The sequence below is a fragment of the Canis lupus genome, chromosome 29, assembly GCF_048164855.1.
Source record: "Canis lupus baileyi chromosome 29, mCanLup2.hap1, whole genome shotgun sequence".
NCBI lineage: Eukaryota > Metazoa > Chordata > Mammalia > Carnivora > Canidae > Canis > Canis lupus.
Window position 1 is genome coordinate 36,417,471 of NC_132866.1, and position 72,089 is coordinate 36,489,559.

At 38.7% G+C, this 72,089-nt stretch overlaps 2 long non-coding RNA genes across 4 annotated transcripts; one reads left to right on the forward strand and one right to left on the reverse strand.

Annotated features, from left to right (window-relative positions):
- Positions 1-368: 368 nt before the first annotated feature.
- Positions 369-14,559, reverse strand: LOC140620605 (uncharacterized). The gene is made up of 3 exons (XR_012020348.1): positions 14,429-14,559; positions 6,358-6,435; positions 369-636 (listed from the first exon to the last, which is right to left on the reverse strand). It is a non-coding gene; the product is annotated as an uncharacterized lncRNA (long non-coding RNA).
- Positions 13,949-57,092, forward strand: LOC140620604 (uncharacterized). Of its 3 annotated transcripts, XR_012020345.1 has the most exons (4): positions 13,950-14,087; positions 14,932-15,106; positions 25,552-25,669; positions 56,381-57,092. It is a non-coding gene; the product is annotated as an uncharacterized lncRNA (long non-coding RNA). The 3 variants fall into 3 exon arrangements; XR_012020347.1 differs by lacking the exons at positions 25,552-25,669; positions 56,381-57,092 and adding an exon at positions 15,432-15,744; XR_012020346.1 differs by lacking the exons at positions 14,932-15,106; positions 25,552-25,669; positions 56,381-57,092 and adding an exon at positions 15,432-15,744 and having other exon boundaries at positions 13,949-14,087.
- Positions 57,093-72,089: the final 14,997 nt, after the last annotated feature.

Below are 72,089 nucleotides of genomic sequence, written 5' to 3' on the forward strand. Positions count from 1 at the left end.
GACACTATATTGATCCCAAGGTCAGGCCTCAAGACCCCTTGAATGCTTTACCTTGCCATCACCGAGTGAACAAGTCCGGACTAGCCTGCTAAATAATGAAAGATCACATGGCTCTTTCACCCCAGTATTCCCCGATGACAATGAGTGGATGCCAGAAAATGAGTGAGGCCATCATAGACAACCCAGCCATCAATGAGCCAACAGCTAATTTCAGATGGGTGAATCAAGCCAGTGAAGATCAGGTGAGCCAGGCCCAGATCAGCAGAATTATTATTTTTTTACTACTAGATTTGGGGTTATTTGAAAAGAGCCACATGATACATTTAACTTCTCTATACATTAGCTGTCTAGTATGTAAAGTGGGAGGCATAATAAAGCTGTGAGGATTAAATGAGTTAAGTACATACATAAATACTTAGAATAATACCTTCCTTACATAGTGAGCTCTGCTCTGGTTATCCTGTATAACAAAAAAGATGGTCTAAAATGACAATGATTAAATATTATTATTTCTCAAGGTTCTGAGGGTTGACTGGGCTCAATTAGGTGGTTCCTTCTTGGGCTCCCACATACAAGTGCAGGCAGACAATGATTAGGGCTTCAGTCATCTTGAAGACTTCTTCACTCATATGGTTCCTGGGATAGAAGATTCAAAAGTTGAGGACTGGACCAACAAGAGCTCAGATATCTTTATCTATCTATCTATCTATCTATCTATCTATCTATCTATCCATCTATCTATCTATCATCTATCTATCTATCTATCTATCTATCTATCTATCTCCCTCTCTCAGATCTCTCCAAATGGTGCCCTTGTATCAGCTAGACACCTAACTTAGCAGCTGAAGACTTCCAGAGTGAACACCCAAAAGAAAGAAGCTACACAGCCTTTTCCATGATAACTATCCAAGTTCGAGGGGAAGGGACATAGATTCCATGTTTGATGACAGGGGAATTAGAGGATTTGCAGATATGTCCTATGATCCCCTTACATATACCCATAATCACATCATTCTCACAGCCACCCTAATAAGGTGGGTAACAACACTCTACCCATTTCCTTTATTATTTGAGGATTTATTTTTTATACAGTTTTGGTTCTCAGCAAAATTGAGAGGCAAGTGTAGAGTATTGCTTATAAGCCCCCTGCCTGACACATGCACAGCCTCCCTCATTATCAATAGTCCCCACCAGAGTACTATCTTGTTACAGTTGATGAACCTACATTGACAGTGGACATTGGGATATCCATTTTCAACATAAGGGAAACTTGCCTTGGAGACCCTAAGGTTTTTTTTTAAGATTTTATTTATTTATTCATGAAAGACACAGGGAGAGAGGCAGAGACTCAGGCAGAGGGAGAAGCAGGCTCCATGCAGGGATCCCAAAGTGGAACTTGATCCCGGGACTCCAGGATCACGCCCTGGGCCAAAGGCAGGCACTAAACTGCTGAGCCACCCAGGGATTCCCCCCCTAAGTTTTTGATGTAGAATGATAACCACCCAGCACCTGAAATAACAAGCAGAGATGGGGAGGCAGATATTAAGGGGAGGAAATTAAGCTGTGGCTTAACCTAGCCTAACCTGACTACCCCAAAAATTGGTACTGAAAGTGGGGTGCTCCCTAGTAAAACTTAAACACGTAGAAACTCAACTGAAATAAAATCTCCCTCAGCCTGGGTTCTGAGTGACTAAGATGAACAGAAAATGTGGCATGAGAAGAAATAAGTGCTTTTGGTTTAAACTGCTCAGATTTGGGATTTTATTTTTTGTTTTTTTGGGTTTCTGGTTTGTTTGTTAACTCAACATAATCTAGCCTACCTTGGTTAATATACTATGTTCTTAAGAAAGAAAAATAAATAATAAGAAAGAAAACTATGTCCGTTCTTGGAATAAATTAGTATATGTGAGGGAGCTGTATCAGCTATCTACTGACGTGTAATAAACCACTCTAGATCTTAGAGGAATGGGCTATATATAGGAGCCTTCTGGAGTACTGGAAATGTGTTGGGGAAGTACTTACATCAGTGTAAAGATATAAATAGAGAGAAGCAGAAAATACATATATAAAAATAAATCAAGATGAAATCTAGATATAGGGACACCTGGGTAGCTCAGTGGTTGAGCATCTGCCTTCAACTCAGGTCATGATCCTGGGGTCCTGGGATCGAGTTCTGCATCAGGATCCTTGTGGGGAGGCTGCTTCTCCCTCTGCCTATGTCTCTGCCTCTCTCTCTGTGTCTTTCATGAATAAATAAATAAAATCTTAATTAAAAAAATAAACCTGAGATTTACTTTGTGTATAAATAGAAAATAAAATGGAAAAAAACAATAAAAATAGAAAAAGAAAAAAGAAACCAGAAAAATAATAGAATATAATAGAATAATATAATTAAAAAGAAAATAAATGAAAATGAAATAAAATAGAATAACAACCACCATAAAATAAAAGAGAGACAGTAACAATCTAAATCTAAGTTGACAGGCCATCTCAACATGGAAGGAGCCCAGGAAGAGGAAGAGAAAGGAAGTAAAGGTATTCTTGCTCTAACTATTAACATTCCCAGAAAAATATGATTAAATATGTGTATTAAAAGTGTAAGAATAAAATATCTTTTTCAAGGCTCTAGTATAGGTGAAGAGTTCATAAATTGAACACAAAAAGAACTAACCATAAAGGAGGAGTTAGAAATTGTGCCACATTAAAGTGAAGTATCCTGTTCATCAGAAGACACAAAACTGGAAAGATATATTTTCAACACATATATCCACATATAATTCATATCTAGGATATATAAGGAACTACTATAACACAGTAAGCAAAGAGGCAGATAATAGAAAAATTAGCAAAGGTCACACAAGAGGATATCTAAATGGCCAATGAACATGAAAAAACACCCAAGTTCATAGTCATCAAGGCAATGCATCTTAAAACTATAATGTCATATTATTATACCCTCACCATAGTGACTAAAATGGAAAAAAGATGAAAATGAAGTGTTGGCAAGGATGTGGGACAACTGAAACTTTCCTATTCCAGCTGAAGAGCATAAGGAGTATAAGATGGTACACCCATTCTGGAAAACTGGTGGTAAAACAGCTCTACTAAACCTACTAAAAGTCTACTAAAGCTGAATGTACACAGACTCTATACTTGCAATTCCACTGCTGGGTGTACATACCCAAGTGAAATGAGTCATGTACTCACTATGAAACAGGTCAAGCAGGCTCATAGTATCGTTATTTATAACGGCAAAAAAAACAAACCAAAAGGACCATAAATAGCCAACAGTAAACTGGGTAGTTAAACTGCAGAGATTTATACTCTGAAATACTACATGCTCTAGGCTGCACAGCAAAAAGGATGAACAAGTTGTGGCTGCATGAAATCACATGGATAAATGTCATAAACATATGTTAAGCAAAAGAAGCCAAATACAAGAGTATAATTGGATTTACATAAAGTTCACAAATCAGCAACACTAATCTAGGATGTTAGAAGTAAGAACAGAGGTTCCCCTTGGCAGAGGGATAGTAACTAGGAAGGATCTCAGGAAAGAGACTTCAAGTAGTTAAGCTTTCACGTTTGTTCTATGTTCCAGTTACACACAGGCATTCAATTTGTGAAAATTTATTTGCACACTTTTTGTTAAGATTTATTTATTTATTAGAGTGTGTGTGTGATCTGGAGGAAGGACAGAGAGAGAGAGAAGGAGAATCTCTAGCAGATGCCCCTTGGGCATGGAGCCGGACACAGCTTCCTCCAAGGACCCTGAGATAAAGGCTTGAGCTGAAATCAAGAGTCATTTGCTAAACCAACTGAACCACCCAGGTACCCCTGCAAACTTTTCTGTATGTGTATGTTTAGTTGGATACAAGGTTTATTTTTCAAAAAAATAAAAATGAAATAAGCGGCACATAAAAAAATAAAGACAAATCAGTAAAAGAATAGTAGTTACGATTTCCAAACCACTAAAGAAAAGAATTGCTCAAAGAGGAAACAATAAATCAAACAAGAGTACAGAAAAGTGAGACAGAAAAATAAGAAACCATAGTAATTTGATAACAAAGAATTAGAAATATATAATGAAATTAGGTCCAAATATAATAGAAATTATAAGAAATGTGATTGAATAAAGATCTTCTATTGAAAGGCAAAGTTCTCAAAGAATCTGATGAAATAAATACTGTCTACCTTTATGCTGTCCACAAGAGACCTAGGACATTGGTACAGAAAGTGTGAAAATAAAGGAAAGAAAAATAGTATTGTAAATCAACACCACCCAAAGGAAAGCAAGTATAGCAATATTAATTTCTGACAAAATTAACTGTGAGGCAAAACAAAACAAACACCTTCAAAAAGAGAAAGAAGATTTATTATTGATTATAAGGTGGGATCCACCAAAAAGTTAACAGCTATGAGCCTCTATATACTTACCAACATAGTTTCAAAATGCATAAACCAAAACTGAGAGAAATACAAGCAAAACTTGATAAATCCACAATCATTATGGGGGATTTTCACACAAAAATCAAAGTGAAAAACAAAAACAAAAACAGGCTCTAATGCCTTTAATTAACAGTCACCAAACTTGATTAGAGAGAGAAAACTCTTCAGAAAATACAGATTATTTTCAAATATATATGGCAACTTGACAAAAAAAAATTTACCACTTAGTGGTCTAGAAAGAAAATCTCAATACATTCTAAATCCAGAGGCCATCTTTCCTGACAGTAATGCGATTGACAGAAATCAACAAGAAAGGGCTTTCGGAAAAAGCCCACCCAGTACGAATACATGTATTGGATATTTAAGAATCCCTCATATTGTACAGCTTTACTATTTACTGAAATCCATTTTATGGATTCCTCATTTGCTTCTACTCATTATCTTCTCCCCAGTTCACAGTTCTGAGACTGTAACCAAGACCTACCACTTGTGCAAGTCACAGGACGAGGGTGTATTCCAGCTGAAATTAAAACAGATCTTACTTCCGCTGGTTCACTAAATCTCACTTCTTCCCACAGAGGCCTCCAGACGTGTCAGAATTGCCAAATCCCTGTGAATTTAGGGTATCTATGCCTCAAAACCATCCTCTTTGATGAAGAAGTCTACATTTAGGTACCAACTCCTATTTATTTGCTTCTGTTACTAAAAATAAAAGTAAATCTCACAAAATTACTGAGTAAACCCCAAGTTTAGCTATTAAACCTTTACCCTTTTATCAAAGATTCTTCAAAACCGTGACCACTTTGTACCTTTAGTGAAGATTTTGTCCGTAGAGAGCCACAAGCTACATCTAAGCACAGATACTCTTTCCAACACTTGGCATACCTCTTAATTTTTCCACATTTCCAGGTTCTGTTCTAGTGTCAAAGGCCATTTTTCTGTTCCCCCCCCCCCTCCTCTTCCCATTTCCCACCTTGAAAGCCTTCATATTAAAGTTATTTCCCAAGCTCTGGAGAGGAAATAGGATGGTATCTGTCCTTTTAGACACTTTGAGGAGTTCCCTTCCACACATCCACTTGCCTTCAGAAGGCAGTCTAAAAGGACAGTTTAAAAGCTTTGCAAATAGCTAGTGACCATGACCTCTTCCATTTAGTCTCAACGTGTAAGGCCTGCATTAGTCTCTATTTTTATACAAAAGCAACCTACTGTCTTTAGGTTTTCTTTTCTCATTTTTGTTTCATTCACTTTTATTTTCCATCCCTTGTCATTTTTTTTTTTTCATTTTCTACATTCATCTGGGCAAGAAATCAGGAAGTAACTAAGGGGAAGAGAGGCAAGGAGAAAAAGATTAGAAACAAGAAAAGGTGATTATTGTAAGAAGTATTTAGAGAAAACAGGTAATGTGGGGCAAGAAGAGTGGAGAATGGGGTTTTGTATGGATTTTACCGCACGAAATGGAAAGAGAAGATACAAAAGAAGACTCAAAAATCAAAGTGAGAGTAAAGCGAGCAGAAGAGTGGAATGGGGTTATGATCTATTTGGTGGCTTGGTCATAAGTTTCTAAATTGTTACTACTGGACAAACTGCTGGCCTTACCAAATGGTGCCCATAGAAAATGTTTATTCTCTGGCACATAACAACCTGTAACTTCTCATTGCATTTGTTACTGAAAGTTGGAGCTTCTGATTCTGCTTACTTTAATAGAAACAGCTTTGACACAGATGAATGGTAGATTTGATTGGGAAAGCAACCAAAACAACCACTCGTTTCATCTCACATGCAAATCTTAGCACTTCACTGACAAAACCATACTGTTTTATAATAATAATAGCATCTAATGTAGCATACATCGGAAACGATATTTCTCTTTGAAGTGTATCAACGCAGTTTTTTGATGCTGGAACATACCTGCCTACACACCTTCTTCTTTCCTTTTCTTCTTATATTCTTGAAATGGCTAGTGTATGCATACCTTGGTGTTCCACCCTAAAAAATGTATCAAAAATAAAGGTAAATGGAGCAGCCTTATTTTGTGTACCCTTACTTCAATTGTAGTTTTAGAGGAAACAAATAAATAACAACGTGATCCAATTTATAATTGTAGTGAACCTATATTGTTTTTATATGCTAGGCGTCTTTTATTTTCTGGTAACAACACCCCCTTCTGCCTTGGAAGAATTGTCTCTCTGCTCTACCTCATTCAAGCAGAATACATTTCTCCTCTGTTTACCACCCTTCACTGCAGGGTGGGGCATTGACCCAGACATCACCAGTTTGGTCCTCCCTATTTGATGTATCATAAAGGAAATCATATATGTCATTTTATGTTATTCGAATGTTCATGTTTAATTTGCTTTTCTACAATAAGCCTCATAATTTTTTTAAATGTTTTAACACTCAGTAGTTTTTTAAACAACCAACCACGTGAGAATTCACAATAGCAGAAAAGTTAATTTTTTTTTCTCTAATTCTTATAGATGCTGAACAGCTTGAAGACACCTGCTTCAACCAAGAGAAGGTAACTCTGGCTTAATAATAGCACATTACTACATGGGTTTGCCTGGGGGGTAGAAGGTATTTATGAATTAGTGGCCCAAAGTGACAGAAGTATTACCAATCTGAATTAGAAGAACAGAAACAACAGGTGAGCTACGGATTCATGTTTTGTTACACTGAACTATATCTATACTATATACTCTGTATGTATGGTTATATTGGACTAACAGGATGGTTAGAATTCAATGATACGGTTTTCAAAACAATCTTTCACAATTAAAACATTTGGACACTCTATTTCAACAAATTCTTTTCATATACAATTCAATCTTGAATAGGTGGAGAGATTTCTTACATCATTTACTTATTCACCCAGAAAATTGCCTAACAGTCATATGACTGGACATATCCACAAGTGGTCACTGGATCCCAGAATTTACAAATGTAACTGTGCACCAAGTCATCTGTGGAATTAAAAAAAAATTCCAGATCTTGCCCCGCCTTTATTTTTAACAAGTTCCATGAGTGGTTCTGATATACATGAGAATCACTGGTTTAGTCCATCTCTTTCCAATTTATTCATCTTGAATTTTGAAAAATTAAAATTACAGAAGTGTGAATGCCTGTAGTAAGAATCATCTTCTTACTCATCATGTATTTCAGTTTAAGAACACAAAGCCTCTCCCTGATTATTATAAGCTGTTGAGACAATTTTACAGGTGTGACGCCAGTTACTAGAGCACTTGTGTACAGGCAGCAGGGCTCCATTTTGTATGATGGTAAAACAATGAATCTGATGCACCAAGTGTTTCAGCCACTCCTTCAGTGTATATTGCTGGGTAAATCTCACTTTTTAAAAATTGTATTAGTTCTAGGGTGCCTGAATGGCACCATCAGTTGAGCATCCAACTCTTGGTTTCTGCTCAGGTTGTGATCTCAGGGTCCTGAGATTGAGCTCCGTGTTGGGCTCTACACTCAGCACAGTCTGCTTAAGACTCTCTCTCCCTCTGCCCCTTTCTCTCCCTCTCTCTCCCAAATAAATCTTTTTTAAGAAATGTATTAGTTCTTTCAGATCAGTGAATACCTCTTAAGGAGTTTAGCCTCCATGGTCAGGGCAAAAAATCTAACATTGTTTCCCAAAACATATTGAAATTAATATTTTGAGAGTAGTGAATTATTAGAAATATGGCCTCCAGCAGGATGAAAAAAAGTGGAAATTCTCCCCCACTAAGGAGAAGAGAAACTAACTAGGAGAATGCATAGGCAGGAAAACAATCCACTTACATCTGGGGCAAAACTCATCAATCCCTTGAACCCTCCTTCCACCCACATCTACACTGAAATCAGTCCCCAATCATACTGCATTGTTTCTCACTCCAATGCCTTGGAACAGGCTGCTCCACACTCCTTGATGAGGTACTGGTTTTTAAGACCCAGCTGAAATGAGACCCCTTCTGTGGCGATTTCTTTGGCTCTCCGCCTCCCTCCCTTGCCCCCCCCAAATTTCAGTTCAGCTTCCATGACAGCAGTGTCACTATTTAGTTTCATGACCACGTCCCCTGTTTTGCTATCAGTTACACCAGGGCATTTTTGTATTTTCAATTCCTAGCTTGGCATCTGACATCCACAAGTGATGAAGAAATGCTCATTCAGTAAATATTAAATGACTTATCTAATTAAATTCCCATTCTATTGTACCTAATCTACCTCTTAAAGTGGTAACCGAAGAGGGGAAGATGTCCCCTTGGGGTCCTTGGCATCACAATAAATCAGCTGATTTTAAAGAAGCAATAGACCTAAATCATCGTCTGGCAGCTGCATTCAGCAACTTGCCAACAGAATTCTGTGACTGGGTTGCTGTGGTTTGGACCCAGGAAGAAACAGAGGAGAAACCTCGGTGGAAAATCCAGAACTGTGGAACCAGGCGAGCCAACTGTTTCAAAACAGAGGATAGCCAGTTGTACTCCAGCAGTAGGTATTAATACTGCCCCCAAACCAAGAGGAAGGCAGGCATCAACGGGCAAAGACAGAGCCATGGATCCAAGAGATAGTCACAGAGACTAGGGAATGAGGAACAGTATATCTAGTACTGAGAGATTATAGTAGCCAAGACTCTTGAGGTCCAAGCGATAAAATCCCAAAGCAAAAAAAAAAAAAGAAGAAACAAGAAAAAGAAACAAAGAAACAAATAAAAAAAAACCTGACACACACACAAAAAAGGATATGGAAGCATACATGTCCCTCCTCTAGGATCCCAAAGCCCCCTATGGGCTTCTTTATAGTTTATCATATTGTCTGTTTTTCCTTCTGAGCCCCTCAAGCAAAGCCACTTCAACTCATTTGTCTTTTTGTCTCCAACACCCATCAGGCACCCAGTGTATTGTCTGACACTTAATTTACACTCCACATATTTCAGCCATTGAACTGGCCTCTAAGAATGGAGAAGTGTCTCACTTCTCCCTCCCAAGTCCTAGAGCTAAAGACAAGATTTTAACCCAATGTGTTTTGCCACCTGAGTTTCAGGCTGCTTCGAGAAGTTCCTTAATCCTGTCATTATGAGACATTTCCCCCTTAAATTATATGTGAATACTGCAGTTTTATATGGTGTAGAAATAAAGGGATATGGGTAGAAGAGGGGAAAAAATGCAGAAAGACTACTTTTTCTTAGTAATGATACATTCAAACAGTGTTTTATCTAGTGCCTAAGAAAGTAAAAGCTTATTCAATTACACTGTGGCTTTGAAATGAAATCTGCTGCTCTACTGACTGCTCATTGCTCCAGACAAGCTTCAGTGTGCTGGCTGATATTTGGTGCAGTGACTCCGATACAGTGTAAGATTTCTGAGTGGCAGAATGGTATCAGCTTTGTGCAGAAGTTAGCTGCAATTTTACTGAAAAAAAAAAAAAGTTATCTGTGGAGATTGAACAGTTACTGCATATGCATAAAAATGCCCCAGCAAAAAGCTGTAAGGTATCTACTTTATCAAATTGACTTACACAATAGAGGGGAAAAAAAATCCAGCTTTTATTCCAGCCTTATAGATCATTAAATGGGCACTATAAAATATCATTGCTTTCCTTTCTTGCTTTTTATCACTACCAGGACAGACATAAGTTTATCCTTAACAGTAAATGGACATTCTGTCCTATGGCATTTCTTCACAAGGAGAATGTCAAATTCTTACAGTTATCTCCTGATTTATGGCACATGTATTTAACCCATTGATTGCCTATTACGGCAGACAGAGGGTTTGGATCTGTAAAGTAAGCAAGTCATAGTACTGGCCTTATTTAAGGAGTCAACTATGAAAAAACAAAATAAATAGTACCCATATAATACTATAAGCGCTATGATAAAGATTTTACAAGGTACCAACATTCAGGGAAAAAACCCTCTCACCTTGCCCATGTGGGAGGATGAGAATTAGGGAGGGCTGAGCATGTTAATAAGGAGATGTCATGGGAAATTTACTGCAGTACGTTGGGAATTTTGAAGGTACTTTGGGGTCTCCTAAGCTCAGTAGGTTTCTATTAGAATAGTAAATTAGTAAAATAAAAGTTGGTTGTTGAGTGTAAAAGCTACATAATCCTGAGTGAAATGAAGATCTGAAATTGACTCATTTAGCATGAACTATACCCACAGACTGAACGAAGCAGACCAGATAAATGAACGATTAATTCACATGAAAGCAAGGTCCTTTAACTCAGCCGCCATTGAAATTATTTCTCCAGACCTCAATCACCTTCATTCCAGGTTTACTCCTCTCTAAAGACCTAATCTAAAAGGTGATGCACGTTTAGTATATAGGCATTGATGGCATTAAAATTCATAAGCTTTAAGACACAAAGGTAGTAGGAAACCCATATGTACAACTTGAGACATCAGGCATAGCAATGGTTGAAAATAATACTCTTTGGAAAATTGTAAAAGTAGTGTATCTGAAGGATGGGCAATATGATTTGTTTTCCATTATAGCCCAAAATACATAGCTATTTACTCTGTGATCCAGATCTAACTACCAGGCATAATGGAGGTTGGGAGAGGGTACTACCCTGCTCCCATTGACAGAACTTAAGGACATTTTGTGACTGCGAGAAACAAATATAGGAATGAAGATGGAGATTTTTCCTTACTGGAATTTTCTTTATTTTTCTTTCTGACAATAATTTGGTTCTCAGTTCCACCATCTACTGAAAAGGATTTAAAGATCGCTTCTTAGCATCCTTAACTAAAATGATTCAAATGTGAAGTAGGTCCTAAAACAAATCTACTTTCTGAAGAAGTGGTTCTGAGCACCAGATGTTCCCAATTACATAGACAGTTACATAAGATATATTCAAATAAAAAAATTAAGAATAACATATTCTAACTTAAAACAATAACATGTATTATATAGTACTCTGAAGAACTGTATATTTGAAAGACATGTAAAAAGATACTGTGAAATGAGAAAGTCTTACGATGTTACAACTGCAAAATTATAGATTTTAAGGAGATTCCAATTTCATGTTTTAGATTAAAAATTCTAGTTATGCCCAGGATTGTTACTGTGGCTTTGAGGTGGAATGGGAAGCTCTGAGACATACCAAAGTGGAGGGGTGTGAGCCACTGGGCAGTTTTATTATATGAGCACCACATGTTCATTGTAGAAAATACCAAGTGGCAAAATGATCAAAAGGATATACTTATAACCCCATGACTTATTAGACAACAATTATTAGTAAGCTTTTGAAGTATATTTTCTAAATTTTAATTGCAATAAAAGAATTATATCTATATACAATGGTTTAAAGTACCTATTGTAGAATCTTCAGATTGCTTCCAATTTGTCTGTACCATAAGTAATTCTACAGTGAACATCTTTGTAAATGAATCTTTGCACACATCCTAAATTCCATTAGGATACATTTTTAGAAATTGAATTGTGCAGACAAGCAATGGACACATTTTTAAATGTTTTCAAAGTATTGCCAAATGTTCCTACAGAACATTGGTATCAACAGAATATGATCCTGCTCAAGTCCACTCATGGATGCTAGTTGCTCATCCTATTGATGATGGCTAGCACGCATCCAAGGATTTTTGGATGTTCCAAAGCTCACCACAGTGGTTGAGAAGAAGGTTCACTTCCCTAGGCACCCCTTTCTTTTTCCTGAATAGTTACATATGGTTATCATACAACTTTTTTCAGGTTTCTCCAATCGGTTCACAGCAGTTTAACACAACTGAGAGTATTTCACTTATTAATTGGCATTAGATAAGCTATAATTCATGCTAAATCATGTGTGAGATTTCTTGATGAGAAAATTTATATCAAGAACAGAGTTTGAATGATTTGGCATTTAAACACTAGCACTCATACACTGAACCATTTAGATTATGCAAGAGCTTGGTTCAGGAGAGAGATGCTTCAAAAAAACTTTTGTTTCTCTTTGAGGCCAGTACTTGATGTTTAAATGGTCATTTCATTAAAATCAATGAATTTGTTAATTTCCCCAGCCACAGAGGAAAATGTTGAGAGGAAAAGTCGATTTTCAATCTGTGGGGAAATGATGGCAGTGCCACTTTTAACGACCGGTAACAGCAGTTGTCTTCTGGAACACCTGGGCTGTAGTCTCCAGCTACATTCCTTCTGCTTCTCTTTCTTTTTTTTTTTTAATGGTAAAAATAAGAAATTACAGAGGCAATTCTGTATAAGGAAAGGAAGGGATTCAAAAAGAGATGACTTCATCTTGGAGCATCCACAGGACGCTGAGGAAAGCTCCCAAGCACTTGAAAAGAAAATCTCATTTCGCAGACATAATAAGAATAAATCCTCTTGGAAACAGCTTAAGACGGGGGTAGGGGTGATGAAATCACATTTTTAAAGCAAGAGCTCTGAAACTTCCATGTCTTTAAAAAAATAACAATTTTAAGGAACTGAAGTGAATTCAGCAGGTAGAGATTGCATGACTTCCTCTTATTGTTTTATGGGCTTTTAATTATGGTAAGATCTGCTGTCTGACCTCAAAGTGCACAGGTTCTACCATCTTGGCTGTTTGATGAGACATTTGCTCATCATGTACATTGCAGCCCAACTGCCAAGGACACAGGACTGAGCTGGATGCTCAGCTCTTGTGGCTAACTCAACCAATGTAACTGTCCTCTGATTTTCTAGCCACAGTTCTTGCATCATTCAAGGAGCAACCTGCCAGATCGCAAATGTATTTCAGGCATTTTCTCTTTACCAAAAGGGTTCTCTATTTTCAAAATCTCACAGACCCCAATTTCAGCTTAAGCTCTCAGTCATCCTTCAAATTATATTCCACCAAATTAAATTTTAATTCCTAAATCCTCCAGAAAAAGTACCTAAGTATCAAATTGTATTCCACCAAATTAAATTTTAATTTGCTCAATCTTCCAGAAAAAAAGTTTCTAAGTATCTAAAAGTATCTCAAATGAATAACAATTCAGAATCTTCACACATTCGCTTTTTAAATTTAGTATTAAAAGTAACACCCACATAAAGTAAGCTCTTTTGTACCCAAATTGTTCATAAAAATAAATCACAAATATAAAGTTTTTCCTTCGATGAATCAACTGTTTTTTATCTGCAAAATTGCTTTTGCTTCCTTATAGCAAAGTCAAGGTAGTCTTGGGGGGAAAAAAAAGATAAAAACAGCAACAACAACAACAACTGTGTTATATTTGTTTCAACAACCTATGAAGGAATAAGACATCATCCCTTATGTGTATATCATGTTAAAATATATAACTTAAAGCTATTAATTAGCTATTAGAGCTGCTAACAATTCTGTGAAGCATGATTTTTCCCATTTTACATGAGTAAACAAGCTTGGAGATGTTAAATTATACACTACTGTGTGACAGTCATATATGAGCTCAGATATGGCTCTACAGCACACAATAGCTGATGTGTCATAAAAGCTATGTCACAGAGCCTTCTATCTGATATGGCTCCATGTCTCCATGGTCACCTCGGCATTCCTCTAAAAATGAGGATGGAGTTTAGAAAACACCCCAGTACTTCCTTTTCACCCACTTGTCTCTTTATAAATTTACTTTTTCAACACATAACAAATGCTTATTTGATACTGTGGAATCAAAATGATAAATCGTATAATCATGAATCCTCAGTTCGGTGAGCAAAGTATACATATTTTTTTTAATTAATTAAAAGAGCCTAACATAAGTATTGTGATGGCAGAAGAGCCAGTGTGCTGTGGGAGCCCAGAGAAGAGAGAAAATATATTAAAAAGACAGGAAAACCTTCACCAGGAAGACACCACTTTTGCTGGGTCCTGGGGCATGAGTAAGAGTTTGCTGGTATTTTCAACCGCCATTCCTTGCCTCTTAATTATTCAGCATATAATCAGATTCCAAATAGCTTTTGCAAGTTGTGTCTTCTTTATGTAAGTTAAAAATTATAAATAGTTTCAATGGCTTTCCTCTGGTTATCTAAAGGAGTTGAAGTAAAATCACCTTGTCCTATGGAGAAAGTATTAGAGTTCTTCGGGCAGTACAGTTGAATGAAAAATAAGAGGCTCTTACAGAGAAGGCAGGGGGCCCTCATTGTGAGCCAGAGATTTGAGGGGTTTTGTTGTTGTATGTTTTGTTTGTTTGTTCATTATTAGCAAAGCCTAGGCTTCCTCAGTGTCAGGGGAGTTGTCTATAGAGTTAGGACCAAGGACTGCATCAAATCAAGGCAGGATAAGAAATGTAGTTTCTTTAACGAAGTTGTATTTTTGCTCTTTCTATCTCTTTTGCTCTACTAAGCATTTACATAATGTCTCTTGCTTGAAAAGGGCAGTCTTTCTGTGGGTCTACAGAGAGGGAACTCTAGAAGATGCAGAGACGGCATCTCATCCAAGGCTTTAGGGCCTTGCCATGGGCTTTGCAATGTAGGCGCATAATAAATGTAGGTTCTACCAAACAGAAGGTTCCAACCCAAGCTCCCTCCTTTCAGATTTTATTTCTATTCTCAGACGGATTTGCCTCCTCTGCCACCTATTGGCAGGAGGAAATATTGTCTGGCTGAGCTCACCATAAGCTTTCAAACCTCAGCTCAGATGAAGATAAGTAACCAAGAAACTGGCATCACCACACATTATCTCCTCCACCATGACTGTTCTAGGCTAGAAGAAAATATTAGTGGCAGGGGTAAGTTTTGACTTTGAAGGATTAACAAAATGGTTACTTCTCTTTGCATCTCATTTATAGTCCTCACTGAGCATCCTCTTCCTGATTGTTCCTCCCATAAGTGCTTCAGCCTCCACGAGTCTTTGTTTCCTCTTATATATATCAAAAGGAGATAAGGGTATTTTCACTCCCCAGCTCTCAGTGAGTTTTGGAGACAAATGAGATAAAATTATGTGCCCACCGAATTATTTATACCCTTTAATCCCTGTCACCTCCTCTCTCTCAAAAAAAAAAAAAAAAAAAAACCTCACAAATAGCTATCACATTCATTTGCCTCATTTTCCAGAGGAGACAAGGCTCCCAGAGAAGAAATGTTCCATGATGTGTGAGCAAACTTGAAAACACAAATCACAGATCTATCTCTATGGTTAGCACTGAGAAGTTGCTTGAAGACCCAAGAGCTACAGCCTCTCACATTTTGTATTTTTACTGTGGCTCTTATCCCATGCTGAGCCATGGTGCGTGTGTGTGTGTGTGTGTGTGTGTGTGTGTAACTCCTTGCAGAAATGCATCTCATTATCTGAACAGTACAGTGTACGAGTGGGTGCTTTATAAATGTTAAATGGATAAACTGGTGAATAAAATAACATGACAGATTATTTTGCACAATACATTTACTGTGTAAATGGGTGATCTGAGGCCCCAAATGTCTCAGTAATTTGTTCAGTAGAACCGAGTAAATCAGAATTGGGGCTGGAAGGCACTCCGAGGTCTGATACTAGGCCTCTTAACATTTTCTTCCATTGTTCCTCCCTTCCCTTGGAATTCCAGATTGCCTCAGTCACAAAGCACATTGGTCTCCTCCAGTTCCCTGAAGTTCTGGAGACTGTGATACTTGCTTTCCCCAAAACCCAAATGAATCATCAATGGCTGTGCTAGAATGTAGTGGAAGGTGCTGCAAGAGTGGAGGGCTTAGTATAACAGCAAATGGGAAAAACAAACAAACAAACAAGCACAGGTGGAAGGCAGTCAGCTTGGTTTGTGTGGGACCAAGCACAGCAAATATGATGATCTGTGCTGGACATAATTAACTTCAGTCTGGAAAAATCTGGATAAGTTCCAGCAGCAGGAAGACAACATATTTGGATATTGTTGCTTATAAGAGTAAAGATTAATTAAAACTGTGCAGGTGGTTTACTGCAACATATTTCTACCATAGGAAAGAGAATTCTAGGAGCATCTCTTCTCAATCATAGACATATCACTTGTGTAAAGAAACAACTTTACCATATGTATAATGCTAGTGACCACTCAGGGACGCTGGGTTACCTTTATTTCTGAAAGCAGCCTGTCCTAACACACAAAGGAAAACTAAACCTGATACATTTTACTGGTAGGGGCACAAATTTACTATTAACAATATTTAAGGATCAGTTTGGTTACTGTTTATACATCTCCTTGAGCACAAATTATGACATCAATTACGGTTATATATAGCATTGTGATAAATACTCTGTGCTTCATTTCATCATCACAACAGCCCTATGTAATGGATTTGCATTACAGATGAGAAGCTGAGGTGCAGAGAAGTCAAAGGCTTTGCCTGGGGATGTACAGACAGGAAGTGGTAGAGACACACACAGAATCTAAACTAACTGAGCCCTTACCCTTAACCGATAGTCTGTCAATCCAGCCTTGAGTTTCTGTTCCCTGTATACTGACTTATCCTTTCCAGTGGATTTGCAAGCTCTTGGAAGTCAAGGATCAAGTCTCACTGTGTTCCCTTCCAAAAGAATTTGTCATAGTGCTGGGCAGGAATGTATCCAGACACAGATTTTGCAAGTCAGTAGATAGATAAATGGATGGTAGGGAGAGACAGACAGAGAGAGAAGAAAAGTACAATTACTTGGAGAAAGGGGAGTGGGTGGAGAAGAGAATCAGCGAACTAGCAGAAGGAAGAAGAAAAGATATTTCAAATTTAATACTTGAGTTCTAACATAGCAGCCAAGTAATAAACTAGTAATAAGACATATCCTTGCAGAGAAATAGCTAATATCTCTCCTGATTTACACTTAAAAGGATTTATCGCTCTTCCTTCCCTTGTAAAGCAATGTAAGATCAACAGGATTAGTGGCATTCTATTGTACTCTCTGCAGAGTTTAATGCCATTTCAGGCTGTTAAAAATTTATAGAAACAAATAAGAAAGTCCAATATCAGCTGAAGCTCTAATCCCTTCAAAGTAAAGAATAGCTTCTAGGTTACCATTTGCCTTGCAAATGTAAACTCAAGTGATTTCAGTTTGCAGATGACAAAACTTCTTGAACCACCACTGGAGCAAGACTGGCCTGGCATATGTGGAAGAGTGATGGAGACAATGGGGTGTATCAGTCCATCCTATTTTTTATTATTAAGTCTATAAACATAGGACAAGGAGGAGAGAGGTAAGAATAAGATGATCCTTCTTCTCCAAAGATGAGACAAAATTGGAGATAAACTAAAACTGCCCTATGAGCTTTAAACTACAAAATCATCCCATCAGAATAGATAAACAAAATCCCTTGAAGGAAGCACAATGGCCATTATATTTGTTCATTCACCCATTTGTGCATTCATAACATCAGTAGCAAAATGTGTCTCTCAAAAAGAAGATTCATTAGTAATAGAAGGCTAAAAAACCAAACGTTTCTAGGATAGATATGCATGGCATCCCGTCTATGGAGCAGAAAATCTGTCCTAAAGACCCTGACGTGTCTGGTCTACCCAGTCATGGAAAGTGATGCATCGGGTCATTCCACCATGTGATTTACTTGATTCACTCTCTTTATCATACATCACAGAATCTAAGGCTCAAAGAATCAATTCAAAGATGCGTTTTACTCTGTATACCACTAAAGAAGAAATAAGCCATGATAACACTATGCTATATAGCTTTTGAATTTCTATTACCTGTATACACTTGACTTATCCCTTCTGCTAGACTGCAAGCTCTTATAAACCAAGGATCAAGTACTCTTATCACTGAGATTTGTTTTTATATTATTCTAAAGCAAAGTGCTAGTTTAGGCTTTTTTTCATATATCTTCGTGTTGCCTGCTACCCCCAAAAATCTACTCCCACCTTTCTCCATACTGTGTTCTGACCGAGAAGGCTGATGTGGATAGGCTACCTCAGCAGGTCTCAAAGTGTGCCCAAACCCCTGGGCTTCCTCAAGACTTTGGCAGGAGCTACACAAGGTCAAATATTTTTATAATAATACTAGGACATTATTTGCCCTTTCATTATGTCAGCATTTGAACTGATGGTAAAAAGCAAAGAAGGGCAAACTGCTGGAGCCATAGGAGGAATTAAGGCAGTGGCACCAAACTGGACTAATAGTCATTGTATTCCTCACTTGCCAACCACTCTCAATTTAAAAAGGGGGGAGTTGGGTACCTGAGTGGCTCAGTGGTTGAGTGTCTGCCTTTGGCTCAGGTCGTGATCCCGGGGTCCTGGGATCGAGTCCCACATCAGGCTCCCTGCGTTAAGCCTGCTTTTCCCTCTGCCTATGTCTTTGCCTCTCTCTCTCCATCTCTAATGAATAAATAAATTTAAAAAAATAAATAAATAAAATAAAAATTTTTGTAAAAGCTGATTTCATTCAAAGAAGTCCATGATAAAACAGCAAAAACAATATTGATTTTGTTCAATCTCCATCTTTGTAAACATATCTTCTTTTTATTATTATTTTATTATTATTATTATTTAGAGTGGGAGAGGAGAGAAAGAGGGAGAGGAAGACAGAATCTTAAGCAGGGATTGGATGCAGGGCTCAATCCCAAGACCCTGAGATCATGACCTGAGCAGAAAACAAGAGTCGGACATTTAACAGATCGTGCCCCCACCGGCACCCTGGTGTCCACATCTTTTTAATATCCCATGTAATGAAATGAGAATATGCGTGTAAGTTTCTGCTGCATACCAAGTTTTGATGACTGTCCCTAGGAGAAGCTTCTACAAACCTGATTCGTCCTCATCACTTTTTGTCTAAGAATCACTAATGTTCTTCTTTTCCATCCTTTGTGCCATCAAGGCCATGGTGAATTCACATTTCTTAAAAGGGTTATCTACATTGGTTTCCAGATTTTCTCCCATTTTGCAAGCTTTAATGCTGGCAATTTTTTATTTTATGCATATGCAAATTTTAACCAGCCACATCTCAATTGCTGCCTGGCCAGCATGAATGTCAAACACCTTTGTCTAATATATATCATAATTTTGGAGCTCTTAAAACCTGATAATATATGTGTCTTAGATTTAATGAAATATGATAGTTTAATTCCATGCTCAGCAAGCCACCTTCTAATTATTTGGCTTCACATGAAGCTTCATCCACTCCCAAATCCTTCCATTATTGCAACATTGGTTCGTTCATTTCACAGATGCTTAGAAATCCAGATCGACTTGTCAAATCAGAAGAAATCTGACATTCCTGGTTCTAGGGGAAAAGAGGAGTTACTACTACTCCAAAGCTCAGTCACCAGCTTACACTTGGCATGTTTAACTTTCACTCTGGGACTCCTCTTCTGTGAGCTTTAAGGATGCCTGGCTCTTTCTGGGGAGACCCAGTGGATCTCCTGTCCTAGCCACAGCTCAGGTCCCTCATTGGTTTGTTGAACCCTCAGGTATCCATACTCAGGGATTCCTTGATCCCTCTCTATCTATACATCCTAGTCCTGGGACAGTTTCCACAAGAAGAGTCTGTCTTGGAATTTTTATTGTGTAATCTTTACTTCTCATTCTCTCTGCTTTTGGGTTTTGTTTTGTTTTGTTTTGTTTTGTTTTGTTTTGTTTTAACAAATCTGCCATTCTGGACAGCCAATACCACTGCTCCTCTTAATTAAATTTACCCTGTTTACCTCAGGCCTTCTCTTCATAATCAGTTTGCATTGCAGCTTTCCAGCATCAGCAACCTTTCTCCGTGTCCCTCTAAATCTAAGATGCAGAATTCTTTTTTTTTTCCCAATTTTTGTCAATACATTCCTGGTCCATCCTAAAGCCGTCGTCCTCAAGGCCCTGTATCTCAACAACGCACATAAACTCATTTCTCACGTAGGAAGAAAGGGATATGGCTATAGTGCACTCATAATCCAAATTGTTTTTAACATTTATTCAGTGCTTCCCAGGCCCCAGGAACTATGATGCTAAGAATTATGCATGATTTTATTGTGTAACCCTAGAAAGAAAGGGAAAACCCCTAATAATAGACGCTGAGCCCTAGAGAGGCTGATATTTCACCCAAAGTCATATAACTAATAGATCCAGTGGCCAATATTGAGTCTGTTTCTGGCCGCGGAGCCTGAACTCTAGGCTTTCGCCCCTTATTTACTGAGCACCCGCGTTGGGCGAGACGCTGTTCTAGGCGCAGAGAAGAAAGAAAAGCGGGGAAGACGCTGTCCCTCGTGTCAGTGACGTGTGTTCCAGAGGGTGACAGCAGCCCCGGTGCTCCCAGCGCTGGGTGGGATGCAGGCTGCCCTCTGCCAAGTCCGCGCCAGCCCTGCGGGAACACGGAGGATTCCAGCCGAGGACACCGGGTGGGGCCGCGGGGGCAGCTGGCCCTCGAAGCGCACCTGGGTGATGGGCTGGGAAAGGAACACAAAGTAGGCCGAAAGCCCGGGGCTCCAGGGGCAGGAAGAAAGGGAAGCCGGGAAAGAGCTGTTCATTAGCGCCCGCCACCGCGTGGGATCTTGCTTCCTAGATCCCCGGTGGGTCCCGGGTGAGAACCCAGGCAGCCCGCGCCCGCCCGCCCGCCGCAGTGGCCTGAGGACTCCTGCCCTCCGGGCGGCCGCAGCGAGGCCCTCTGCCCGGGCACGGGAGGCTGCCAGCGGCTTCCGCACGTCCCCGCGCCACCCCCCCCCCCGCCCCCGGCCCACGCCGTGTCCCCACCTGAGCTCCCGGCTGCGGGCTGCGGCTCGCTGTCACCGCGGTCTCCACGCTTGCGGGGTCTCAGCGAGGTGCACGGCCCTGAACGATGGAGCTGTCGCCGCAGATGGTCAGAACAAGGGGCCCCGCAGGCTCTTGGGAGCCAGAGGTTAAGAAAAGAAAAAGGAGGAGGAAAAGAAACCCCACCTGGCAGCCTCTGAACGAATTCAACCCCCCTTCTCAGCTGACACAGAGAATGTAAAAGATGGGCATGCCTCCCGGGCTGGGCACGGTCCCCCCCAAACACTGCCCCCACCTTGGTCTTCTGCCCACTGCCAGGATCCTGCACGGACTTCCCGGCAGAGTTCCCTGGAGCCCTGAGAGTACTAGGTTCTGATTTCTGCACTAATCAACACTTGACTTTGAAAATAAGAGAACCAATGCCCCAAAGCCTTGATCGAGATAATACAGTTACTTAACACCAAAGCTGACAGGTAAAACCCAGAATTTCCTCTCACTGCAGTGATTTTTCCGGCTAAACCGTACCTGTCAGCCTTGTAAGTGAAGCAGGAGCTTACGGGATTAGCAGAGAAATCTTAATGCAACATTCAGATGGCCACAGATCTGCTACAAGGAATCAACAAATACACATCTCTGCCTTCTTGCTTATGCGGGCTTGCCACCCTCTAGACAGCAGTCATTTGATTTTGTTTTTTGATATCCAGCTATATTCTAGGAAAGGTTGACATTCTCTCTCAAAGATATATAAGGTACATCAAGATAACAAATTAGAGAAAGAGGATAAAGAGGAAGAAAAGGGATCCAACAGTAAGAAGGTAAGATTGCCATAAAATACCTAGCATGAAATACTACTTGCTGGTCAGAGAAAACAGCACATGTGCCTCCAAATTTTCTGACAGCTAATATTCTTTCTAGTCCGTCACATGATTGTGCTTCCCAAAGATAAAATCAAACTATCTGCCAAGAAGAAAAAACAATAGCTTTTCATAAATAAAGCCAAAAGTTTCACTGAAGAGATTGGGCGTCATGTGATGTAATGAGCCAGGCCCTTAATATTGTCCAATAGATTTTTTTGATCTTTGCCTGGTGATTACACAGCATGATTATGTCACTCTTTGACTCCTAACTTGTGCACAACAAAGCCTTGGGGAAACTTGAAGCTTTTTCAAGGGTTCCTGAAGTAATGCCCATAAATTAATTCTATAAATAATTACCTCACTCATCAATGTATGAAAAATGTTCAATGATTTATAGATGCTGCTGATCATAAAATACATTTAATTTAAATTGGGCCCACGATTTGTGAAGGTTTATTTTCTCATTCTCGATTTGACAATGGACATTCAAAGTACGCTTATTGTCACTGGGGTGACAGTAGGCAAGGGGCTCCACATAACTTTGTGATGTGGAGAAGAACGCCAGCTTCAAAGCAGAACCAATACAATATGGTTATTTGCAACCACCATTCTGACTGGTGGGTGCCAGTGCTGTACCAGTTGTCAACGATCAATGTTCTTGATTTTAATAAATACTAATTTTATTATTTCCCTTGTTAAGAGAAATTGGGAAACACTTATCTGGAGGACTTAACAGATTGTCTCTCCTACGAGCTTCTTTCTGTAAATATGTCATCTCAACTAAGACTTTGAATAGAGGACAAGAGAATTCGGATTTGTAATTATTAACAATTACAGTTGTGGCACTTTTCTCTCGCTACTCATTTGAAATCGTATGTTTTAACTGGCAGCTGAGCTATAGGATCCATTGACATCCTTTTGTGAAGTTTGAGAAGCCTAACATGGATATCCATCTCTCCTCCTTTCTAAGAAGGGATTCAGGCATTTTGTGGGAACAAAGTTGAATTTTTATTCATCTTTCTACCTGTATCTCTCTGCATCAACTCCCCAGGCTGAAGGTAGTCCATATTGCAGTAGGATGACTGCCTCAGCATTTAAAAATATCATTCATGGAATGCCTAATTTTTAGTCATGTTATTTCCTGCTGTTTCCTTCAATGCAAAATATGTGCCAAGAGCACAGAGTGAGGTGACTTGCTCTGTAAAATGATTAAATATGAGCTAATTAAAAAGTAGTTGCTTTCTGCAAGCTGTTTTTCATTTTGGCATACCTGATCAGTAATCTTTCTCTTTTGTAGTAATTAGATGGCATGTCAACTCGTCAACTAAGATCCCTCCTAGATCATGAAATTGAAAGCACAACAGCCCTATATATATATATATATATAAAATGTTCATCCCAATGCATTATCAGATGATAAGAAACTAATTAAAATGAAGGAAAGTCAGGACATAGCCAGCCATGCTTTATCTCACTAGAAAAGCTGGCTTATTTGATAAGGGGCATCCTTACTCACTTTGAATCTTGTGGAATATTATATTCCAGACTCTATACAAACATCAGTAGTTGAATGTTGGGGAAGAGAAAAAAGAAGGATTTTTGAATTGATTTAACCAACTTTTTGTTCACAAACTGAAAGCTGATGGAAGATCAATAAAAGTGACAAATAATTCTATATTATTCCCGATAGATTTCTCCATGAAATGAATAGATCTCTATAGAATAGTAATGGCTAAACCCCACCCCCTCCTTATGTACACTAGTAACCTGAGAAACTCAGACTTACAGTTTCAAGAAATAAATGGGCCAAACTTTAGGCCTAACCAAATTGTGCCATACCTATAATTAGCTAAAGGCAAATCAATCAGCAAGAAACATGGTCCACCAGCCAGCAGTGTTCTCAACTTAGAACTGGCGCAGGCAGTATTTCCTAGGTAATCTATTTAGTTTGAGATTCATGATCACACACACTGAGGAAAAATAGTGAGCCGGGGATTAAGTAACTTGCTCAATCATTTCTCGGCCTTTTGGCTAAGATCCAGTGTAAGTAACTTGCTCAAAATGGATCTCAGAACTTTAGGCACAACTTTTATCTTCTGGAATATGGTCAATGGCTAAATTTCCAAGCAATCCTAGTCTTTCCAGGCCTCCTGCCCTTGCTTTATCAAAAATACAGCATCACTGTAATGAGCTACCACTTCATACCATTAGGATGACTATAATCGAATAACAAAACAAAACAAAACAGAAAATAGCAAGTGTTGGCAAGGATGTAGAAAAATTAGAACCATTATGTATTGCTAATAGGAATGTAAAATTGTGCACTCTGTGTGGAAAACAGTTTTTGGGTCCCTCAAAAAATTAAACACAGAATTACCCTATGATCCAGAAATTTTACTTTTGGAGATATAGATAGATAGATAGATATTGAGTTGAAAGCAGGGACCTGAAAGATACATGTATACCAGTGTTCTTAACAGCATTCTTCACAATGGCCAAAAGGAAACAACCCAACTGTCTATCAACAGCTGAATGGATAAATAAACTGTAGCATATCCCAACAATGGAATATTATTTAGCCATAAAAAGGAATGAAATTCTGATACACACTACAACATGGGTAGACCTAGAAAACGTGCTAAGTGAAACAAGCCGGACACAAAAAGACAAATATTGCATGATTCCACTTACATGTGGTAACTGGAATAGACAAATTTGTAGACACATAAAATAGAATAGAGGGTACCAGGAGCTAGGAGGAGGAGGGAATAGAGAATTAGTGTTTAATGGGTATAGAGTAGCTGTTTGGGAATGAGGAAAAGTTCTGGAAATGGACAGTGGTATGTTTATATAATTTTCTGAATGTACTTAAATGGTACTAAGTTGTACACTTTAAAAATGATTAAAATTGTTAATTTTATGTTCTGTATATTTTACCACAATTTTTAAAAATATACAGCACTAAAAGCCACTCCTGAATCTCCGGGCCCCCCATACAAATCATGATTCTATTAGCATTCATTTCATCCAATCTTAGGGCCACTGAAAGCACCCCAAGAATCTCTGGAACTGCCTGTCCTGGGTGAGCCTGGCAAATCCCCTATGAGAACAAGCATGTCCCTGAGAGGAAACTCTGTGATGCCTCCCAGGCAATGGTTTCGGGAGGCCACTGGGCTCCTGGGCTCCACAGTTGTAGAGCAGTTATTTTGAATCAATAGCGTGGATTGTGTATTGGCAAGAATTGTGTGACTATTCAAATTCAATGACTTTAATTAGGTTATAAGATAATTAGGTTATGAATATGCACCTGATGAAAAATTTAAATCTTTAAGACACTTGACTGTTACTGCTTGAAAGCATGGAAATTTGAAACAATTGGAACACCTAAACCCCCCCAACCACCATCTCCAGAAAAATCTGACCCAGAAAAATCTGACATTATCCATCAATAAATAAAAGCCTCCACCGAAGAACTACATTGACCTAAGCTGAACAAGTCTTTAGTCATACCCAGAAGGACAGGTAATGAGTGCCTAGATCTAAAGGAATAGTCTCTGCTACTTTCCAATCCTGTGGCAGTTAGAGACCAACCCCATCCTTTAGACCAGTGACCGCTCCATCACATCCTTGCCCCAGATAAAACAGTTATAACCCTCCCTAATTTCCCCATTTCTCCTTTTCATCTTAAGGGTAAGAGGCAACATCTTGGTCCAGGAATGATAGCAGAGCACACAAAAGTGCAATGGAATTCCTGGCTACTGTGCTTTCCTTTGCTACAACAAAATATGTTCTCTGTTGAAACAATAGGTAAGTAAGAACCTAGCAACTCCCTCCAAGGCACACAAACATCCCAGTGCAAATTATAGTGTTCGCCACCCAAGTGATAACCATGAGTCTTCATCCCCCTCTTGGCCATAATTTAGTGGTAATTGAGGCAATAGCAACTCCCTACCACACCTCATGCTCTGAGGTGTTCTCCCTTGTGTGATAGCTTCTCTCAGTGGGTAAGAAAATATCTGTAATAAGTCATAGCTACTGTACTGGAGTAAAACAGTTCTTAGGACCAGGAGGACCTCTCAGCCGATGTGGTCTAAGTTGCTTGTTTTACAAATGAAGAAGCTGAGACAGAGGAACACTGAAAAGATGTGCCAGGGGTCACACTTTCATTAGTGGTAAATAAGGGACTGCCCGTGAGAAGTCGCTGCTTCTTGTTTGGTGGGCTTTGCTCAAGAATGTGTTTATGCTGGGGACACAATAGAAGCATCCAGCCTTCTGAAAGTAGTCATCGATTTGGTAGGTTGATTTCATTTGAACGATGACTCCAAGTAGAGGGAAAATGTGTTTTTCTCTCTTAGGGCTGTTTACTCTGAGTCATTGCTCAGGACAGTGGCCTCTGTTTGAATGATTCATGTCCTGACAGCCATTACAGACTTGAAACTCTTAAAATGTCATTGTGCCTATGATGTATTGGATTTTAGTTAAAACAGGGAAAATGCAAATTGTCCAAAAATGATATTTTTCTATCCCTTTGTGGCTGAGACTTGATAAATAGTACCATAAGAAATTCCAAATGGAAGTTTTTACTTCTTTTTTAATATCAAAATTTTGACTAGTGATATGGATGTGATTTTCTAGTTTGTTTTATAAATCCAGTAAAATATGGCCACAATTGATTTTGTGTCCTAGCCTTCACCAGTTTTCCAATGTTCTATGATTTGTTTGTCATCCCAATGGACAGTCTTCTCAACATGGTCGCAGACGATATAAAGAAGCAACACACTGGAGTAAAGTCCAGGCTTCACCTTCGCCACCTCTGTAACCTTAGAAAAGCCATCAAATATTCTGTACCTTGGTTTTCTCATCTCTGAATTTGTGGGGGAAGTGGGGCAGAGGGAGAAAGAATCTTTAGCAGGTTCCACAGTGCTATGCCCAGCACAGAGCTTAATCTAATGACCCTGAGATCACTACCTGAGCCAAAACCAAGAGTCAGATGCTTAATCAACTGAACCACCCAGGTGTCCCCATCATCTTTGAATTTTTTATACCAATTCCAATCCTGGTCTACTTCATAATGGATGTTGTGTAGACCAGCTGAGTTTAACTCATTCAAAAAATGCCTTCAAAATAATGAAATACTATACACATTTAAGAAACTAGATCTCTTAATCACTTCCCCACCACCAGAAAGCTTGAGAAAATTATTCGGGCAGATCATTCAGAACTCAAGCATTGTGATAGGGTAGTTTCCTTGGGTGGAGAAACAGAAAGAAGTGTAACATTTTCAATAATTAAATCATCTGATATATAAGCATTTAGGGAAGCTGGATGGAGGTTGGGGCTTGGGGGCAAATAAGGATCAGAGGACCAGAGGCGAGTGACAACCATGTAGAGCTTGGTTAGTAAGGTTACTCTAAATAAAGGACAACCAAAGTAGAGAAAATGGAAAAAATATTTAATATCAACTAGTGAAGTAATAGGAAAAGCCAAGAGAATCAGGGTAGACAAGTAATTGCTGTCACCTGCAGATCCCCTTTCCTTGGTACTTCTTAGTCTTTATACCTACATTAGTGAGTGATTTGATTAATAAATATTTATTAAGAAGCACCTGTTGCATGCTGGCTTCTGTTCTAGGCCTTAGGAAAATTAATGAATGAATAAATCATGAAATCTCTGACCCATAGAACTTACATTTTTGTAGCAAGAGGAGGAGGAGAAAAGAATAAGCAATAAGCAGATAGAAAATTAGACATTTTCTGAAGAGCTAATTTCAGAGAGCAATCAGTGCTATAAAACATAAAATAGGGCAACAAGATAGAAAATGGCAGGTAGCAGAAAGGGCACTAAATTAGCTAGAGTGGTCAAAAGAGGACTCTCTGAGGAGATGACACTGAGGTCACAATTCTTTCAGTTGCAAGTGATAAAAATCAGCATCAAACTACATGAAGCAGAACAGAGATTTTATTAACCCAGGACAGGAGATAGGATACTGGAGTAGCTTGGGGATTGAATGAGCAATGTGAGCAATGACAGTGTCTGGGACCTGGGGGCCTCAGAGCTGGGGCATCAAACCAAGAGCGCACAACCTTCTTTTCTACCTCTCAGCCCCTGTAGTCTTTATAGATTCACATCCGCCCCCCACGGCCCCATTTAGGCAGACCCGGTATAAAAGAAGTATCTCTTCCCAGAAATGATCTCTCAACCCCAAAACACAATTTTAGCCAGAAGCAAGTTATAAGGTCTTTGTTATGGCTGATTCAGAGTGGTAGGAGGACAAGGGAGAAATGGGAGGAAGAAGCATTTCACCAGAGAAGAGGGTGGAGAGGCTGTAGGAGATCACCATAGCTATGCAGATTACTGCGCTCCACCCTTTCATTTCCTAACACATTTAAGGTACCTTCTCCCCTGATACTAAATTCAAAAACGCCCACCTATCAAAATGCCAGTACCTCATGTACAACAGAAAACACAGCCACACTTTCCAAAGGGACAACCAGAATCCCATCATTGCTACATTGAATTCCAAGTCTTCTCATATTCTTGCCAAATAGTGAATTTAACCACTCCACCAGAGCCAATATAAAATTATGAAGGAGTACATAATGTCTGCAATAAAAACTCCTATTTTGGAAAGCACAGAAAGGAGAAGCAACATCAGCTGTATCAAGTAAGTCCATGGCATATATGGCATATTTCTAAATCAAAAGATCAAGGACTCACTTCCCTGGTCACACAGTAAGTCCATGGATGAGTTTCTCTGCCTGCCCCTGGATATTTGCCAGAAGAGTTGACCATAGCCACTGGCATCCTTGCATGAGCCTGAGACAGAATTAGGACTTGATACTTCTTTTAGGTATTGCAATGATTTATCCACTTTCCATTGGTACAATTACAGCTGTGATCATGACTCTTAAATCTGGCCTCAGATAACAATTTCTTTATTTACCAGGACTCTGTCTTTTAAAGTCAGAAGTCCATTTAAACGTAGAAACTAAGGGTGTGGCAACCTTTTCCCCTGACTTCAGGTGACTCTCCCTATGTACCTAAAAATAAATGCACTTTAGTCACCACATTAGCCAATCTGCTTCAGTTGTAAGAAATAGAAATCAAACTCACATTGACTTAAAGAAAAAGTATTTATTGGCCTCCTAACTAGAATGTATTCTGGGGAAGGGCATAGGAATAAAACAAAAAACAGGTTCAAGAATCAAGATCTTAGGGACCCTAACTGACTTTTTACTTAGCTTTCTACTTGGCTTTCTACTTGGCTTTCTGATTGGCTTTGTCCATAAGACCCTTTGAGATGGCAAACAAAGTGGCTCTTAGTGGTCCCAGATCCAAACCCCTTAATACAATAACCCCATCAGAAAAGAAAATGCCTTCTTCCAATTTCAATCCTGATGAAGAGCCATGATTGGTCAGGCCTGGGTCCTATTCCCACCCTGCTGGTGGTTATAGGGGGAGTGGAGGAAAGAAGAAACAGTAGGTTAGCAGAAGAAAGATTAAGGCAAAATTTGTTGGACAAATACTTTAGTGCCCCCCCCCCCCCGTGTTCACAAAAGTCATCAATTAATTAGACACAACTGTACAATAGAAAAGATATTGTGTGTTCTAAGTTAGAAACAGACATTGTGACAAAGTTGGGCAAGTCTTTCTGGGCTTCAATTGGTTCTTAAGGATGAAAGCAAAGCCTGAACCCCTCTTTCCTTTTTCTTCTTTCTTTCTTTCTTTCTTTCTTTCTTTCTTTCTTTCTTTCTTTCTTTCTTTCTTTCTTTCTTTCTTTCTTTTTCTTTCTTTCTTTCTTTCTTTCTCTTTCTTTCTTTCTTTCTTTCTTTTCTTTCTTTCTTCTTTCTTTCTTTCTTTCTTTCTTTCTTCTTTCTTTCTTTCTTTCTTTCTTTCTCTTTCTTTCTTTCTTTCTTTCTTTCTTTTCTTTCTTCTTTCTTTTTTCTTTCTTTCTTCTTTCTCTTTCTTCTTTCTTCAACAAACATTTACTAACAGGCTACCAGCTCCCAAGCATTGAGTTAGGTGCTGTGCATCAGTAAACAGCAAAGACGTGGTCTGCACCTTCATAGATGGGTAGTCATACAATGAAACAAGTAATCCCATTAAGTGAAATAACTGGACCCATAAGCAACAAACCTGATTCTATGAGAGAACACTGTAGGGGTGCCTATCCTGTTCCAGGTGTGAGGATGGAGGTAAAGTGTTCAGGGAAGACATTCTGGGAGAAGTCACCCTTAAACTGACACCTATAGGATGAGTACAGGTTAACCAAGTCCGAGGGACAGAGCGCTGTCCAGTTAAAATAGGCAAATGCTCAGTGTTAATGAGATCATGACACTTGTGGAAAAATCAAGAGTTAAAGAGAGCTGCCACTCTATTTCTCCTCAGTGGCCTGAGTTTCACTTGCTATCTTCTAGGAAGAGAAAAACACTCTAGCATATCTATTTCCACTTGTCTATACTGCTTACCCTCCAGGTCCCTTTTTATTATCCCTAAAGTCAAAAGTGACACAGATGGGGAGATGTCAGTGGAAATGACCAAACAGGTTTCTTTTCCATTCTCCTCCAACCCAATAATTTCAAGTACTGCTCCTCCAAGTCCCGTGAAATGGCTCCTCAGTCTGGGAACAACAGATAGGCAACAGAGCTGGTATTTTCCCTAGAAATAGCTGGGCTTGCCTCAGATGTGGCTTTCCCTGAAGCAGCTTGATGCCTACCAGGGCAGTTGACCTGCATCAGAATTGTGCCCTTTCCTGTGTCTCCTTGCTAGATATGAGATGAGCTGTTACTAAGATCTGTCCAAGTCACCAGGGCCATGCATAAAAAATAAATAATTAAGCATGACTAAAATGAATACGCTATTATCAGGTATATTTGCATAATTAAGCTTGCTACCAAAAATTGGCAGAGCACAAACCAGCAAAGTGGTGTTGCATAATACTGACCCAAAGCCCTGAAATGTGATTCTAGCAAAATACAATGAAGTCAGAGCTCTGTGTGTACAGATTAGATAAATGCATCAGCTCAGTGACTAGAGAACAAACTACATGCTTAGAATTTTTTAAATGTAGCTTCTTTTTGTTCAGAAAAATATGATTTCTGACCAAGAATAAGGGCTAGGGAGAAGCAACTCACACCAATAGGAAGAGGCCAGGTCAGTTGTCAGAAGACGTGAGGCATGGGCTCAATTGCACCTATGATGTGTTTCATGGTCTCTAGCCAAACACATTATCATGCTTTGCTTCCATTTCTTCATTTCTAAAATGGTGTGACAGTGGTTCCTCTATCTACCTAATGGATTGTAAAAAGCACACTGAAAACATAAGAGAGATCTGCCCTGCTTCCCATCCTACGGCAGGAACCCCGAGGACTTCTAAGTGCCCATCTTCACCCAAGAATTGGTGGTGGGAACATATTTGCTGTATGCTCTCAGGAATTCATCTTGACTGGAACAGTTGTCCTTCTGACCTTTCCCTCGGCCTGTTTCTCATATTGGAGAGAAGCATCAGAACTAGTCACAAGCAGAGGCCTGGAACTCTAAATCAGTGTTTCTTATAAAAGAGTTTCCAAGTGGGAAAAATGGTCGAGAAAGGTGTGTTATCCTCTGATAACTATAAAGCCAGAGGTTGGAGAGTCAAGGAGAATCTCTCAGGATATCCTAAAACTGAAGTGAAAACTGTCAGCACAAAATCCCCAGATTTCTGTATTTTCTTTTTTTTTTTTATAATAAATTTATTTTTTATTGGTGTTCAATTTACCAACATACAGAATAACACCCAGTGCTCAAATTTCTCTGTATTTTCTTTTCAACTTGAGACTTTCGGCAACATTTAGTGGAGAAAAGCAGACTACAGGCCAAGATTTATACTACCTCTGTTCCTGTTTGGTTTTGTGAGAAGAAATTCTACTCAAATATAAGCATAATCTATCAGTGACACCAGTCACCCATGGGTTACCAAGGCTGATTTAGTGTCCTCTTCCTTTCTTGTTTCCCATGGAAGAGAGGGGCAGAGACACAGGCAGAGGGAGAAGCTGCATTCATGCAGGGAGCCCAACATGGGACTCCATCCTGGGTCTCCAGGATCACACCCTAGGCTGCAGGTGGTGCTAACCGCTGCACCGCCAGGGCTGCCCCAAAGAAGATTACCTTCTCAAATGATGAGGACCTCTAGTCTATCAATACTGTATGGTAGTCACATGTTACTAATGTAAGTGGCATCATTGTATGCACCATCGTCTGCTGGCAGGCCTCAAATCAGTGAAAATGGTTTCATAAGAGTTCATCTTCAAAGGCTTTCTTTCCCTTGATCTCTGATCAAATTCAGTTATCCAAATCAAACTGTGGTCTTCAGGAGAGAATAGAGTATCCTTCAGCAGAGTGAGGAGTTGGGGGACACTGCAGTGGGCCTAAGGAAAGAACAAGAAGCGGGAAAGTGAAGGACCACGATGACAGTGAGCATGTGGTCTGCTTGAACCATGCAGAACCTGGTGGGGAAAGTCAAGACCGAAGTAGCCCTAACTATGGGGTCAGAGGTCAAAGGTCTGCACTCGGAGTCTTCCAGAGTAATCTGTGTCCTATTGAGAGTGAGACAATGTCTCCAGAGGCTCTGTGTCAGCTCTCAAAAAAGTGGCCAGCAAGACACAGCTGAAGAATTGGAATGGGTGAAGTAAAAGGGAAGGAATTGAGAAGGAAGGGAAAGAAAAGGAACCTTCTGACAGAGAAGGGTAAGAGAAGGGCACCATTATGTAAAGATGCACTGTGATGATCTAAATAAAAAAGGATACAAAATACCGTGTGGCAAGATGTTACATGGTAAGAATGACTATTATTGATTCCACTGGGAAGGACCCAAGAGACCTGTTTGCAGTAATTCAGATCCCTGGAAATAAGTCATTCAGTGTGCACCACAGAGCATTAGAAAAATTGGATTTTGAAGAGAGCATTAAAAGAAAAAGAATGAGCCAATAAGAGAGCATCCTTTGAAAGCTAAGGTTAAAAACATGGTTTTTTCTCTCCAGGAAGGAAACAATTGCTGCGGAAGGCATTGTGACTATTTTCAAAAGCATTATGATGGACTGGCAGTCTCAATAACAGAGGTGACTCACTTGGAATCTGAACTTGGGAATGAAAAACTGAAAGGCAACAATGGGAAATGCTCACTAGACACTTTCAACTTAAGGTTCCAAGATTAAAGCCATTATTAAGGACAGTATATATATAGAGAGATGGGGCTTAAAGACAACCTGAGAGGCTTGTATGAGCAGAGAAGATGTTTCTAGTGCAAAAAATATTCCTCCATGTTTATACAAAATTCCTTCCTTCTTGACACTCATAGATTCTGGCTTATGCACAATTTACACTTTCACGTCTCTAATTTGTTGCCCTCCCCACCTACTCACTGTGTTCACTGAAGATCTTGGCTGTGGTTCATGGTCTTTCTATCCTTGTCATGATGGACCATCATCCTGAACAAGTTCCATTCCCTCTAGACACGTACAAAGTAAACATTAGCCCTTGGCCTTCTCCATTCTGGTGACTTCAGCTCCTCCTCCATTCTGCCACACAGATCATAGCCAATCATGGCTTATTATCATGACTAGAACTTTCTACCTGTGAAATTTCAATCATTCATTTACTCATTCATTTTACAGGTGTCTACTTGACTACCTACCTTGTGCCAGCCACTGTACAACAGTCATTGAAGTTAAAAGAGACACTATCCCTTCCTTCGTGTAGCTCATAAACTAGTAAAGGAGACAGAGAAACTAATAGACAATTACAATGGAATATCATAAATGCTTTTCTGGGGTGTGTGGGGATTCCACCAGAAGAGCATCTAATCTGGATGTAGGTTGCCAGGCAAGGCTTCCTGAGATAAGTGATACCTAAAATGACACTTTAAGAATGAGTATGAATTAGCCAAGCAAAGGTGAGTGTTGTGTGGGAAAGGAACCATAGTCTAGACAGAGAAAATAATATTCACAAACACTCAGAGGTAAAAGGAGGGATAGCATATTTAAGGTTCTGAAAGTTGTTCATAATGGCCAGCTTTGGTAACTGATGGACTATATATGTTTGTTGAGAAAGAAGATGTATAAGGATGATGCTCCAGTTTGGGCTTGAACAATTAGGTGAGTGTTGGTGTCATCTACTGACAAGGGAATACCAGAGGAAAAGCAGAGTTTATTTTGTGGTGTATTGAGACCTAACTATCAGTGTGACATCCCTGTGAATTTTCCTTGCCATCATGCCCCACAACTACTCACCCTCATGCTCCACCTCCACCTGCCAATACACAAGAAGGTTCAAATGATTCATTACCTACCCAAGTCCTCTCATCCTTCAAGACTCAAGTGAAATTATTTCTAGAAAATATTCTATGATGACCCCTGTCCATCTGTGCTAAATCCATGCCATTCCATGGTTCACCTCCACTGGTGATGGATGCTAAATAGGTACTTGTTAAAGTTTAATGAATGAATGATTACTTGCCTGAATAAGCAAAACAGAGTGAATAAACTAACATTTTAATAGCTTTCTAGGACAGAACTGTCTTTGAGTAAGAAAAGTGAATCTACACATTTGCGCTTCGGAAGAATGCACTGCAACAAAGAATTAGCTTCACTGCTAACCATATGAATAAAACAAGAATTTGGGTCTTCAAGACAGAAAGGAGTACAAGAAGAAGAGGAGGAGGAGACAGGAAGCTGAGCCATTTGGTGAGATAAAGGTGCACAATGAGGAAGTCATGTAGGTGGAGTAACTGAATATGTTTGTGAAAGATAGAACCATCTACTATATGAGTTTGATTCATGACACTGATGCAGTGAACAATCTCTCTGCTTCCCAACCCCTCTGCAGGGCTAGCTATCCTCAAATGCCTTACTTGGGCAGTTTTTATGCAAATTTATTCCTTCTCTAGAACAAACTGTAAAAAGAAGGGCTAGCCATGACAGAAATGTGTGAGAGAAGTAAACAAGTAAAGATTTCACTGAGAACAGGAGCTCAAATCCATGAGACCTAGGGCAGTGAGCCCTGTGGGATTCACCAGGACATGGATGCCTACAAGGTATGGATGAGCAGCTGAGGTAATTCTTTTTAACTTTTTATGGTGGTTAACTTTATATGTCCGTTTAACTGGACCACCCTGTGGGTGCCCAGATATTTGGTTAACATTACTCCATTTGTGTCTACAAAAGAATCTTTCTAGATGGTATTAACATCTGAACTGGTAGACTGAGTAAAGCAGATTGCCCTCCCTAATATGGGTGGATGTCATTGACCCTGGGCCCATCTGTTGAAGGCCTGAATAGAAAAAAAAGGCTGAGTAATGTAGAATTAATTACAAAAGAGATATTGATACTCTGTCTTCTAGCTAAGATATCAATCTACCCCTGCTTTTGAATTTGAAGCCTACACCCAATGGAAGTTTACATCATGACTCTCTTGGGTCTCTAGCTTGCAGATCACAGATCCTTAGACTTCTCAGCCTCTATTACCACATGAACCAAATTCCTTATTTTATACACATAATAAAATAAATATAATATATAAATAATGTATATAGTATAATAAATATATGAGAAAATTAAATAAAAGGACATATATTCCATTTTTCTGGAGAACCCAGACTAATACTCTTCTCTGTAGTCTCTGAACCTACAAAAATCTAATCAGACAAATTTCCAGAAGTAAGAGGAGGTGAGCCAGAGCACCAGAGTAAGAGGGGAATCTCATTTTCTCAGCCCAAATGAATGCCGGGAAAACACCAGGGTCAATAAGAACACAGTAGGACAGGCTCTCAGAACTGTTTAAGGAATATAAAGAAGAAAATATTCAAAGAGGAAAATAAATAAAAGGGAAACAGGAAGAATCTAGGAATGAACGAGAGCTATCATAAGAAATTGGTAGGGAGAAAATTGTTCTTGCGGAAGAGAGGAGACAAAAATACTTGCCTCAGTAAGAGCAGCTTTGTCAAGAACCCAGAAAGGAAGAATGGAAATGGGAAGAAAAGATACAGAGGGATTAATGTAGAGAGACAATATGAACAACCAGTCCCACTGTAGATAGAAGTTGAGTCCAAAAGAATGTGGAATTCCTGAACTTGAGAGATGAGAAGTGCAGCAAGAGACAAAGAGAGAAGAGGGCTCAGAGGAGTACATGATGGAGTAAGGAAAATCACCTGAATTTGGGACAAGCACAATTCAAAATAGGAACATGTTAGCACAAGTGGCAAACTCAAGGGCACAATGTGTTGCCTACTGGACTCTGAGAAGAAAATACTAATGGAATTTTTGAGAGAGAAGCCAAGTGGAACACAAAAAAAGATAATTTACGCTACCAAAGAACTATATTGGAGGTTCTTCACTTGTTAATAACATGACTTAGCCATAGTTTTTCTAGTGGCAACAGAAAGCAATTCAAGTTGGCTTAAGAAAGGGGAAAAAAAAAATTATTAGAGGGATATTGAGTAATTCACTGAGCCCAAGGATAGCTAGATCACAGGAGGCATTGGAAGCAGTAAATAGTTACTAAGAGAATCAGCCATGTTTTCTATCCCTGCTTGTCTCTGAGTGTTCATTTCCTCTTCCCAGCACAGAAGGTGGTGGAAGACGGCTGCCTTGCTGCGTTATGAGTAGACATCAGCTTATTTAGAGGCACCCATGCAGATTGACTTGCAGAGGGAAAAATACGAGTGGACATCTAGACAAGCTATTTTGACAGAGGGGCAAAGACAGACAATACAAAATGGTTGCAAAGACCCTCCCTTACTGGTGGGGATAATAGAAAAATGAAGTTGTTATGAGCCCAAAGGCCACAACTTCATTGAATAAATGGAAACTTCAAAATAAAAAGTAAAAAGACAAAATATTTTTGAACCATATATAAACAACACCACATCAACAAGATCAGAAAAAGAGATATTGATACTAAAATACAGGGGAAAAAATCATGTGATGAAAATAAAATCTAATAGTAAAAAAACACAATTTTTTCTCTGCTTCTGCTGTCTAGTTAGCTGGGACTCTTCAACTATAAAACATTTCTGCTTGTGAAATAGAAGCTTTGATTATAAAACAAGAAGAACTAAGTACTTTCCAATGGCAGCTCTTATTCTCATGATGATCTTAGAGCAAGACTGGCATCTGTGGGCTGAGGACCTTTGCCATACCATCTTCATGAGGCCATAAGCAGAGCCTTTGCCTCAACACAAACTATGCTAAAAAAAAAAAAAAAAAAATCACAAGGGATGCCTGGGTAGCTCAGTTAGTTGATCATCCAACTCCTGGTTTCAGCTCAGGTCATGATCTCAGGGTTCTGAGATCTAGCCCCACACTCAGCTCCACACTCAGTGTGGAGTCTGCTTGAGATTCTCTGTCCCTCTTCCTCTGCCCCTCCTGCTCATGCTTGTTCTCTCCCTTTCTCAAATAAATAAATAAATAAATAAATAAATAAATAAATAAATAAATCAATCAATCAAAAGAACCCACAAAAAACAAAGTCACAAAATAAAAATTGATGCAAGATGCAAGACTGAGAGATGGGTTTGAGTCCCTTAAAGGCTCAGAAGAGAGGTGCCTGGGTGCCTCAGTCAGTTAAGCATCTGCCTTTGGCTCCATATCTGATCCTGGGGTCCTGGGATTGAGCCCTGCATTGGGCTCCCTGCTCAGCAGGGAGTCTGCTTCTCCCTCTCCCCCTGCCTCTCTGCCTTGCTTGTTCTCTCTCAAATAAATTTTTTAAAAGGCTTAGAAGAGAATTATACAGTTATTAAAGACTATACTTATAAAATAAAAATGGATGGATTTCTTAATAAATGCATTTTTAGAGGATATTTACCAGAATTAGGACCAAACAAAAGGTCATATGAGATATCTTCCAAAACCAATTGTTGGCTAAATCACTGTACATATATTCAACAGAGTAACACACTTACTTGCCAAAGGAAATGGACAAAAGACTTGGTACTCATTGGACAACATCATGGAAATAAATGGCAGGGGTAAACAAAAAAAGGGTTGTATTAAAAGAGATATCAAAATATAATTTTAAATTCTTATATTCCATTATTTTCCACTAAGAATTTAAAATTACTTACAAAATTCATGAGCCAAAGGAAGATAAAACAGATTATTAAGTGGGGCATGGGAGAGCATAAGCTGAGTCCAAGAATGAGGTTAATTACAAACCAGAAAAGAAGAGGTGAATTTAAGCTTAAGGGAAAGCATGGAAAGGAGGGAACAGCATACAAAAAAGCTTGGAAGCAGGGAATATGTTCAGAATGCTTGTGGAACTAAAAGACTAATAGCCCAAGGAGCAAAAGGTACAGTACTGGGATAAAACTAGAGCGAGATGACATCCATAACCAGATTAAAATCTGAGTATAGCTACCAAAATCATAACTTTGTTTTTGAAATAGTTGATCTGTGGCCATTCTCCAAAGTGGGGCCAACTATCTTTGGAAGCTGCTATTTGAAAACAAAGCCACTTTCTCTCTGTAAATAAAATGTCTGTCAAAAAGAATGTCGATCTTGATCTTGAGAGAGGGCTCACAGGTGGGCAAAATGCAGATGCCTTGACTAGGGTAAAAAGAATTAGAAGAAGGCAGACAGGAAACAAAGTAAAGAAAAGAGAGGGAACAGAAATAAAAGTAAAATAATGAAACTTTAAAAAAAATTGAGTACTATATGAAAAGTGACAGATAACATTATAAGGCTAACCGGTATGCACAAACTGTTTAACTGTAATTGTTCTCGTGTAATGTTCTCTTCTACCATCAGTTTAATGCCCCTATAATGGATTTGTTCTATTATTAGGAAAGAGGCAGGACATAAATATTAAACATGGGACATACAATGTTTAGCTTTCTTATACACTTAGTAATGTAGAAGAAATGTTGAGTACATCATATGTAAATGTCTTCTCCTTTAATCCTCTGAGAATCTATGTAAAAAATAAAATATGATACGTAAAAAACATAATTATCAAATGTAAAGAAAAGTAAAAATGAAGTGAACAAGAACATAAATTTTCCCACAACACTCTCCCCTGTCCCACAACCACAAACCTTCTCAGGGACTTGAGAAAAGAACAGAGCTCACTCTATCTAATATCCAAGTAATGTATACAAAATTCTGAAATATAAATCCCTTGGCTTGTTAAGTATTATTTTAAAATCTTCCCAAGCTGTGTTGTTCAGATTCTAGTATCCTTTCCCAGTGTGTCCTTTTAAAAAAGAAAGATGAAATAAGCTAATAAATTATATAAAAAGAACTCACCTATTCATTGAGATCAAAAAAGCTAATTAGTGGAAAACACTGAAAGACAATGAAACTGATCTTTCTGTATTGTGCTGCCAAAAAAAAAAAAAAAAAAATTAACATGAGTTCTTAAGTCCTGTGCCAAAGAGAATTCTCAATTGGTTGGAAAGGAAATGAGACACAGATCTAAGTCTTCAGCAGAACATTCTATTGCTCTTAAGGAATGTATAATACATATTCTGTGATGAAAGCTGCAAGTGGAAGCCTCCCAAAAGCAAACAGAAGATGGGAACCGAGAAATTGGCTAGTGACTCTACAACCATTTTCACTAAACTGAAATATTTTCAATGGAATAATTATTAAGAAGTAACATTAAAAACCCTTCAGAGGCCTAATATTAATTATAAGAAAGTCAAATAGGCCAGATAGCATAGAACTCTCAAACCTCCCTTCTTCCCAGCTGTCTGCCAAGGCGACATAAGGCAAGATGGTTGGGAATGGTCAGGCATTTATATAATGTTCTTTCTGTTGCCCCCAAATAATTGCCTTAAAGACAACCATTAATATAATCCTTCTGATGAAAATCAGTCAGGCTGATATGCTGGTTTTGCAAATCATAGAAAAATCTCAGGATGTGACAAGATTTCTGGATAAGGTAAAATCTGAACTCATCTCTTTTCTTTTCTTTTTTATTATATGGATTGTCATGATATGGGGAGGGAGAATTGGTTGGGAAGTTGGGGAAGGTGGGTGGTTGGGATATTGTAGAATGCTGACTTGGAGATGAACATGACCCAGGCCCTCCATGTAGAAGAAAATGGGGTCAGTCCAATCTCTGACAAATCTTTCATTCCATTTGCCACAGGACCCCAAATGACCATAGCTACTAAAACAGGAGCAATAAAATAGGGAATAACTAAAAGAACTCATGTTTCTTTATCTTCATTTCCCTTCCAGTACCCATGCCAAGGCTCTGCAGAAGGGAACTCAATATGGGGAAGATTAATGAATTTGCTGAACAAAACTGACAGCCAGTTTGCAGAATTCAAACCAGATACCTTTAGTTGCCTCATATAAATGACATGGGTCCCTTGGCATATAGATACTTATACTTCACATTTTTCAGTTTCCATTGATGTACCTCAAATGGAGTAGTCACAGGCCTAGAATTGAACCTGGTGATGCAGGTCACTTTGATAAGAGAGGAAGCACATCAGAAGCCCCAGTCAGCCTGTGTCCTCAACCTGACAATGGACTGAGAATGCTTGAGGCCTTGGAGGTTTTGAATGTTTCCTTCTAAGCCTTTAGGGGAACATTTCTTAATGCCTTATATGGTATAATCCCAACTTGGAACACCAGTACTTGCGGTGCTAAGATACCTTTGGATTCGTTGAAGTAACAGGCTTCTGCCGTGCATTAAAAATAAGATTCCATATTTTTAAAAAGATTTTCTTTTTCTGAGAAACAGAGAGCACAAGCAGGGGAGGGGATGCAGAGGGAGAGGGAGAAACAGACTCCCCGCTGAGCAGGAAGCCTGATGGGGGGCTCGTTCCCAGAACCCTGGGATCAAGACCTGAGCCTAAGGCAGATGCTTAACTGACTGAGCCACCCAGGCACCCCAAGATTCCACATTTTAATGACAACTTTGAAAAATGATCTACATAATAAAACAGATAATCAGTGTCCCAGTGACTATCCACCCACCTTAAGTAAGTCTGATGTTTGATTGTCAAACATCTTATTACAAGAATACACAGAGAAAAACACCTTGTGATTAACCACATTTATGCAGTTATTCAAGTCTTGATGACTTCTGGGGGGTTCTATCCCTATATCACAACCTCCGAAGCTACAGAGATTTGGTCTGTATTAAGCCTCTGAAAGATTTATTTTATTCTTAGCTATGCTCATTGATATGTGAATCAGAGGGTATGTTTGTTTTTTTATGTTTTTATTATAGAAGGCAGTCCTTCATTGAAGAGTAAAATACAGATGTCCTTCAAAGAATTACATGAAACCAACAACTAGGACCCCAAAGACTTATTCCATTAAAGGAAGAGACCCTTCTCAGTGGAAAGGATACTGAATAGACTCCAAATGTTAGAAGCTGAGCATGTAGTGACACATGATGCCAGTACTACAATAGAAGTTCAGCCATGCCCCTAGAAGTCTTTTCTAGAGCCCAGGGTCCCTGGGGGTCTTCCCGCTTCCATTCTAATTCACTCTAAATCACTCAAATTCACTCTAAAGAGAAACTGAATTTTTAATCTATTAAGTGGGCTCCAAGCTGTGACGTGCTCCCCTGAAAATAATTTCCTTTGTTCTAGATTCATTTTCTCTTGTCATGGCTTAGGTCCCTGGATTTGACCAAAGATTAGAAGGTTCTGCCTAGAGCTCTGTGGCATTTCTCTGCTTTTGAGATCGGGTTACAATATGAGGAATTCATAGGGCCCACCAAACCACAAGACCCTACCCAGAATTCTTTCCATCTCCTTTCCTGGTAAACAATCACTTCATTTCCAAAGGTAAATTGGCTTACAAAGGAAAGCAGTATTGACCTAAGTTCTCAGTGTGAAAAGCAATGGAGAAAGAAAAATGGGGAAATGCTTGAAAATTTCCCTCCAACCGGTGATCTGTAGAATAGAGCCAAACCAACAGAGTCATAGATAGTGTTTTGCATGGCTTTTGTTTCTCTGTGCCTCATGTTTATAGCTCATAGCTGCCTTGCCCTCTGAGATGTACTCTGCCAAATTATTAGTCAGAGTTTAGCCTGATATTTGTTAAATGGGTTTTTTCTACTGGCCTGTAGCTAAATGTAAATAAAGGTAATAGGATGCATTTATTTATGAAATGGGAAAATGCCAGAAAACTAGTGTCAAAATGATTTCCAGGGGATTCAGATTAATTTGCATCTGCTCATCCTGTGCCTGCTACACATTGAGAATGTCTGGGTCTTATCTAGAGCTTAAAAAAAAAAAAAAAAAAAAAAACTAAAAATTATATTAAGGTACTTGATACCTTAATATTGATCTATCTGAGTGTATATTAGAGATATCAACACTTTTTAACTGCTGCATCTAAATAATCAAATGATTATTAATTTTTTCTAATTATCTTATGTAATACGTTAAAACCTTATGGCTGAGAACTGTGTCTTTAGACTTCAAGAACAACACACTATCAATAAATTACAAAGCATTATGGAAAGAAATTATTCAAGCTAGTTTCCCTTGCCAAAATATACACCGACATTAATGTATCAATATTAACTTAGTATTTAAATTTTCTGTGCTCTTTTCTTGAGACACTATCTTGCTTTTACTTCTGTAAAAGAGTCTTTTCCCCCAGAGCACATGGTTTAATTATGCATTAGCATTGTTGATGGAAAAGGGAAAGATAGCATTAAATTGCTATATAATGACAGCCTAGTAGCTCTTAAAATGGCAGTGGATTGAGAAAAATTAATAGCAATTTCATAAATGCAATAGAGTATGTAGGAAATACCCTGCTAATATTCATATCCACATGCTTTGCTTTTCTAGGCAGCATCTGAGTAGAAGGATAGAATATTCTTTTAGACTCCATTGACTATCTATCCTGAATCCAACTGAGGATTTAATAAAAATTTCAATGAAGAGTTTAACAAAGAAAGAATCTACTGAGGAACTTGTTATTCATTCAGGGAATATTTATGCAGCACTAAATTATACCAGACTCTCTTTCATGAAGGTCCCAAAACCAACTTCTAGGGTAAAATCTAGAATCTAGAATGGAATCTATTTCTGTGGCCAGCCTATTTTCTTAGAGGAGGGTGGACATATTCTCAAAGTGTCATATAAAGGGATGTAGAATTCCAAAAAAGCCAAAATAGCGTAGCAATTAATATTGTAGGTATAGAGCCACAAGGTTCAAATCTTTCCTCTACTAACACCAACTGACTAACCTTAGGCCACATGCAGAAACTTTCTGAGCTTCAGTTTTCTCATTTGTGTGATAGTGAAGGTACCTACCTCTTAAGATTCTTGAGCATGAAAATTGACCATGTACATTATAAGTTTTGTTAGCTTTTATTTTTCAAAATACTTAATGATATCCCATTGGATTCTGGGCCAATGAAGCTGAGCCTCTGAAGCTATCTTCTTTTCATGGCGGGTCTTTGTATAGAGACAATTTAGACAGACTCAATAATGTATGTCTTATGTATCCTTCAGATTCTGACTTTAAACCCCGCTGGCAAGTTGAGGAACAAGGCTGAAGCCAGCCTATTAACCTCTGTAATTTTTATATGACAAAAGTAAAGGCTTGAACTGATGGGTAAGTGTAGAAAATGATGAGGTGCTCTATTATTTCAGCCCCTGAGCAGTCTTCTGCACAAACTCAGTTTTTAATCTCCAAAGCTTTCTGATTTTAAAAGGAGCTAAAAGCTAACACATATACACTGTAACAAAAAATTTAAGCCTCGGGAATTCAAAGTCATATATCTTTATCTTTATAAGATTTTCTACAAAGGTTACACTTCATTGTCTTTACAAAACAGTTTCACATAAAGTTCAAAACCATTTCCATAAAAACTACATAGTAGAATAGACTGGGCTCTGCCCGGGACACATTACAGAAGATAGAGAATTTCAAGACCTATCCATTTGACCATTTTATTTTTCAACACTCTGAAATATGGCTTGTGGTCTTGACCATCGTGGTGGTATTTGTCGTGAAGAAGACAGAAGTGATTGACACAGACATAGCCTTTTCTATACATGTACAAAAGATAAAGATTGGATAATCACCTACCTCATTTTATTCAATGAATTATTCTTAAACTCCTTCTCTGTAGTAAATACTGGGCTAACTTAAAATAACATACAAAATCATACCTGCCCTCAAGAAGCTTATGAGTCAAGTAGATAAATGGAACATGTATATATAAATGTAGTTCTAGTTATGGGATTCATACAAAATAACCAACATGAATTAAGTAAACCAGAAATGCAAGCAAGGAAGGAGTCTTTGCTGATATGCTCATATAAAGCTCAGATACGATGGTAGCATTAACTGAGCAGTAAAGGATAGTTTATCACAGAACGTTGTAGGCTTTCAAATAGTACATGTTAAAAGAATTATTCATTCACCTCTTTTTATCAGCCAAAATGTAAGGTGGCCATTCTAAGCAGAGAGGCCTGTGGGAGCCAAGGCTTACAGAAATTGTATCCATCCTTTAAGACCCAACACCAATGCAGTCTCTCCTGCAAAGATTTCTCTGATCCCCCAATGCTATTTTAACTGATTTCTTCAATTATTATGGCATACTTGATATGAAAGAAATACCTGTGCTTATTTTATCTCCCACCATTCACTAAGACATTAGCTTCTTAAGAGCAATGTTCTCATCCTATTCATCTTCATCCATAAAGACCCCCCGGACACCAGCAATTATTTGTTTAAGGATTGAATGAACCCAGGAACAAACTTCAGAGTGTGGTAAATCCTCTAATGATAACCCCAGCCTTCCATACTCCATCCTATGGTGTGGCTGGTTTTGGAAGAACACAAAATTACAGTGGTGGCCACTACAAGAGCAGCTTAAGAGAATGGATTTGTTTATTATAAAGCTTTCTACTGAGAAATGAAATCTCTGAATTGAGTCATATCTTTGAACCAGTTGATCCTGATTTATCTTTATTACTCTTGGCTCCATTTCTACAAAGAGAGGAACTGGGCAAAGACCCAGTAAGTTGAATCAATGTCAAAAATCCATTTTGTATGCCTTTTTCTTCCCCTTCAGTAGCAGATGATTTTTATTTTTCCCTAGATTGCTCAAAGGACAAGGTGAAATTTCTATTTCACTTTTCCTGTGCTTATACAACTTAGATGTTAGCTGAAGTTACAACTCTGCTACATGGACACATAACTCCCTAGAATTCCAAGGTCCAAAAACATGTCTCAGAAAAAGATGAAGTGAGAATTATCAGTAACTATAGGTCATCTAGATCAAGCATGTGAATTACTCAAGCCAAAAATATTACCTGTCTCCATCATATAGTATGAAAAGAACAACTAGAAATTGGGCAAGCAGGGGTTTTGATTCTGTACTGCCATTTCCCACAATCTGTAGAACCTGAGACAAGTCATTTAGCTATATATTCACTTAGTTTCCCAACTTATAAAACCCATCTCCCTTCCTGTGCTGAGATTTTATGAGTCTCAAGGTGAAACCTCTCCCTGGCAGCTGTCAGAATCAGAGCTAGAGCTCTGGGCTTACAACATTACTACCCAGCCCATTTTTAGCAGCTCCTGCCTTTTAGTATCTCCCATGTGAGGCTTCATTTTGTAAGCTTTTTCATCTGGAAGGTTTTAGGAACCAATCAGCAGTTTATGTTTTTTCTTTATTTTGTAGTTTTCTGGGAATTCGACGGAATAGAACAGGAAACAATTTTATGTAGCAGAGCTAGATCTGGGTGGGTCTCAGTAAAATTATGAAAGGGGCCCAATTCATTTCACCGGGCTTATCTTCCCCCATCAGTGTGCATTTACACCGATTTAGCTCTCAAGATATTATTTCATCTAGTCTGCATTATTCTCCACTTAACCCATTAGTAGACCAGGGCTTTCTGTCTCAAATGCCTGCCAGGGTCAAAAAGGTAACTGAGAATAATATGAGAAAAGGGGGTTGGGAAAAGAGGGCAGGTGTCCTGGGTGAAGCACAGACTGCAGGCCAAACCTAAAGACATTTGAATCAATTTAAAATAAACAAAAACACACCAGCCAAATAGAACAATTGTTCCTGTCCAATTTGGCCAGAACTTAGAATTCTGTTATAAACTCTTTAAAATCAAGGGCCATCTTACTCAGCTTTTTACCTCCAGCATCGTCTAAGAGAGTTTTAGCTTGACAGAGTAAGCGCTGCGTATTTGTTAAATTAAATTAAGGGCAGAAGAGCAGCCTTGGAAGCTTAGGTGTGCTGACACCTAGTGGTGGGGGAGAGGGATTGCTTATGACCGCAGGGTGGAAGCCGCAAAACTTTCTTAGACCGGACATTTGCCAAATGCTGTGCAGGTGCTTCATGAAGGATATCACTTAATTCTCGCAAAAGCTCCAAGAATTAGGTACCAGTGTTACCACGTTTAAAGCCAATGCAAGGGCAGCCCGGGTGTCTCAGCGGTTGAGCATCTGCCTTTGGATCCTGGAGTCCTGGATTGAGTCCCGCATCCGGCTCCTTGCATGGAGCCTGCTTCTCCCTCTGCCTGTGTCTCTCATGAATAAAATAAAATCTTAAAAAAAAGCTGATGCAACCAAGTTTTCAGTTAAGAAATTTTCCAAGATCGTAAGAAGGAGGAACTGAGATTTGGTTGGAATTCTGGCTGAGACCTAGGTGTCAGGGGAAAAAAAAACTTCAGCTTTCTTTTCTCTTTCACTGTTTTGTATTACAATGAAAATACGTGTATTAAACAACTTCAACTTATGCTATTGAACTTTCATGGAATATTCAGAACAAATGTGTTTTGTTCTCTTTTTAGATAACTCTTCTTACAACTGCCTACTCTGACTCTTGTAACTCTTAATGCTTTAACAGGGTGCCAAGAGTACCCCTCACCAAAAAAAGAGTTGATTCCAAACTCCTCCTGAGGCTTATTTCATGCCACAGTTGAAAATGGAGGGAGGAGGAATACTCAGCCATGGGAAAGAAGGAATTCCTGCAATTTGTAACAACATGGGTGGAACTTAAGTACATTATGCTAGGAAAAAGCTAGACAAATACTGTGTGGTGTCATTTATACATGGAATCTTTTGTTTAAGTCAAACTCATAAAAACAGAGCAGAAAAGTGGTTTCCAGGGATGTTCCAGGGTGGGGGAAGTGTGGTAAAAGGAAGAGGGAGAGGTTAGTAAAGGGTATAAACTTTCAGCTCTAGGATGAATGAGGTCTGAGGATCTCATATAAAACATAATGGCAAGGGCAGCCTGGGTGGCTCAGTGGTTTAGCACCGCCTTCAGCCCAGGGTGTGATCCTGGAGACCTGGGATTGAGTCCCACATCCAGCTCCCTGTATGGAGCCTGCTTCTCCCTCTGCTTGTGTCTCTGCCTCTCTCTGCATCTCTCTGTGTCTCTCATGGATAAATAAATAAAATCTAAAAAACAAAAAAAAAGTGCTGGCTATCTGGAGTTGAGAACACTGTATTGTATAATTAAAATGTGCTAGGAAAGCAGAACTTAAATGTTCTCATCAAGAAAAGGAAAAGAAATATAAGAGGTGATGGATGTGTTAATTAACAGGATGGGAGGGGTCCTTTCACAATGTATACTTGTATCAAATCACCACGATGTACACTTTAAATATCTTACAATTTTATATGCCAATTATGCTTCAATAAAGATGAATTTAAGAAAGGGAGGGAGTACAGCCTTTCATGACTTGTCTGATTTTCCTTCTAAGTTAAAATGAAAACGTTGGTCCTCCAGACACCTCCTACCTGCTAAACATCTGTTCACGCAGGTCAGGATGCCTTTTCTTGGGTCTTTCTCCTATTGGACTGTATTAATAGAAGTGTTATTTCAGTCACAAGGCTCACATCTCATTCGTAGAATTCTCCAGTCACAGTGACCCGCCTACTTTATTCTTCCCTTTAAAAAGAAACAGTTGCTCCAGATTTTTCCTCCTCCTACCTGCTACTTAATCAACAATGATGGTAGGCAGTTTAACAACCTTCCTTAGCTTCAGAGCCCCCGCAAATGAAAACCACAGAGTTTTCCCCTAGATATCAGTGTAACATCATAAGGATAGACTTTTAAGTCAGGCTGACATGAGGTTGCTCTATAACCCTCATTACTTCTGAAGTGTAGGAAAATTCAGTTTCCTCCTCTGTAAAATAAGATGCTCTTGCACGTGTTCATAACTATTGAGAAGATGAAATAACTCAGATAATGCTAGTAAAGCTCTCAACAGAATGCCTGGCCCAACCGGATGGCCTGGGCTATGTTTCAAGAGTAAACAGCCATTTTTTAAAAGAGCAAGAACAAAAACTCAAAAGTAAGCAAAAACAAGATCCCATTCTGTTGGAGTACAACAACAGGATGCCACATTTTTGGATGTTCTGGAGTTTTGACCAAAATAAATTAGATGGTGATGTGTCTTGCCCTGGCCAGGAAAGTGTAAAACTCTGCCTCTTGCTGGAAGTGCCCTGACTTGGTCATGATCTCCAGGAGGTCAGAGAGCACTGCCAACATTTCTTGACTATTCCCTGCACAAGTCTCATGATGTGCACCATCTCTCCTTAGATATTTTTCTGTCTCCCCTCTCTCAGATATTTTTCCTTCCCAAAGCTTCCTGGCTTCACATGGGGAGGCCACTTCTTTATTCACTAGTCTGTTCCCAAATCCACATAGGTGACCCCATCTGTGCCAAGCCTTCATGGTCTTTGGCGTGAGGCAAAGACAAAGATGGATGTCTTCTTTGCTAAAACTGATCACCTCTCATAGCATAATGTCTGGCTATAATATGCATAAAAGGCCGTCTGCCCACCATAACAGAAAAGCTCATTTTGCCACGGTTGTATTTAGGAACATGGCCCTCTGCGTTTCCCCCAAGCTTTTCAGGATCTTTCTTCCCACCGCCCTCATAAACAATTTTGATTTCAGTTCTATTCTCTGGGAAGCAGCAGCAGGTGATTAGGAGTATGATTCGAGTTACAAAAAGACATGGACTTGGGGCTTGCCCTGTACCTCAGATGGCTCTGCTATAAAACCCAGCATGGCTACAACCAGCCGTGATGTGAGATCATTGTGAATTGGGGAAAACCCCTGAAACCTCCTGGTGAACAGTCTGGTGATTGGGACAAAAGGTGGATTTCAGGCTCTTGCCTCCGCTTAACTGTATGCAGCTATCCCGAAAACAATACAGTGCCTCATAGGATGCATTGAGCATGAAATAAGGTAATAGATATAAAATAAGATGCCAAATGTAGCCTAATGCCTGGCTCATGGTGAGCACCCAACATAGATAATATAAACACTCCATCAGACACAGCACTGCCTTATTCTCTAATCTCCTTTAATCTTGTTCCTCCAATTCATCAACCAACAAATATTGAAAACCTTCCTATAAGTGGAAGGCTTTATTTCTCAACTCATCTGGAAAAGTCATTGAAAATATTTTGAATGTCATGAAGTAAAACTAGAAAATATTTATAAAAGGATTTCATCAGTGTTTCACCAAATTAAATGGCAGTGGAGAATAGATAAGGAATGTTTTATGTATCACTTTCTGGGCAGTACAAAACAACTTGACAGTCTCAAAAGAAGACCATCTGGAGATCATTCAATGGCTTCTTGAAACAAGTTTCCTTGAACAAAGTTCTTATATGAGCTGAATATTGGACGTGTTAGGCTTGACAGATAACAGTATTGTAGGTATGCAGAAAAATATTATTTTTGGAGATGCATGCTGAAAAATTTGGGGGTGAAGTATCATGATATCATTAATTTACTTTAAAATACTTCAGCAATAGGGTATGTCATATTAAAAGTTTACATAAAAATAAGTTAGCTGAGAAATGATTATGTAAAAATACTAGTGTTTGTTGACTGTAGGAGGTAGATATCCTGTTTTGAAATTTTCCATTAACTGAGAAAAAATAATAATTAAGAAATCAAGTGCCTAGTAAAAAGAAAAAAAAATTTAAAAAGAAATTGGTTTTTAGTTTCCAGCTCTATCTCAGAAAGTGTTTAAATAATTTTGGCCAGCTTTGTATGCACAAGGAACCAAGATTCTCTCTCCATCAACCAAAAAAAACCCAGAATACTCTCAATAGTGAATCTTCATAATCATCAAAAACATGTAACAGTGGCCAGATTGCCTCCATTATTGATTATTATTAGCTCCATTCTTCTCAAGAGAGACTTATTCTCAAACATGTATTTATATAAATCAATTTAATATTATTGCCTGAATTGCACTATTTATTTTAGTTTATTTGTTTAATTTTGATATGTTCTTTAATTTTAGTATGGTTGACACACAATGTTACCTTAGTTTGAGGTGCACAACTTAGTGATTTGACAAGTTTATACATTATGCTATGTTCCCCACCAGTGTAGCTACCATCTTCCCATTACAATGCAAATACAATATCATTGACTACATTCCTTAAGCTGTGTCTTTTATTCCCCTCATTCTATAACTGGAAGTCTGTACCTCCCTCTCCCTGTCACCCATTTTGCCCATTCCCCCCAATGCCCTCCCCTCTGGTAACCATTAGTTTGTTCTCTGTACTTATAGGTCTGATTCTGCTTTTTGTTTGTTTAATTATTTGTTGGTTTTTTTCTTTGAGATTTCACTTATGAGACTGACTTGTTTCACTTAGCATAATATACTCTAGGTCCATCCATGTTGTCTCAAATGGACAATCTCCTCCTTTTTTATGGCTGTAATATTCCAATGTGTGTGTGCATGTGCGTACTACATTTGTGTTATCTATTCATCTACTGATGGACATTTAGGGTGTTTCTATATCTTGGCTATTATAAATAATGCTGCAGTAAACATAGGAGTGCATGTATCTTTTTTAATTAGTGCTTGAATTATTAGTTCATATATTTCTATTTTTAATTTTTGTACATTCCCATCAACAGTGAACAAGGATTCCTTTTTCTCACATCCTTGCCAATGCTTGCTATTTCTTTTCATTTTGATTTTAGCCATTCTAACTGGTGTAAGGTGATACTTATTGCGGTTTTGATTTGCATTTCCCTGAAGATCTGTGATGTTAAGCATCTTTTCATTTCTGTTGGCCTTCTGGATGTCTTTGTAAAAAAATGTCTTTTCAAGTTCTCTGCCCGTGTTTTAATTGTTGAGTTGTGTAAGTTCTTCATATATTATGGATATTAACATCTTACTGGATATATCACTTGCAAATATCGTCTCCCATTATGTAGGCTGTCTTTTTGCTTTGTTGATTGTTACCTTCGCTGTGCTAACGCTTTTTATTTGGATGCAGCCTCAATAGTTTATCTTAGCTTTTGTTTCCCTTCCCTGAGGAGACACATCTAGGAAAATGTTGCTAAGGCTGATGTCAGAGAAATGATTGACTATGTGCTCTTCTAAGATTTTTATGGATTCAGGTCTCACATTTAGGTATTTATTACATTTTGAATTTATTTTTGTGTATGGTGTTAGAAAGAAGTCTAGTTTCATTCTTTTAGCTGTCCAGTTTTCCAAATCCATTTATTGAAAGCATTGTATATTATTGCCGCCTTTGTCGGAGATTAATTTAGCACGTAACTGTGGATTTATTTCTTAGGTCTTTATTCTGTTCTATTGATCTATGTGTCTACTTTTGTACCAGTACCATACTGTTTTGATTATATTTTTAAAATTTCTCAGTAGCATTACTTAATTCTACTTAATTTCATGGTTATTTTTCCAGTTATGGCAAGTGATTCTTATATTCCATTTACAGTCACTTCCTTTTCAAATAAATTTGTTTAAGTAGAAAAATGAGTTGATTTAAAGAAAATTGTTGGCAGAAATTATGAAGGTCACAATTGAAAGGCTGAAGTTTGGAAAATACTGAGAAAAATTGAAATGAGTTGAAAAAAATTATGTTCCTTAAAACATTAGTTTCAAAATATGCTCCCAGAAAAAAAAAAAAAAAAACCAACAACGCTGCTTTGCAGTAAAATGAGTTTGGGAAACACAGTATACTATATCACCCTTTAAGAGATTCACAATGCACATTAGCATGTTAAAAGCTTGAGGAAGTTCTGCAATCAAGAAACTCATTTGATTTTAAGTCAGCAGTTCCCAAATTTATTTGACCAGAAAATTTTTTTCTTTCCAAATAAAACTATTAACACTGAGATCCATTTTAGGAAATAGTGGTGGTAAGGAGTTTTATGTTTAGGGAAGAAGGGCTTGCTAGGATTGATAAGAAAAAACATCAGCTGGAGCCTGCTTTTCTTGCTCCATCCTTCCTTGGTCCTTTCAGAGGATCAGAGGCCAGATAAGTTGACAAAGCAACCGGGGAGGGCAGATATGGAAGAGAGAAGACCCAAATAAGAGATGAGATGTTGACTAGCTCAAAAGCAGGTCAGATCCCATAACAGAAATAACTCAGCAGGAATCTCAGTGGTATTCAACTCTGCATAAGTAAATGGGAGGGGGAAAGATTTTCAGGCTGAGTTAAGAAAAAGGAGGTGCTGTGTAAATTTCAAAAGTAGCTCAGAAGAATTCAAGCTTGAGTTTTAGGAGTCTTGTTTGCTTTCAAAATGCATTCTAGACATTAACCTTCAAACTTGGGGTACTATTTTATTTTCTGACTGCCTATCTTGTGGCATGTCTTGGAAAATGATCTAGGCAATTACAGTTACTAAGTAAAAGGTGAGAAAGTGCTTCATAAAAATTAAAAAGGAACTTTAATTATTATCAATGTCTGTTTAACATTTTTCAAATCTGCCTGTTTAATAAAGATGCTTTTAATCTAAAAAGGTCCAAAATTCAGAGAGAAATATGAGTGAAATGAAGAAGATAATCTTAAATATTAGAGAATGGGTTCATCTTATAAGCTCAAGATACAAAACACAAAGGAAGATATTGAGAAGAGTGTCATCCTATAAACCCTGCCATGATAAACACAATAGTATTGGACCAGAGACACTGAACCTCTGGGAGAAATACTAGCACTCAACTATAAAAAGCTTGATGCATTTCTAGAGTAAAGAAGTAGAATAATTGAGGAGGCAAACTTTATGCTAAAACCCAAAATATATCTCTGTGCCTAACACAAAGTAAGCATGTTGTAAACATCAGCCATTATTTCCTTCACAAAAACTAGTTTGTCCGTTTCCTGCCCCCAATATTTCTCAGTGTGATGTGCCTTAGGAGGGCTTATACTCTTCCATTATCTTGGCAAGAAAAAGGAAATAATATAACCTGAGAAATTCAAGCTGACTTACCGTAGTAGACAATAGCTGGGGTATGATGGTAGAGTAATAGGAAGCCCAAAGCTCAAACAATTATCTAATTGAGTGCAGAATTGATTTGGAATTCTCAAATTAGAATTAAGGTTGCACTGAAAATTTGAAAGTGATTCTCCTCTTGAGTTTCTTCCTAATTTCATTTTAGGCCTTGTTTAAGAAGGAGAATACTAAGTTTTAAGTGAAGAATCTTCCCAACTTAGAAAACATTCACAATGTGGCCAGAAAGTAAGGGATTAAAGCAATGATGTAAATATATAAGAACTAGCTTAAACACTTGTCTTAATTACACACTGGACAAAAAATGAGTTCTTTAGGGGCTCAAATTATCCAGTTGAGTTGTTTGTCTTGATTAAGTTAGACAAATATATATTTGCTCTCTACCTTACTCTTCTATGGCAATGGCCTCAACATATATATTTTTACTGATGTTTCTTCCAAACATTTACAGATAAGCTATATTGACTGGGTAGAGAAATATTTCCATATTAAAACTAAGTTTCTTCATTTCTTAAGCTCTGACCAGAGGAGTTATTTTTGGAGGCTACTGACTGTTACTTCTATGGCATCAACTTGAGTTAGCCAGTAAACCGGATCTGAGCATCTGGAATGTATTCTTGACACCACTTCTTACCACTTTTTGCTTCAGGTCTTCTACTTTTTTCTTGATCTTCACATTCCACTAAACCAAGAGCAATTGCTGATATCCCTTTTAGGTGAAGCTACAGGATCTCACTCCCATTGATCTCTCATAGAATAGCCTGCATTTATTCCTGCAGAGGCCCAATGGGAACCCCTGGAATAATGGTCACCTGTTGCCTGTCTCTGTGGTTAATATGACTGGGTGAGAAACTGACTAAGGTCTCTTCCCAAAAGGTATTCTTTCACACTTTCAGGAATTCTACCCCTTAATTATCTTATTTTAGGGGCTGGAGAAATTCTAGCGGTTTTTAGAAGGGATGGGTATAATCAGTACCCTGCTTATTTATTCTGGCACCAGCTTTGGGTTGCCAGAAGTACATGGTCCCATCCTAGGAGCCTGAGGCGGGGAATCGGCCATCTGAAACCTGACAAACCAGGGGTGGTGATTCTTCAGCAGTGTTGGAGGATCACATGATGGATTTTATCATGGGAAAGCCTCTTCGTGATAGGGATTTTGTCCTACTGAAGAAAGAAAATCATGTTTAGAAATGGGGGAGCAGATGATGAGGATCTGGAACCCTCAAACGCTGGGATCTGTAAGGATGTCTTAAGTAGTCAGCTGCTCAGCCATCTCAGCTAAAGGAGATTCTCCAAAAGAAGATTGGATTATTCCTCGGAATACTACTTAAAGGTCACCTCAATAAACTCACCTTGAACACACTATTTAAAATCAAACTCACCAATACCCCTGAGGCTCCATTGTTTGCTCCACTCTACCTTTTCCTTTTTTTAAAAAAATATTTTATTTATTTATTTATTTATTCATGAGACGCGCGCGCACACACACGCACACAAAGAGACAGGCAGAGGGAGAAGCAGGCTCTTCACAGGGAGCCTGATGTGGGACAGGATCCCCAAACTGGGATCACACACTAAGCTACATAGGCAGACGCTCAACCGCTGAGCCACCCAGGTGTCCCTACTCTACCTTTTCCATAGTCCTTATCTTTTCTGTAAACTATAGTTAATTTTTAACTATAAGTCAACTATTAACTTTACTTAATTTTCATCATCATATATCTCTATCAGAATGTAAGCTCCACATTGTAAGGTTTTTCCAAAATGAAAGCGGAGAAATAAAAAAAAAAACCAAAAACAAAAAACAAAAAACGGCAGAGCCAGGCAGTAGGTTCGAGAGTGCTTTTAGTGGGGAGCGCTCCCTGCGAGGTTCCGAGACTCGGAGAGGTGGCCCGAGTCGGGGAAGTCGCGCCGGGGTTGGGGAGTGTGGGGTTCTTAAGCCTTATTGGTTCCGGTCCGGATCCGTGTGGGTCCCTTGCCAAACTGGCAAGGGAACACCGTGTCCCTAGGTGACTGGCTGGGGGTGGGGATAGCACAGACGATGGGGGGTGGTCCCTGGCTGGAAAGTCCTGGATGGAAAGTTTGGGTTTCCTGTCTAGGCTTCCATTTACTGGAGATGACGCGGTGCTCATGGCTGCCTTGGCGGGAAGATCAGCCATTTTGAGCCAATTTGAGATGTCCGCCATTTTGAGTGCCCTTGTCTCTCAGCCCGCCCAACACACACAGGCGGGGATCTTTTGTTTTGTTATTTGCTTGTTTATTTGTTTTAAAATTTTTATTTGAATTTGAGCTAAATATAGTGCAGTAATGGTTTCAGGAGTAGGATTAGAGATTCATCACTTAGATACAACACCCAATGTTCATCATAACAAGATGTTGTAAATTTAGTTGAACCATATAAAATGAAATTTCCATTTTGGGGGACTTAATACAGTACTATGTCTCGAAAATATAGAACAGTGTCTGCTATGTAATAGGCCCTCAGTGAATATTTACCAAATGAATGGATGGTGGAGAAGTAGCACTGATTCTGCATGTTAAGCGTATATGGGAAATATTTTCATTTATGGTTGAAATTTTCCTCACAAGCTCTAAGCAGCCTCTTCCAGGGAAAAGAAGGGCTCAAAGAATTCATTCTGCAGCAGATGTTTTTTGGTGTGTATTAGTGTATATAAAGTGCTATGGGAGGAATTAACATTAGCACCGACACCTCTTCCAAAAGTTTGTTTCAAACATCCTGCTCTAGCTGCCAGACTGCTGCTTCCCTTATTCTGGCACTTTAGCTCCATCAAAGAATAGGAGGGCTTCATTTCAGTGAGTTTACATATTTTTCTTTATCCATTTACCTTTTATGTCCTCACTTCCATCCTTACTCCTCATGGCTCATCATTATAATCAGTCCATTATAAATATCCTCTCTCCATCACATCTTCCTGGCAAACCCTCCACACTGCCTACAACCAACTCTCCACTTCCACCTGAGAAAATGAATCAATGCCTATTTGTTCATATCAGGAAACCAGAGTTTCAAATTAAGAGATTTGTTCAAGGTACACATAGCTAACCATGGGGGTAATCATTTTTAAAGTAAGCTCTATACATAATGTAGGGCTCAAACTCATGACCCCAAGATCAAGAGTCTCATGCTCTACTGACTGAGCCAGCTAGACACTCCACCATGGGAACAATCTTAATAATAATAGTCAACATTCATTAAGCAAATGTTTTATGTCATGTATTGTCACAAATATGATGATCTAATTTAATTTTCATAACAACCCTCTCTACCCACAGATCAATATGCTGAGGCTCAAGGAGAACAAGCAAATTGCCCAGAAGTCACCTTGCTAGCCAGTAGTCTACATTTCAATCATTCAGCAACTGTTTGTTAAGCCAATAATCTCTGCAAGCAATGTACTGAGGACTAACTCTACACTGGTAAACAGGACAGACCCACTCTTTGCCATAATAATGACATAAAAATGGCCAGCATTTACATGTTTAAGGTCTTTCTAGGTCTTCAGCTTTATTTTGTTTTACTCTCACCAAAACTCTAGTGATATAGATACTACCAACAGAATACACAATTTTCAATGAGAAATTGAGTTTTAGAGAAGAACCTTCTCAAGATCCTAGTGCTGGTAGATGAACTAGTTAGGACAGGTGTATGAATTCGTAAAATCTTATTTTCAAGTTCATTTTTCCTGTTACTATGCTATGCTTCTTCCTGGAGCTTAAAGTCCAGTGGGCAAGAAGGACACTAACAGTAAACCACAAATAAATACATGAGCTTTTCAGGCTACCTTATAGACCCCTCAGAAAGATTAATCCAGGGCCAGTAGACTTCTTATTATACTTCAGTAACATCACCTTCCTCTGGCTTGACAGGTCCGTGAGGTTATGAAATTGTGTGTGTTGATGTCTGCCAGGTTGTTGATTCTTATAATATGCATGATGTCAGGCAAACCCAATTTTTATATGATGGCTTCTATTGAATGTAAAAAAAAAAAAAAAAAAAAAAAAACGGTCAAGTTAAAAAGAAAGTGCTTATAAACATTCCAAACATTTGTTTTGTGTTGGCTAGCGTTGGAGTCTAAATAAAAGCTGCAAGTGTGACTAATAATTATAATCTAATTTAGTGCACTGAATTGGAAAGCAGTAATTACTGCTTAGGACTTTTTGGAGTAAATGATTTATGGTTGACCTACAGTAAATTATTATTGGAACTAATAGTGGAAAAGGGAGGAATTTTAATGCAAATTAATTAAGCTTGGAACCCTTTCTGTTTAGGTTGATAGAAGAGTGGAAAACTCTTATGTTATTTGGTTGAATTTGGACCTGGGATTTAGAATAAACATTCTGTTGGTAGCTCCAGGTCTTGGGTATAAAGACACAGGCCTCATTTTAGGCCCAGGACTTTCCCAATCCAATCAGAGAAGAGCTCTGAAAGAAAAACTATCTCCTTTTCCAAATGAAAAATGTATCCTCATCGAATGTTTATATGACCCACGATTTCTGTACTGCCTCCAGTGTGTGGTCTCTGGAGCCACCAAAGCCACCACCACCACCATTTACTGAGTTCTGACAGTGAGCCATATGTTATGTCCAGGGATTTACAACCTTTACAAGATTGACATTTTGTTGTGGGATGCTGTTCTGTGCAAATAGGATGTTGAAAAACACCCCTTGCCTCTCTACTCGCTAGATGCCAGTCACATCCCCCAGTTGTGACAACCAATAATGTCTTCAGACATTGTTGAATACACCCTGGGGGAGGGAGCAGAATTATCCCTAGTGAGAACCACCATGCAAAATGCTTTATGTGCATTATATAGTTCATTCCTTATAATACCCTATAAGGCATGTGTATTAGCACCCACTTCACTGATGAAAATACTGAGGCTGAGAGAGGATATACTTGGCCAGAGTCACAAAGCTAATACATGTTGAAGTCAAGATTTAAACAGATCTGTATTGACCAAAACCCCTGTTTTTAGGTAAGTGATACTTTTGAGAATATTTAAGTCACCTCTCTCATTTTTAACAAATAAGCAGCAGTTAAGTGATTTGGTCAACATCATACAATTAATTTGTAGCAGAGGTTGGTCTACAAACGAGGCACCCATAAACCAGCTGGTCATAGGAAGTAGAAACTCAGCTGATAAGTGAAAAGCATATTCACAGTAACCTTGGTTGTGTTGCTGGTCTTAAGTTTCTTTTCTCTTCTGAATATTATTCTTTCACTTGTACAGTTTAGCTTGAGTATAAAGGGGTCTTTGAAATCTCTGTCAATGAACTCTGAAACACATACTGAGATTTTAAAATCTGTTTCTTAACATTGAAAAGAAACAGATCCTTAGGTTTTTTGCTGCTTTATCATTATGTATAAAAGCATTCCAACCCACTCAAATGTCTTACCCATTTTTCCACCAGCAAGTAGAAAGAAAGCCAAATAATCCAGTGAGATTTCTGTTCGATTACCAGCATACTCTGGTCCTGCTGGTGGACTGGGGGGGTGAGGGGTGGGTAGAAGCTGCATGACTATAATAAAACAGCAAAAGACAGCACTGTATTAGAACTTTGCAATGGCCACTCCAGCCAGCATTACTATTCAATTCCACGTGTAACACAGTAGGGCCTGATCTGAAATTTCTGCCCAGTGGGTGTCTAGCCACAGAAATCAATGTTTTCTCTACAGTAGATAGGCAAGTGCTTTCAGAATCTGTTAGGCTGAAGAAATCTAATAGAGAAATCTGCATAATTAGCTCTTTGACTAATCTTGCTCTTGCCTTGGGGTAAGAGGCAATTAAGACCGCAAAACCAGTTTCAAATATTTGAACTGTAAGAGAAAAATCTGCAGACATTTTCAGATCTGGAGTAAGAAGCTTATTCTCCCTGGAAGGTCTTCAACCTTTTGGGATATAGTGCGTTCCTGGTAGCAGTAGGTTTCTTTGGGTTCTGAGGTGCTACTGGGTTCCAACAAATCTATGCTTGTGGATTTTCCAAATTTAGGGATCCCAAACATAGATGTGGTCACTGAGCAGTACTGGACCAAGAAAGAGAAGTTGGTAGGGCAGAGTCAGAACTAGCATCAGCAGGAAAATAACACCTACCTGGTAATAACAGAAGATGTAGAGAACAATTTCAAGATTTAGAAATACAGGATAGTACAATTTTTTAGACTTTCAGTTTGACACTGCTGGAAGGAACCACTACCACATAGAGTGCAGCGTTCAAAAGCCCATCCATGGACTTAGATCATCTGGATTCCTACTGTGTGACATGGGATGAGCTGTTCAATTTTTCTTGCCTTTGTTTTCTTCATCATATGATAGGTTCATAATAAAAGCAACCTCAGAGAGTTGTTTATAAGTCTTATCTGAGACAATACAAATAAAAATTTAGATTTGGGCATAACACATGGCACTTAGTGAATGCTAGATGTTGTACAGTATAGCCACTTAGTAATGGGGTAACTAAAGCTCTGCAGAGTTATGGCAGAGCTGGACTTAGTGACTTCTCCATCCCTAGAATCAAAGGGCTTCCCTATGACACACTGTAGCCCCTCCTAATAATACTTTGGCAGGCCAGGGAAATGTCATAGCAAGACTCTAGCTATAGAGTGAATCTGGCACAGATGGGAGCTTTCAAGCTCTGAACAGCAGCACAATCTTCTCTCCATCTGAAGAACGTCTTTCTTTAACACAGTGACAACTAGGACATCTGTGAGTCATTGCTGTTGAACATGGGGAAAGAATCTTTGATACATTTGTTCAGGAGTTCAGGATGCTATTGTATATGCATATGTATGGTTTAGGCACATAGGATAAAACAGAAAATCCTAAAAAATGTCTGTATGGGGATATTTCTATCAAAGTATTGAGATTATCACACCTTGAGAGGGGGTAAAATGAGATGCCTTATTGCATATGTTTAAGTTTACATATTGAATGCATTTTGATTGATACCACACCTCTTTGAGTACCTAGAGTAAATATAGATTTTAATTCATAATATAATGGCCATAAATGGTTTAGTTTTCACTGTCTAATAAACCTGTTCTTTCTAAGCAAGATAAACCAATTGAACTAATAATCACTAGATCTTCTTTGAACAGTCACTGAGAAATGAAGTCAGTGAGAAGTAAACCTCAGTTTTGCCCACATTAATAGAGATGAACAAAAATATTAGTCCTGTTCTAATAGATCCAGTAGACAGAGAATATGGACTGGAACATGCAAGGACTATATGATGGCCCTTAGAGGTCAACCAAATCCATCCTCTGGTCTCCTGAGACCCAGCCCTATTCCTCCAACTTTTGTCTAACCAAGTGCTTTGTCAGGCAAATCCCAACACAGCCTCATTACAATTTAGAGGAGCCATTGCTGCACCTATCACCAGCCACCATCATCTTAAGAAACAGAAAGCCTAGATCGTTGGTATATCCTTTGCTGAGACTAGGGAAAAAAGAACAGGAGAGAGATGAATGATTGGTATTGCTCTTTTTCTCTTGTAAAATGCTCAATTTGATCAAGCTATGTTGGGGTAAAGAGGGCTAAAGCAGCCCCAGATCAATTCCTTACTAACTCAGATGATGTTTATAACAAGATTATTACATACCCGGGTGCAGATAAACTCCTACAGAAGCTGAGGAAAAAGCAATCAACTTTACCTTATCAGGCTCCAGGGGTGGGACTGAAGGTTATTAGAAACCTGGGGTATTTATGGATGAGGTGACACTTTAACTCCAGAAAACTGGAGTTTTGAAAAATGTCATTTTTTTTTCTGACAGTTGGGACAGCTCTTGCAAATCTCTAATGTGACTGTTTGGTGCTTTGATTAAAGGAAGGATGGTTTTATCTATATTTTTAACCTTTCCTATTCCCTATTTCATCCTTCCGAAGTTAGGTTAATGACTTTCCTTCTTCGGTATTGTGGATGAATTACATTGTATCACAGTGAAAACATGCAATCTGCAAATTCATCATTTGTGGAGACTATGAATATCAGCAAAATTACTGATTTTCAGGAAAACAGAGAAGAAGAATATGACTTATGTTATATAAACTCTTTAAATTGAGTTTGCATCCTTCTGAGTTACTCTTAACCTTAGGAAAGCAAGTTGAGAGTTTTGTAAAACTTAAAGATAGTATATACAATTGAAATTTTTTAATGGAATTTATTTCTTTCTAAAACAGTGTGAAGTGTTTCATCATGGATAATATGGAAAGAGCCAAAGATCATTAGTAATCCTTTAAATACAGAAATCCCAAGTGCCCTTGTGTTAGTGAAGTAAGTGAAACATTAACTTATTGCTTAATTCAATCATAATAAGTTTTCTTCCCAAGAAAGAGAAGGACTTATTTAGAAGTAAAAGCATATCCAGTTTCATATACTGATAAAAATGAAAAAGAACATAAAGATAACCAAATTAGAAATTTTCATTAGGAAAACACATCACTTTCTCTGTGATAAAATACATCTGGATTCTGACATTTTCAAGTTATGTGACCTTGGGTGAAGGGCTTAATGTCTTCATGCTCTATTTTCCTCCATCTGGAAAATATTGCTAGGAGACTTAATTGAGATAATGCATACAAAATGCCTGGCACTGTGCCCGTCCCAAAGTAACCACTCTATAAGTATCAGCGATTTTTTTCTTACTTTCTTGCAATTTTTTTGCTATCTTACTCAGTTGTAAGTGGCCATAAGACACCTTTAATCTTTTTGGAATAAGCAGGAGCAAATTATAAATTAATATGTTCATTTTGTGGCAGCCACAGAAATGGAGAATGACCCTTGGATGTGGAATTGACTATTATATTTTTATCTCATGAAATCAGCCTCCTCTTCTGAATCAGAATCAAGGACTTGAGCAAGGGAAGGGAACAGGGAAATGTCCCAAACTGAGCAATGGCTCAGACAAGCTTCTGAAAGGATAGGGTAATCACATATCCACTTTGCTAGGAACAGTCAGGGTTCATGCCTGTTGTCTTGGCAGAATTACTTATAGCTCCCTTTACACTAATGTGTTCTGGTTGGACAATGAAATTTATGGTCACCATAATGATTGGTTCATTGAGATTTCCCTTGAAAGAGGACAGATTGATACTGAGTGAGATAAGGATTTGAGAGAAGCCAGAAAACTATTTCTAAGGTTTTGGCCAAGAAGTTGACCTATGTCATCCAACAGAAAAGACCTTTACAATGTCTCAGTCCTAATAAATATCGAAGAGTTTTCTCATGATTTCATTAAATATTTGGAAATATAGTGTTCTAAGCAAGGTCTGATTAATTATTTGGGCCTTCAGTCTCTGTTTTTCTCAATTTCAATATATTAAAGTTGAGATGATGACCAAGAAGCCATAGATGTTAACAAGGTGTTTCTTTGGGTCCACTGGGGTGACTGAGGCTTGGTGGAGATCCCAGGAGTTTGGGGTCTGGTCCTCAGCTGTACAAATCCATAGATTGGATCTTCTAAGAGGCTTGTCAGAGCCCAGGGCTGAATATAGCAGAGAGAGCTGCTGGCTTCAAGGGCAATGAAAATAATAGCTCTCAACTGTCAAGTTCTATTCTGAGCTCTTTGGCTTTTTGGTTTTTGGTTTTTTATTTTTATTTTTTTAAGATTTCATTTATTATTTGAGAGAGAGAGAGAGTGTGTGTGTGTGTGTGGGCACATGAGCATGAGCAGGGGAGAAGCAGAGTCCCTGCTGAGCAAGGAGCCTGGCGTGGGGCTCAATACTAGGACCCTGGGATCGTGACCTGAGCCTAAGGCAGACACTTAACTGTCTGAGCCACCCAGGTGTGCCTCTATTCTGAACACTTAGAATATTGCTCACTTCAGCAGCACATATACTGGACACTTGGAAAAAATTAGTTGAACTCTTTTGTTTCTAAAGCATAGGTGTGAAGCAGAGTTTTCCTGGGTGTGACCTGGCTTAATCCTGTAGCAGATGCTTAGGGACATAGGTTGTTCCATGACCAGGTCAAGCACAGGATCTCCCAGTAACAGAGGAGTCCATGTATTTTACCAAAAAATGCATTATGTTTTCTTTCATAAGTGTTCTGTAGTTTTTTGAGTACAGATACTTTACCTCATTGGTTAGGTTTATTCTTAAGTATCTTAGGGTTTTGGGTGCAATTGTAAATGGGATCAACTCCTTAACATCTCTTCTGTCTCATTGTTAGTGTATAGAAATGCAACTGATTTCTGTGCATTGACTTCATATCCTGCCACATTGCTGAGTTCCTGTATGAATTCTAACAATTTTAGCATGAAGTTTTTTGGCTTTCCCAAATTAAAATACCATATCATCTGTGAAGAGTGGGAGTTTGACTTCTTTGCTAATTTGAATGCCTTTTATTGCTTTTTGTTTTCTGATTGCTGAGGCTAGGATCTCTAGTACTATGTTTAACAACGTGCTGAGGCTGACCTTAGGGGAAAAACTCAGTTCTTCCCCATTCAGAATGATATTTGTGGTGGGCTTTTTTTATATGGCTTTTATGATATTGAGGTATGTTCCCTCTATCCCTACACTCTGAAGAGTTTTAATCAAGAAAGGATGCTGTATTTTGTCAAAGCTTTTTCTGCATCAATTGAAAAGATCATATGGTCCTTACCCTTTCTTTTGTTAATGTGATGTATCACAATGATTGATTTGAACCACCCTTGCAGCCAAGGATTAAATTCCACTTGGCTGTGATGAATAGTTGTTTTAATGTACTGTTGGATCCTATTGGCTAGAAGACACAAAGAAATGGAAACAAATTCCATGCTCATGGATTAGAAGAATAAATATTGTTAAAATGTCTATGCTACCCAGAGCAATCTACACATTCAATCCAATCCCTATAAAATTCCATCAACATTTTTCACAAAGCTGGAACAAATAATCCTAAAATTTGTACGAAACCAGAAAAGACCCTGAATAGCCAGAGGAATGTTGAAAAAGAAAACCAAAGCTGGAGGCATCACAATTCCAGACTTCAAGCTCTATTACAAAGCTGTAATCATCAAGACAGTATGGTACTAGCATAAAAACACATAGATCAATGGAACAGAATAGAGAACCCAAAAATGGGCCCTCAACTCTATGGTCAGTTAATCTTTGACAAATCAGGAAACAATATCCAGTGGAAAAAAAGACAATGTCTTCAACAAATAGTGTTGGAAAAATTGGACAGCCACATGTAGAAAAATGAAACTGGACTATTTTCTTATACGAGATACAAAGATAAACTCAAAATGGATAAAAGACCTAAATATGAGACAAGAATCCATCAAAATCCTAGAGGAGAACATACACAGAAACCTCTTCAACCTTAGCCACAGCAACTTCTTGCTAGACATGTCTCCAAAGGCAAGGGAAACAAAAGCAAAAATGAACTATTGGAACATCATCAAAATAAAAAGCTTTTGTACAGCAAAGGAAAAATAAAAAGCAACCTTCAGAATGGGAGAAGATATTTGCAAATGACACATGTGATAAAAAGCTATTATCCAAGATATTTAAAGAACTTATCAAACTCAACACCAAAAACCCAAATAATCCAGTCAAGAAATGGGCAAAAGATATGAACAGATATTTCTCCAAAGACATACAAATGGCCAACAGACACATGAAAAAATGCTCAACATCACTTGGCATCAGGGAAATATAAATCAAAACCATAATGAGACACCATCTCACACCAGTCAGAGTGGCTAAAATGAACAAGACAGGAAACAACCAATGTTGGTGAGGATGTAGAGAAAGGGCAACCCTCTTAACACTGTTGGTGGGAATGCAAGCTGGTACAGCCACCCTGGAAAACAGTATGGAGGTTCCTCAAGAAGTTAAAAATAGAGCTACTCTACAACCCAACAATTGTACTACCAGGTATTTATCCCAAAGGACAAATGTAATGATCCAAAGGGGCACCTGCACCAATGTTTATAGCAGCAATGTCCGCAATAGCCAAACTATGGAAAGAGCCCAGATGTCCATCAACAGATGAATAGATAAAGATGTAGTCTATATATACAATGGAATATTACTCAGCCATCAGAAAGGATGAAATCTTACAATTTGCATTGATGTGGATGGAACTAGAGGGTATTATGCTGAGCGAAATAATTCAATTGGAGAAAGACAATTACTATATACTTTCACTCATAGGAGGAATTTAAGGAACAGCGTAGAGAATCATAGGGGAAGGGAGGGAAAAATGAAATAGGAAGAAATCAGAGAGGGAGACAAACCATAAGAGACTCTTAACCGTGGGAAACTGAGGGTTGCTGGAGGGGAGATAGGTGGGGGATGTAGTAACTGGGTGATGGGTATTAAGAAAGACACATGATGTGATGAGCACTGGGTGTTTTATGCAACTGATGAATCACTTAACTCTACATCTGAAACTAATGATGTATTTACTATAGGTTGGCTAATTGAATTTAAATTTTTAAAAAAAGAAAAAATGCATATGTTTTGTGCTTGTGACCTGTAGGGTCCTTTAAAGCATGGGACCCAGGGCAGGGGGCCTTCTTGCTCAGGCATAAGGATAGAATCAGAGTTAAGAGATATCATCTCCAATATTGCAGTTAAAGAACTTGAGCCACAATGAGATTAAGAATTTTGTTCAGAGTGACACAGCTAATTAGAGACAAGGTTCCTAATCCCAGTTATCTTATCCTGAAGCCTGTGCTTTTAGCCACTTTGCAATATCTCTGCCTATGTACTCCTGCATTGGTGTTGCTGCATTTTTTATTCCTGTGCCCCAGAAAGCTACAGACAAGAGTGAAATGTTTGTCCAAGACAATTGGGTATTATGCTGAGCGAAATAATTCAATTGGAGAAAGACAATTACTATATACTTTCACTCATAGGAGGAATTTAAGGAACAGCGTAGAGAATCATAGGGGAAGGGAGGGAAAAATGAAATAGGAAGAAATCAGAGAGGGAGACAAACCATAAGAGACTCTTAACCGTGGGAAACTATAAACTGCTATAAATATGTGTGTCCATTCTCAGCTCTTTTTCTAGCACACATTGTTCATCATCTATGGCCATTCATTAATTCAACATAATTATGTACCTACTATGTTCCAGGGACTCTTCTAAGTTTTGAGGAATTTAGCAGGGGACACATAGACAAAGTCCCTTCCCTCAAAGGGTTTATTTATGTTCTATAGGAGGGAAAGAGATAATGAAAACATATGTACAGAATAATAGATCACTGAGTTATAATCATTTTTATTTTTTACCAAAGAAACTTTGATCCTAGGCAAAAATTACCTGGAACGCTAATATTATATATCAACATATCAAAAGACTACTGTGTAGTGGAAGCAAGTGCAGAGCCCAGAGGCCACAGCCCCCAGCAGTCTTGGATCTGCTTCCTCATCCCCCCAGTACTTGTGGAGTCCCCTCTAGAGAACACAGTTTGAAAACCATTGATCTAGAATATCCATTGTTGGGGAAGTATAATTAAAAAATTTTTTTCCTAATCCAGAAACTTCTCCACAAAAGGTAGAAGAGAAGGAAAACAATATTCTTATTGAATAAGCATTAAACCCGGACATGATGCACATGATAGGTGGTCAAAGACAGAAAGAAATCTCATCCTTTGATATAGCCAAGAAGATACCACCCTTCACATGCATGCTCATAAAACAAAAACTAGTCCTCAGATAAGCAGTCCTGACAGTACCATTGGTCACACATAGTTCATCTTATATTCACCTGTTAATGGGAGTGACTGTCCTTGGTAGCTAATTGGCTTTATGCAGAAGGAAAACAAACATCTCCTATTTTTATGTGCTCTGATCTTATAGCCTGGAGCAAGTCTCCCATTGAAGTTAGGCTCCTGTCCTCCCACAGAAACTAGGAAATAGGAGGTCTATTTCCCTCAATGTTTATATTTCAGAAAGATACGTCCTAGATCCTCGAGAAAGACATTCCTAGATCCCACCATTGACAAATGGTTTCGTTTCTAAAAAGATTTATATACATTTCAGTGAGACAAAGAATTTACATTCACATGTTTTTAAAAGTAAATGCTCTAGGTAACAGATTCTGGGGAGGAGTCTCTTCCCTTTTTCATGGGAGAAATTAAGCTTCTTATTTTTAGTTTATAAATAGAGGGGAAGGGAGAAGAAATGGGTAGGAAATATCAGAAAGGGAGACAGAACATGAAGACTCCTAACGCTGGGAAACGAACTAGGGGTGGTGGAAGGGGAGGAGGGCGGGGGGTGGGGGTGACTGGGTGGCGGGCACTGAGGGGGGCACTTGATGGGATGAGCACTGGGTGTTATTCTGTATGTTGGCAAATTGAACACCAATAAAAAATACATTTATTGTTAAAAAAACTTATTTTTAGTTTATATACACTATTCAGGTATAGGCAACTGATTTTAAAAATAAAGACAAAAACAAGGGCACCTGGGTGGCTCAGCCAGTCAAGTAGTCAGCCCTTGGTTTCAATTCAGGTCAGGATCCCAGAATCCCGGGATCAAGCCCCATGTCAGGCTCTGCACTCAGTGGGGAGTCTGCTCAATGATTCTCTCTCTCTCCCTCTTCCTCTCCCTCTGCCCCTCTACCTGCCTGTTCGTTTGCTCACTCTTTTTCAAAAATAAATAAATAAATTTTAAAAATAAAAAATAAAGATCAAAACAAAACACCTTGTTTTCCAACAGAAGGATATAATTGATGGTTTTGGAGAAATGGATTTACAGAAAATAAATGCCCTCCCAATCTCAGTTCCTATTCATTAGAGTAAGCAGATGATTCTGACTCTATAACCAATCTATGATAAGCCTGCTTCAAACCTTTGGCCCCAAGTTCCCAAAAGCATTACCCAAAAAGTGAAACTTTTCTTCCTCTGGCTCTGAGGACTCAGATGTGTATTATCATATCCCATGGAGCTAGAATAAAAGAGTCCAGAAATGAAGACATTGACTTAGAATCATATATTGTTGAAACCCCAAAGAGCATTAGAGATAATACAGTCCACTATTTACCTAAGGGAATACTGATGCCCAACCAAGGTACGTGTGTATCTGAAGTCACTTAACCCACAAGTTAATGTCTAAAATAGAACAGAGGAAACAATATTTCTTTACAGAGAAGCTTCGTGCTTCTCTGATACACCTTCTCTGGTCTCTCATGGTTGTGTAATCTGGGAAGAGGTCAGAAATGCCAAGTAAGAGCAGTTGTGTTTGGGATTCAGTGTCCTCTTTGTATTAACTGCTTCCTCTCACCACCGTCCTCCCCTGTTACGTAAAGCGAGCATGATGAAGCCATTCTGCTGGTAGTGATTACAGAAGACAGTGACATCAAAGAGACTGTCTGAATTTGGGAGGCCTAATACAAAAGAAAAGCAAAATGAAACAAGAGAAGGAAACTTCTATAGCATTAAAAACCTAGAAGTGCCTAAACGATGTCATCCATTCTCTAATTTCATTGTGCAGACAGGAAAGTGAATGAAGAAAGAACTTGTCTCTGCCTCAGCAAGGTAAGGTGGTGCATGGCTTTAAAGGACAAGGAGACCTTGGCTTGTAATGTCAGAGCATTCCAGAATATCTACATGGTTCTTTGATTTCACTTGAACTGTATTTGTCTTCTCTTTACTTCAGTAGTTCATGCCCCTGGGGGAAGCTAGCCATGGTTGATATGATTTGTATGAACCCATATGTTGTCACCAATTGTATGCCATACCACCACTGGGACCAAGCTTACTAAAGACAATCTTGAGTTATACCTACACCAGAAGACAAGACAAGTTGGTTATTGGAAGATTAGAAGATTTTATGGAGGTAAGTAAGCATCACAAAGGGCTCTTGATATCTGAACTTAAAACCCAAGTTTCTCCCTGAGGAATAAAGGGTTTGAATACCACATCAAGCATCCCAACTTTTAAGACATATGCTTGAGACACAATCCCCCAAAACATCTAACTTTGAAAACCAGTAGTGTTTGTGTTCCAAGACCCACAAGACTCCAGTGATCTGAGTAACTGCTCTTACAGGGCTTCTGGGCTCAGACTTACCACCCCAGCTCAGAGGCAGACAATGGTGTCAAGGTTTAAAGTGAAGGAGGCTCATATTAGATGGGCTTACAGAAACATCATAATAAAACATCATCCTGAGGGGCAGGCATCTAATTTAACACATGTATCTAGAAGCCTGGTGGAACACTCTTCAGGGACAGAGGCTCTCTTCAGGTGACATCTTTGAGTCCTCTTTTTGTCATGCTCCAGAGCATCAGCACTCCAGGAAGGGAGCTTTTACATAAGTCTGTTGCCCCAGTTTGCATGGCTGCCACTTAAGGGACACTTCTTGATTGCCTAGCTCTAGAGGCCAAGAGAGCTTGCATTCCTGTTGCCATGGAACTATAGCAATCAGTGTCATGGAGAAAGGAGCTGTCTGGCCCCCTAATTTTTGCAACTTCTACCAGAGGACACCTCTAAGTCACCTGGCTTTAATGGGGTTTACTTTCATGGATCTCCCAAAACTGTAACCAACAGAGAAAGAGGTTTGGTTTTTTTTTTTAAGATTTTATTTATATATTCATGAGAGACACACAGAGAGAGGCAGAGACATGGGCAGAGGGAGAAGCAGGCTCCCCACAGGGAGCCCAATGTGGGACTTGATCCTGGGACTCCAGGATCATGCCCTGGGCCGAAGGCAGGTGCTAAACCGCTGAGGCACCCAGGGATCCCTGAGAAAGAGTTTTTAAACAGCTTTCACCCCCAAGGCACAGCAAAAAGCAGCAGACCCAGGAGCTCAGTCTTTCTGTGAAGGAGACCTATTAGCTAATCCATCAGGACTGTGGCTTGAGCGGCAAGCTACTAATTAAACATGATAAAGAGATCAATCCAACAAGAAGATAAACATAGTGTATATTTGGACCCAACATAGAAGCAACAACTATATAAAGCAAATATTAAGAGACCTAAAAGGAGAAATAAACAGCAATACAATAGTAGTAGGCAACTTTAATACCCCACTTACATCAATGGATGGATCATCCAGACAGAAAATCAACAAGGAAATACTGGCCTAAAATGACACATTAAACCAGATGGATTTAACATATATTACAGAATATTCCAGCCAAAAGCAATACAACATACATTCTTCTCAAGTACACATAAAACATTTTTCACGATAGATCACATCTTAGGCCATAAAAGAAGTCTTAATAAATTTAGGAGGATTGAAATCATATTTTACTTCGATTAACATAGTGTTAATCCCAAACTTACTTGAACGTGGAACAATTTTTCAAAGATGTACCAATTTATTTATGTGTATCTCAAGGACACCAGTCAGAGAAACACTGCAACTGGTGCTCAAGCACATGTTATTATTGTCTTCATCATTCTTTATTTATGTTGTATTCATCATTCTTGGGCTTTGACAGTACTGTTAGTGGATAAGGTTATGGCCTACATGGATCACATTTTTTTCATTTGAAGACTCAAGGGCCCAAGATGGCATCAGGTCACATCCCCTGGGAAGCCTGCTCAATCTCCTTACCTAAGCCTGGGATAGGTGCTCTTTTATAGGAACAGCTTAGTTATCACTAATCACAAAATTTATATTTATTTATTTATTTTTAGTACTTCTTATAGTTCTGGAAGTTGACTGGATTTTGCTGAACCAGATTTTCTTGGGATTTTTCATGCTGTTGCAGTCATAGAGCAGCTGGGGCTGGATCATCTGAAGATTTGACTGGGTAGAAGTCCAAAGTGATACACTTACTCGACTGGAAGTTGCTGCTATCAGCTGAAAGCTCTACTAGAGCTGTGAATCAGATTACCTACTTGTAGTTTCACCAAATGACTTGGGTTTCCCATAGTATGGTAGCTGTGATCTGTGAGGGATCATCTTCTAAGAAATCCAGCCAGAAGCCACAAGGTTTTTGTAGAGAGGAAAAACTTTCCTTCTACCCTTCTAGGTTTTGTGACTAGTCTAACCATTAAAATAACATGAGACACATTAACAGGAAAAAAAAAAAACTTTAATTATCTACATGCTTTTGAAAGCCCCCTCCACCAAAGATATGAGACTCCAAAGATAGCCAGGCAGTTGAGGCTTATATACCAACCTGAGCTAAGGAAAGGGACAGGGACTAGGGCTGCAAAAAGGATGAAGGCTGCCATTCATAAGAAGGCAAAAGGAAGAAATATTTAGAAAACATATCTATTGCCCAGTTACACAGATAAGTTTCTTAAGTAAAAAGTTACCTCTGGTAATAGGTCTCTTCCTGGTAAAGGCCCCTTTCCCAATGTAAATTTCCTTTTTACTTGCAGAATCTCTTCACAAATTGGGAAATTTTATTTCTTTTAAGCAGTTAAGCAGGAAGGAAAGAGTTTTTCCTGAGTCTGCTGGGTACTGGTTAACTTTAGCTCACAATAATCCTCATACCAATGTGGCATATTTTGGGAAGACTTGCTCTGAACCTCCTCAGCTTCTTAAGATCTAGGCTAAAATCCCTGAACACCACTTCCATTATGTTCCATTGGTCAGAAAGTGACCAAAGCCAGCCTATATCCAAGGGAAAGAAAATAGATTCTACTTCTTGATGAAGGAATAGCAAAGAGCCTGTAACATTTTATTTTATACCTATCAAAACACTTGTAACTTTGTATTACAATTGCTTGTTTTCTTGAACCTCTATCCTATTACATTATCATCTTTTTCAGGGTATTACTCTTTTGGGTGTCTTGGTCACTGCTGTATCCTACTAGTTAGGAGTCAATAAATGTTTGTTGAACAACGAAATGAATGAAGGAGTGAGTGAGTGAATAAAGCAATGAATGTAAGATTATCTTTAGAAAGTTTAACTGTGAAGGGTTATAGATTTGTGAGATTTTTATTTTACATTTTTTTAAGGGGAGCCATGTGTTGGGCTAAGATCAAAACCTGAACTGAGATCAAGAGTCACTTAACCAACTGAGCCACCCAGGTGCCTTATTTCTTCAATGACTTATTCATTCAATATTGATCATCATGCCCACT